The sequence below is a fragment of the Delphinus delphis genome, chromosome 6 (assembly GCF_949987515.2).
Source record: "Delphinus delphis chromosome 6, mDelDel1.2, whole genome shotgun sequence".
Classification (NCBI taxonomy): Eukaryota; Metazoa; Chordata; class Mammalia; order Artiodactyla; family Delphinidae; genus Delphinus; species Delphinus delphis.
Genome location: NC_082688.1, coordinates 6,581,395 through 6,649,578, shown reverse-complemented (window position 1 = coordinate 6,649,578; position 68,184 = coordinate 6,581,395). Strand labels below are relative to the sequence as shown.

Below are 68,184 nucleotides of genomic sequence, written 5' to 3'. Positions count from 1 at the left end.
GGATGCACAGGCTGGGGCGCTCGGGCTGGAGTGCCGGGGCCTGGGCACCCGCTGGGGTGCAGCGCCCAGGGAGCACCGGGGAGCCGGTCTCCGCGCCCCGCCGCGGCCGGGACGCGCCACGGCGGGCTGCTGCAGGAGGCGCCCCTCAGAGAAGCCGTTTGCAGCCGGTGTGTAACCTGATATTTTTCTGCACGGCCCCCAGAGGAATTTTTCCATTACCCAGGCAGCGCCGCAAGCCGCAGCCTTTTCTCTCTCCTCGCCTGGCTCGCCCACCGCCCCCCGCCGTCCCCCGCGGTCCCCCGCAGCCTCTCCGAGCCGCCGCGCCGAGGCACTCTGTGCAAATGTAACCTTTCAGCAGGCCCCGCCTCCGCCAGGAAGCCGCGCGCCGGGTTGCCAGGAACGCGGCGCAGCGCGCTCGGAGCTGGAAGGCGGCCCGTTAATCAGCGGCGGCTGACAGAAAATCAGACAGCCCGGGCGGCCGGCCGGCCTCGGCCCTCTCCCTCCCGGCGCCTCCGCGCCTCGCTCGCTGCGCGCCCGCTCTTTGTTCCTCCGGCTCGCCCAGCTCTTCCCTCCGCGGGGCTGCGCCTCTCCATCACGCCCCTGAGAATCATCTCCTCCCTGATTCTCGTCCTCTCCTCTCTTTTCCCTCTCCTCCTGGCCCTGTGCTTCCCGCTCTCTCCCCTTCCTGCCAGATGGCCTCGGACTCGCTTCCTTTCCTTCTCTTGGACAGCAGAAAGTCAAAGAAAAGGGGCTCATTCACCCCGTTCTTCGCCAGCCTACTGGGGGGAGGTTGGGCTCCCCAGTGCGCCTCTTGGTAACATCTTCCCCACCGTCTCCCCGGGATCTCAAGACCGGCCCCCGCCCCAGATAGAAAGATCTTAAGCTGAGCTTCATGAATGACCTTAAGGCGGAGCAGTCCATGAAATCCCTAAAATTTTATGTCCCACTTTGGGTGCATGGTGGGGTGGGAGGGGGGGTTGTCCAAAGGTTTCGTGGGTTTTTCAAAGCAGTCAGTGATTCAGAAAGGTTAAAAATCACAGCCCTAGAGATGCTTCCCATTCATCTTAATGAATCTATTCAACACATATTTATTGAGACCTACTACGTACGTGCCAGGTGCGTGCTAAGTCCTGGGCATATAGCCATGAACTCGAGACGAGGACCCTCATATTAGACAAACTATAAATGTGTCATTACAGGCACTCCGGGGCTGGGAGGGAACTGGGGAGAGGTTGAGCGGAATGACAGGTGAGCCGAACCTGGGCTGGGGCAGGTGGAGGGGTGGTCTGAGGACTTCACAGGTGCCCCGGTTCCTACAAAGCCTGCACCCCAGCCTCACCACTCCCAGCGCAGGCGCCAGGCCAGTGCAGCCCTTCCCCGCTCTGTTCCCACACCACCATAAACAACGCTCAAAGCATGCTTGGGGCTGGGGGCAGGGGGGCACTACGGCCCCACCCTGTGCCCTCTGCAAGGCAGTAGAGCTGGCAGAGTGACCCGAAGGTCACCGTGTTCTATGTAGACAGGCTCAAAATGTGAGTCTGTGCTTGTTTTGTAGTAAGAACGTTCACTAGCATCCCTTGAGCAGCTGCTCCGTAGCAGGCACTGGGCTAAGCATTTTACACGCGTCATCTTTCATTGGCTTATTCGCCGCTTGGACAAGTGTCTCCTGAGCCCCTCCTCTTGCCAGGCGTCCTGCCAGACACTGAGGATAAACCACTGGGGGTGCTTCTTGCCCTCATGGAGCTCACAGTCTGGTAGAGAAGAGACAACAGACAATTAACAGATGTCACGGCCGGTGACAAGGGCTGGGGATGAAATAAGCAAGGCAGTGAGAGAGACAGCAACCAGTGGGCAAGGCAGGAGGCAGGTGGTAGCTAGGCTGGCTAGGGATGGTCAGGGATGCCATCCCTGAGGAGGGGGCATTCAAGCTGGGATGTAAAGTGTGGGAAGGAGCTGGTCCCCTGAAGGGCCAGAGAGGAAATTCCCAGGCAGGGGTAACAATCCACAAAAAGGTTCTGCCACGCTTACAACTACCTTAGGAGGTGGACACCACCACTGTGCCCATTTTACAGATGAGGAAACCGAGGCTCAGAAAAGTGAAATTCCTTCTGGCCTGGGGCCATCCCGCTAGGAACAGGCAAAGCAGGCCCTGGAATCCAGGCCTTCCCCCCACCCTTTCACCTCCTGCCCCCCCAGCCCCCCACCTCCTTCCAGAGGACTGGTTAGCAGGCTCTCTGTGGAGGCAGCAGTGTGTGGCCGTGTACAGTGCAAAATGCTCTAGTCTGGACTAGGAGGCCTGAGCTCTAATCCTGCCTCTCCCAGCAGGGTGACCTTGGGCAATTCACCTACCTTCTCTGGGCCTCAGTTTCCCCCTCTGTGTACAAGGATAATAAAGACATGCCTCTCACAAGGCTGCAGTCCAGTGAGGTCAAGGGCATAGAGTGTTTAACACAGGTCTCTGCACCCAGAAAGCGATCGGTGTGATCGTAGCTGACGCCAGATTAAATGAAGTGTCGCTATAGAAGGGGTTTCTATAACCTGGCAAAAATTAGACAGGATTTTTTGTTGCTGCGAATGGCAGTGAGGGATTGCCTCCACCTTTTGCTAAAGGGTCCGTGGTGACGCTGCCCGATGCCCCCTCCTCGCTCGCCTCCCCAAGCACCCAGCCTTTGTCTAACCGTCCACATGCAGCTCTAACGGTGCCGTTCAGTTTTGCCCATCAAGAGGTCGTAAGGAGATTCTGCTCACTGCGCCCCTGGCCTCAGCAAGAATTTACTTTTTACAATCCCCACCGTGCTCCTGGGCTGCGTGGAGGAGAGATGAGGGGCAAGGAATCCCCGAGGCTGGGGAACTAAGTTCTGAGCCTGGAGAAAGAGGAATCTCACGGTTGGTGGTCAATTTCCGCTGTGAACTTGGAGCCAGGCAGAACTCAGGTCTGCTGTCTGGCTTCCACTCTCTCATCTGTAAAATGGGTGTGATAATAACAGCACTTCCTTTGTAGTTGATGAAGTTGGAGAGGCCTTAGCCAGTTCCTGGCCCCAGCAAGGGCTCTGCTGTCAGTGAGCCTTTATTATTGTGGTGTTTCTGCCCTGCGAGGTTGGGAAGACAGAATGGAGGTACCATGTGAACTGAACATTGTAGGACAAAGAACTGGAGGGCTCAAGAAAAGGGAATGGCAGCAGAAGGGCACCTGGGGAGCGGCAGATAGGCAAGGGGCAACTGAGGAGGAAGACGGGGTGGGCCCGGATCTGAGCAGCCTCAGGTCTGGACAGCTGGCTGCCTGTTCCACACGCTGCATCAGTGAGGACGCTCCCGGCTGCAGGTAACGGGCATGCTGACTCAGACTGGCATAAGCAATAAGTATACCCAAACAAAACATAACAGGCAGTCCAGAGGTGAGGACAGCTCCCGGGTCGGTGCCGTCCCTTCTTCAGCCAGAGCTTAATCCTCAGGGAATAGTGGAGGCCACCTGTTTCCTTCCTGGAGTCCAGCGGAAGGGAGAGAGGGCCTGGCATGGAGTGGATGCTGCATGAAGGTTTGTCAAATGAATGCTGAACGATGCCCTATTTCTGTAAGTTTAGAGAATCTTGAGAGCGCAGCCATCAGTTAAATAAACAAGCCTTCAGACCAGGGTTTCTCAGGAGAGTGTCTGGACCTTCTACATTGGAATCACTAAGGGGATGGGTGACAGGCTGAACAAAATCTAATCACCCCTAAAGATACCAGGTCATAATCCCTGAAACCTGTGGATGTTAACTTACAGGGCAAAAGAGACGCGACAGATGAGATTAAATAAAGGATCTCGAGATAGGGAAATTATCCTGGATTGTCTAGACAGGCCCTAATGTAATCACAGGTGTTCTTATAGGAGGAAAGCAGAGGAGATTTGAGAGAGAGGAGGAAAGGTGATCTGAAGACAGAGGCAGAGATTGGAGTGATGTGGCCACAAGCCAAGGAATGCCAGCAGTCACCAGAAGCTGGGAGCGTCAAGAAACAGATTCTCCCCTGGAGCCTCCAGAGCAACCCGCCCTGCCAACACCTAATTTTAGCCTAATTTTAGCCTCAGTTTGGACTTCGGTCTACAGACCTGCAAGAGGATACATTTCTGTTGTATTAAGCCACCCAGTTGCAGGTCACGTGTTACCGCAGCCCTAGGAAACAGGATGGTTATTAAAATGCAGATTACTGGGTTCCAACTAAAAACACTGGGTGCTGGGCCAGAGACTCTGCATTTTATTTATTTATTTATTTATTTATTTGCGGTACGCGGGCCTCTCACTGCTGGGGCCCCTACCGTTGCGGAGCACAAGCTCCGGACGCGCAGGCTCAGCGGCCATGGCTCACAGGCCCAGCCGCTTCGCGGCATGTGGGATCTTCCCGGACCGGGGCACGAACCCGTGTCCCCTGCATCGGCAGGCGGACTCTCAACCACTGCGCCACCAGGGAAGCCCAGAGACTCTGCATTTTAAGCAAGCTTTTCTCCCCCCTCCCCGATCCTGCATGACCATTGCACACTGAAGTGTGAGGAAGAAACTGCATTGGAACAGAAGGGTGACCTGGGCTTGATCCACACAGGAAAACACTGGCGAGAATTAGCTTCGACTCATGGCAGCCTCTTTGGGGTCCCGAGGACCCAGTCCTGTGGAACTCATCAGCTCTCCCAGGAGCCCTGCCTCAAGGCCATGCATATACTGGTCCCGGCCTGGGCCCCCTCCCCTCCTCTCATTTCTGGTTCCCCTCCTCTACCGGTCTTCAGTGTCCCTTATCACAGATTACGGCACCGGACTGTGGCTTCCCCCGGGCTGTGAGCACCCACCCCAGGGCAGGCCCAGTCCTATCCTAACCACCAGGGGTCCCTACATTACTCTTGGCGTACACTGAGAGCTCTGTAAACACCTGAATGTGCCCATGATGGCACTGACCCTTCTGTACCCCCCAGACCTTTTGGCAGTGAGACAGGGGCCGGGCAAGTACTGGCTGTCTGGTCCCCTCACCAGCCCCCCAGATGCTCACGGGAATGCAGGCAGAGCCCCTCCACACCCTCCCTGCCTCTCCCCCAGCACCACCCTGGGTGGCTTGCCAGCAGGTAAATAGAGGAGGAGTCTGGGAAGGAAGAACCCACAGCAGCCTGGCTCTTGGGGGCTGGAAAGGATAGGAGTGTGAGGGCACCAGCACTGCCTTGGCTTCAGGACACCACGTCTCACCTCTCCCTGCCTCTCACCAGCTGGGTGATGGGCCGTGGGCCCATCCCTTTCCCTCCCTGGTCCTCCGTCCTTCAGCCAAAGTGTCAACAGCGGGGGTCCCCAGAGCTCAGGAGCTGGGTCCCTGCGTCCCACCAGAATGCACACCACCCAGGTGTCTTTTTTTTTGGCCGCACCACACATGGCACGCAGGACTTTAGTTCCCCGACCAGGGATCGAACCCGAGACCCCTGCAGTGGAAGCGCGGAGTCCTAACCACTGGACCGCCAGGGAAGTCCCCAAGTGTCTTTTGTGGGGACGTGTTCTACTCCCAAGTTCCAAGCAGGTCTGCTCCTCCAGGCCATGTTATCTAAACCTGCTGCTTTCACTCACGGAACTCCTCCAGCTCTGAAGACTTGTAGGTCTTTCCCCATTCTGCTCCCGGCCCTAAAGCAACCTTGCAAATAAGTGTGGCCATTTGCCAGCCCATGGAAGGCTGATGGCGAAATGATCAAGTCCAGCCCTTCTCTCTACCAGCCCAGGATAGATGGCCGCTGCTGGCTACCTCCGTATCACTCCTCCGCTTAAACCCTCCATGGCTCCCTATTGGCTAGAGCAGTCGTTTCCAAACCTCCCTTTCTAGCAGGGAGACTTTCCTACACCTGTGTTTATAAAACAGATGAATGCTAAGCAGCTCAGGTTGAGGGAGGAGTGAGGGCAAGACTGGACTCTGCCCTAACCTCCCCTCTCCTTGTATGGTTTGCTAATGTTGGCAAACCATTAGCCAAAAGATAAGAAAGGTATGAGTGTAGCCCACGGACCTCCCACCCCTCCTTGGCTGGCCTCCTGGGACAGGGGTCAGGAAGCCTCCCCAGGAGAGAGCCCAGCAGGGTCCCCACCTCCCAGCGCCTACAGACACACTCACAAATGTTTGATGGACCACCACCCCACACCAGGTTCTGTGCTAGACACTGGGATACACGAGGCAGAAATGGCTGCCTCCAGAGAGCAGGAACCTTTGGGGAGGGGCCTGGCACCCAAGAAACAAGTCCAGGGGTAAGATGAACAAGTGCCACAAAGACAACAGATCTAGGAACGGGAATCTGGCATGAAGGACTGGGGGATATCGTTAGACCAGAGGGTCAGGGAGGGTCTCTCTGAGAAGGAGTGGGAGTAGAGCATCAGAGCAGAGGGAACAACACATGCAAAGGCCCTGTGGCTCTGTATGCTCCTAGTCGGGAATCACGGGATAAGCAAAACTGTCACAAGTCCCTCCCTCTCCACAAAAGGACAGGTACGTGACGTTCCCAGCAGCTTCACTCATCAGAGTCAGAGACCAGAAACCAGAATAGCCATTGACAGGAGACGGGATAAACAAACAGTGAGGGCTTCCCTGGTGGCACAGTGGTTAAGAATCGGCCTGCCAATGCAGGGGACATGGGTTCGAGCCCTGGTCCGGGAAGATCCCACATGCCGCGGAGCAACTAAGCCCGTGCGCCACAACTGCTGAGCCTGTGCTCTAGAGCCTGTGAGCCACAACTACTGAAGCCTGTGCGCCTAGAGCCCGTGCTCTGCAACAAGAGAAGCCATCGCGATGAGAAGCCTGCTCACTGCAACTAGAGAAAGCTCGCTCGCAGCAATGAAGACCCAACACAACCAGAAAATAATAAAATTAATTAATTAAAAAAAAACAGTGAAATTCAACTGAGCGATGAAAAAGGAAGGTACGGGTGGGCTCAATGACATGGACGAATCCACAGAATATGTGGAGTGAAAGAGACCGTCCTCTGATTACACTTGTGTGTAAAGGAACAACTGTCCGTGGGGATGGAGGTCAGACTAGTGGATCCGTGGAGTGGAGCACCATGGGAACTTCCCCCAAGCGATGGGGATGTTTGGATGGAATCTTCCTCAGGGTGGCGCTCACACAGTGACACAAATGTAAGAAACTGCAGAGCTGTACACTAACACGACAGCGTTTTGTTTTATTTTCTGTAAAGTCCACCTCAAGAAGGTACCGAAAGGTGGAGAAATACAGTTTGCCCTATTTGGAGAGAAAGACTCCCGCGTCACCCCAGCCCACCACTTCCAAATCGGGAGTCACCCTGCAGGCTTTGCCTGATGTCACAGCCAGGGCAGAAGGGTCCTGGCTCCCCTCCCACCCCCGCAAAAGCCACCCAAACCCCGCCTTGCCCAACGCGCACGTGAGGACGAAGGTCCTCCCTGACTCTGCCTCCGTCTCCCAGTTCTTCCGTCTCGAGGTTCGAGGGCCGGGAGGGGGTCCCGGGGTGGGGATGGGGTGGGCCTGGAGACCAACTTTCCGGAATGTTCGGTGTCAGGCTGGGAAGGGCCCGGCTCCTCCGGAGCAGCTAGGCTGTAACCCGAGCCTCCGGTTACGCGGATTTCTCCTGGGGCAGGACCCCCACCCCCCAGGTTCTGGAATGCAGCCTGGGGCGCGGAGGGTGGCCCGGGAAGGGGTAACAAAGGTGCAAACGCTTTGAAATTCTGCTTCCTGCCCCCCCAGCCCCAGAGCTGAACAAACACTCCCTCTCCTGCCCGCTGGGCCTTTATCGGGAGTGGAGTGGGGACAGTCCGATGCCCGCCCCCACCTGGGCTGGGATTGCGTTTCCACTCTCACCTGCCACCACCCAACCTCCAGGCCTAGCTGCGCCCGCCGGCTGCCCAAAGCCCACCAGCGCACGAGGTCCAGCGCTTCCTCCCCAACTCGATGGGCTCCAAACCTGGGCCCACCCGTCGTCGGGATGACATTCAGCCCCACAGGTTGGGGGTCCGGGAGAAGGAGGCATCAGGGGCCTCCTGCAGTGGTTGAGGCTGGCAGTGAGGCCGAGACTGAGGTCGTGGGGTTAAAGGCCAGCTTGGGGGGAACATGCACCCCGGTCACTTCTCCCCTCGCCCACCCCGGCGAGGCCTGCTTGCATGGGTCCAGCGCCAGGATTCTGGTTCTCAAACCCGGACAGGCTGAGGCAGGGGCTGTGAAGTGTCCCCAGCATTGTTTTGTTTAGTTTCAGTAAGAGGAGCCACCTTTATTGGGTGCCTTCCAGCAGCTCCCAGAAGCGCGGTCAGGATGGAATGAGCATGCCGCGGGCGGGGCCAGCTCTGGGAGCTTCCCAATCCCAGAAAATAAATAAGGAGGTGGGGGGGGGCAACAGTGAGGCTCCAGCCCCTCTCCGGCGTCTCCAGAGGTGCTGGGGAGCAGCCAGGCGGGAGAGCTTACCGGGGAACCAGCAATACGCACGCACGCGGTGACACACGCACGTAATGACACACGAGTGCGCACACAAGCACACGCATAGGCACCTGGCCTCCCTCCCCCGCTCCCCCAGCTCCCAGGCCAGTCCCAACAATCCAACCCCTGCAGTGTCCTCTAAAAAGCCCCAGCAGAGCCCACCACTCTCCCAGAAGACCCCTGCCCCACCCGCTGGCCCTGCAGTCTGTCCTCCTCCCTGTCTCTCTGCCCTTCCTGCCCTCCCACCGCTGAGCCCCACCTTCACCCCCCAGCTCAGCTCCCATCTGCACCCCGGCCCGAAAACACAAGGCTCCCCAAGGCCAGGCCCACACGGCCCCTGCAGCCTCTCCATCCCCGGAGCCTCCTCTCCGGCAGGACCTCCACCTCAGCGGTGCCCCCCGCCTCCCTCCTCAGCCCGCACTTGGACCACCCTGGGCCCCTGTCTCATCCATCTGTCCAGGGGTATTAGCTGGGGGCCAGGCGCCGGGGATGGGGGCAGGAGCTGGCCGGACCATTGGAGGAAATCCCCAGCTTAGTCTCTTGGTGAGGGGAAAGCAAGGATAGAAGTGGGCTTGATGGCATCATCCCTGCCGGCAGGGATGTTACAGAAGTTGAGCCAGGGTGGGGTGGGGCTGAGAGCCCGACAAGGCCCTCCACACCACACAAACCAGCAGATGTGGTCCAGCCACGTGAGACCTGCTGGTGTCCTTGGGGGCCTGCCCCTCTCCAAGCAGCTTCGCCGACTCCACCAAGCTGGCCTGGGGGTCTCTCCTGTCTGCTGCCCCTGCCACATCACTGACCACTCTGTCCTTGTCCCCAAGGCTCTGTTCCCCCACCAGCTGGGGCTCCAGGATTCTGCTCATTGACAGGCACGGAGAGAGAAGTGGATTAGTGAGCGAGTGAATGAATGAACGAACGAATGAATGAATGAGGGAAGAGCTTTTCCACCAGCTGCTCATTTACGGGCTTCCCCGCCCTTGCAGGTCATGCCCACACTCGGGGGGAAGAATTTACCCCTTCCCCAGCCTCGTGTTGGTCATTAACTCAGTGCCTGGACTTGCCTGGTTAATAAATAATTAAGCTGGATAGGGGCTGACCTCAGGCTGACCTTGAGCCTCTCCGCAGGTCCTCCCCCAATTGGATGTGTGACTGCTTCGTAGTGACCCTTTTCTCCTCTGTGCTGGTGGGTTCTGAATCCTGGGGAAGTGTCAGGCACAGAGAAGGCCTGGCCCCAGCCCCGGAGTGCCCCAGCCTGCCCGCGAGGCCACCCGCCCCCCACCCCAGGACACAGAGAGTAGGGACTCCTTTTTCTCCACTCTCCTTACCAAAGCCCAGGATCCCTGAACTGACAGCACGCGGGCCTCAAGCTGGGCTCTGCCAATGATGCGCTGAGTGACCTGGGGGTCCAGCTCGCCCCCACCACTGGGCCTCGGTTTCCCCATCGGTCAGACAAGGAGGATGGGTTCAGCGTGACTGCAACTCATTCCATGATGCTGTGGAAACGGGCGGGTGTTGTGACATCCAGAGGGGACCTCAGAGACCACGTCATCGTGTGCCGTGAGGGCCCGAGATCACACAGCACCTGGGGGAGGGCTGGGAGGAGGACACCATAGTCCGTCCTGGTCTCCCTCCCCTCCATGGCAGCCCTCCTTGCTGTCCATTATTCTCTTTTCTTCTTGTCATTCATTCATTCAGTGATAAGTTAGGCAGGGCTCAGCCTGAGGGGCCAGGGTCTTGCCGTCAGGGAGGCCCAAACTAGGGGACACAGACCTCCCAGGCAGCTACACTCCAGAGCGATTTGTGCAGGTTCGCAAAAGGGAGGGGTGAGAGCAGGTGGAGGAGAAGAGGAGAGGGGAAGCAGGGGCTCCTGGCAGGGGAAACAGCAGAGCAAAGGCCCCACAGAGCGAGAATGACCCGTTGGGAGAGTTACACGCAGTTCAGTCTGGTTGGCTGTATCAAGACCTGATGAGCGGGACCTCCCTGGTGGTCCAGTGGGTAAGACTCCACGTGCAGGGGGCCTGGGTTCGATCCCTGGTCAAGGAGCTAGATCCCACATGCCGCAACTAAGAAGTCTGCACGCCGCAACTGAGAGTCCACAAGCCGCAACTAACAGTCTGCATGCTGCAACCAAAAGGTCCTGCGTGCCACAACGAACATCCCGCGTGCCGCAGCTAAGGCCCGGCAGAGCCGAAATAAAATAAGTAAATCAATTAATTAAAAAAAAAAATCTTAAAAAAAAAGACCTGATGAGCCACAAGTAAGAGTTTGAAATTAACTCCAAGACAGTGAGGAGTGAAAGCGTTCGAACTAAGGAGAGGCGTGGTCAGATTGCTGGGAAGGTGGCTCTGGCCGCTGCTACTGCATGGAATGACTGAATGGAGTAGACACAGCCTGGGAGGCTATGAGTGTCACCCCAGGCAGGAGGCAGTGGAGTCTGGGTCGCCGGCAGGTGGTGGGAGAGAAGTAGATAGATCCCAGAGTTACTAAGAAGTAGAATCATTAAGACTTGGTAACTAACTTCTGCTTCTGGCCAAGATGGAGTAACAGAGGCCAGATTTCCTATCCCACTTGAAACAACCAAAAAAAAAAAAAAAAAAAAACATGAAACAGTGGTTTTCAAGAAAGAACCATCTGAAGGGATTAGAGGGAACTGTGTCTGATGCTCATACAGGGTTGGGAATACTGCCTGTTCCCACCAGTCAGGCTGGAAAACTCATAATTCACAGGGAAGTGGGTATAGCATTTAGGAAAGTCTTGTCTCAGAGGTGGGGAATAATTAGCCCTAAACGGAGCATTGCTAAAAACCCACCTAATAAATCATAACGCAAGCCCCAAAAGGATCAATTGGATCCCAAGTAATTTAACTGCTTCCCAGAATAAACCACAAGCAGATTTATAAAAATACAAAAATATCCAAAAATCACATCTGGCGTCCACCAAACATTACCAGGTGTGCAAAGAAGCAAGGAAACACGACCCATAAAGAAAAGAATAATCAATCAATTGAACCTGACCCAGAACGGACACAGATGTTAGAATTAGCAGAGAAGGATTCTAAAACAGTTTTTATAACTGTATTCCATATTTTCGAAATGTTAGAGACATGAAGTTATAAAAAAAGATCCAGGGGCTTCCCTGGTGGCGCAGCGGTTAAGAATCCGCCTGCCAATGCAGGGGACACGGGTTTGAGCCCTGGTCCAGGAAGATCTCACATGCCGCGGAGCAACTAAGCCCATGCGCCACAACTACTGAGCCTGCGCTCTAGAGCCCGTGAGCCACAACTATTGAGCCCACAACTATTGAGCCACAACTATCGAACCCACAACTATTGTGCCACAACTACTGAAGCCTGTGCGCCTAGAGCCCGTGCTCCGCAACAAGAGAAGCCACTGCAATGAGAAGCCCGCGCACGGCAACCAAGAGTAGCCCGCGCTTGCCGCAACTAGAGAAAGCCCGCGTGCAGCAACAAAGACCCAACACAGCCAAAAATAAATAAATTAATTTAAAAAAAAAAGATCCAAATTAACTTTTTCTTTTTTTTTTCGGTATGCGGGCCTCTCACTGTTGTGGCCTCTCCCGTTGCAGAGCACAGGCTCCGGACACGCAGGCTCAGTGGCCATGGCTCACGGGCCCAGCCGCTCCGCGGCATGTGGGATCTTCCCAGACCGGGGCACAAACCCGTGTACCCTGTATCAGCAGGCGGACTCTCAACCACTGCGCCACCAGGGAAGCCCCCAAATTAACTTTTAAGAGTCGAAAATTACAATGTCTGAGATGAAAAATACACTGAATGGGATTTGTGGCAGATTAAACAAGACAGAAGAAAAGTTAATGAACCTGAAGGTACAGCAATAAAACCTATCCAAAATGAAACAGAGAGAAAAGAATTTTTTTAAAAAATGGAAAGAACACCAGTCAGCTGTAGGATAATTCCAAGCAGCCGAATATATGGGGAGTCCCAGAGGAAAAGAGGAAGGGGAACAGAAGAAATAGTGGAAGAAATCATGGATGAAAAATTTCCAAATTTAATGAAACCTGTATCCAAGAAGCTCAATGAACCCCAAGCACAGATGCCTGGTGACCGACTGGAAGTGGAGGAGCAGACAAGGGTGACGCCCTTGCTTCTGGCCCAGGAGACATGGCTGGGGTACCATTCTCTGAGGGGGAGGCCTGCAGGGGGTGCAGGCACGGTGGGATCTGTGTCAGCTTTAGGGACACAGATGGAGGTGTCAAGGGCAGCAGGCATGATGGGTCTAGCGTTCAGAAGGCAATGGACTGGAGATAGAAGTCCAGGAGGCCATGGACTTGGTGGGTCCTGCCGGAGAGAGCTGAAGGCCAGGGGCAGACCCCAGGACACACCATCAGTTAATCAAGAGGCAGAGCCCGAGGGCCACATGGGGAGCTGAGAAGGGACATGCAGAGAGGGAGTAGGGAAACCAAGGAGCATGGTACCCAGGTGGACTGGCCCTGCTGAGAGACTGGTCTAAAGTGGCCATGTTGTCACTCAGAGGTGAAGTCTGCCGTGGCTGGCTTGGCCCCAGGGCAGGACTGTCTCAGGATATAGCACAGAAAGTAGCAGATGTCCTGGGGAGGGTTGGGACCACAGGGGTCTGGAAGAGGGTGGCAAGCATAAAATATTCTCGCAAGAGTGAGGACTAGATGGGTGGGAGATGGGGTGGAGGCAGGGATGTCTGAATTTCAGACCTCAGAAGTGCAGCCGTGGAAGTGATGACCAGGTCAGCGTGGACCACAGTGCAGGGGCCCAGCTAAGGGCCCCGGAAACAGCAGGATGGAGAAAGGGAGAGACCAGCATATTGGCCAGGGCGTCCTGGTGGTGCCAGAGGAACACTGAGCCTGGAGAGGAGGACTGTGCGAGGCCCCAAAGTCTTCTGAGCATGAAGCATTGTGCCAGGAGTGAGGAGGTGATTCCAGGGACCAGGGTGCAGGAACCACAAAGGGGTGAGGGAGTTGCGTGGGGGTGCAGGGAGAGGCAAGCTGTGGTGGGCGGAAGAGCATCACAGACTTGGGTTAGGAACCACAGAGATTCCTATGGGGAGAGAGAGAAAAAGAGTGCAAGCAAGTTCATTTTCTGCACACCGGGCTCCATCACTCCCACCCAGGCGGGCAGCTTAAGGAAGGATGCGCTTGTGCATGCCTTCACAGGAGCCTCCAGCTCCTGAGAGGAGAGCTCTGGCCCAGCCCCGACCTGGGCCTTGAAGCCAGGGAGGTGGGATGGTGCAAGAGTCGGGAGGAGCCGGGCCCCACAGCTGCCACTGGAGCCCGAGGATGCTCAGAGCAGACAGGCTGGGGCGCAGGTGTGAGAGGCCCAAGCAGGGACGTGGCATGCAGCGGCCTGCCTCTCCACGCTCAGAGGCTCAGGAGAGCCCCTCTTGGCAAGGGGCCCAGGGGAGGACTCAGCCTGCTCGGCGGGGCCACCTGCTGTCTCTTGCCCCTGCCAGCCCTAGAGGCCCCGGGGGGTGCAGGGAGCAGGCCGTTTCCCTGGACCCAAGCCGGGTGCAGGGGGCAGCTGGCCGTCCTGGCCAGCTTCTACCTCCCTCTTCAGAATCTTCTACCAGGTAAGTAGCAGGCAAGCCCTGCCCCGGTCTCTCTGTCCTTTTGCACTCTGCTGAAAGACCGACAAGTGCCCTCCTCCCCCTGGGAGCGTGCTGTGCTCCCTAATGAATGTGGGGTTACACACACCCAGGGTGCTGTGTGTATGTTCCAAACGTGCGTGGAGACGAACACAGACCCAGGCACAAACGTAAGCAACCTCGGAAACGTGCATGCGCTTGGGAGGAGCTACCTACACTAACAGGCATGTGTGTAGAGGAATTACACATGGGCGTATGCAAACACAAGGAAGGCATGAAACCACAAAGGTGAGTACCTGCACCACGTGCACCTGCGTACCCATGCATGCCAGCGTGCACACATTACGCACCCTGAATGCAAACAGAGAGCAGATGTCCAGGCACACACGACCATTTCATACACATCCCTGTAGCTCCGTGCATCCACGGAGGTGCCCATTCCATGTGCTTATTCACAGAGACATTCACCCCACGCACAAATGTGCACTGAAAACTAAGTGCAAGCAGATGTACACAGGCACATGCAGGACGCACATACAAACACGCACAGAGACGCACGTTTACATAAATGTACACATGCACACACACACAGCTATTTGTGCATATACGGAGCCACTCATGCCTGCACACGTGCACAGCCATGCCCGGGTACACAAGGCACAAATACACACATACAAAAGTGCACGTGCAGATATGTATATATCTGGATGCTTAGAAAAGCCTAACTAAAGGCGTTCAACACGTTCATGCTACACTGAAAGCGCCATGGGGGCAGGGACTGTGGCCCCTTCGTTCACGGCTGCACCCCTGAAGCCCAGCTCAGGGCCTGGTGCCCAGAGGTTTGCAGAGCCGAACACCGGGAAACAGCTTGGGCAACAGCTCAGAGGCAGGAGGGCGACAGACAGTCTGGGGAGTGGCCAGGGGTCCCTTGTGAGTGACTGGGGCTGGGATGGGCCCGGTGGCTGGGGAGGGGGGCTTTCAGGATGGTCACTCCTTCTCCTTCCTCCCACCCTCCTCTTCCTCCCCTCCTTCCCCATTGATTCTCCTCCGCTACACATACTGAGGGCAGGTGGAATGTCAGATGGGGCAGGAGGGAGGGGGGTGTCACAGAAAACCCATGGCCTTGCAGCCAGGAGGGCAGGTCTTGCTTGGCCCTGTCTTCGTGCTGGGGGACCCGGCCAGGGTACTGATTTTCTCTGGGCCTCAGTTACATGCTAGGTGTTCAGCTGTAAGAACTTTCACAAAGTGAACCCACTTGTATAACTAAACAGCAACCAAATAAAAATAATAGGACATATCCAGCTCCCCAGAGCAGATGAAGGTCAATTTTTACAGAACTTAAGGCCCCCGCAGGCCCCCGTAAGTTTCTATTTGCCCTCACAGCCAGCAAGGGGGCAGTTCGTCCCCTCAGCTCAGGACCCCTTTTCCGGGGTCCCTGCCACCCACAGGGAGAAAAGGCAGGAACAGCCCGTCAGCCTCCAGCGCTCCAGCCCTGCCTCTCCTCAGCCTCAGGCCAGGGCCCCTGTGGCCAGCGGAGGGCCCACCTCCCCTTCAGCACTGCCTCTGGAGTCCCATTTGGGGAGCCAGGAAATCTTGGGAGAGGGAGCACGGAGACCCCAAGTTTCTATGCCACCCTGCCCCTTTGATTGAGCCACTTGTTGGTAGCACCCAAGGGCCCATAGCTTTAAGGGAAGACTTGAACCCAGGGCTGACCCAGTCCAAAGCCCACAGCCCGTACAGCGGTGGAGATCATTATCTCCATTTCACTGGGGAGGAAACTGAGGCTCAGAGAGACCACGAGCGGAGCCAGGACTCCAGCTGTGGGGGCGAACTTGACCCTGTCATCCCCCCGCTCAAAGCCTTTCTGTGCTCCCCTTCGCTGGGACACTCCAAAGCCCTCCATGATCTGGCCCTGCCAACCTCTCCCTGGGGGCACATAAGGTCCAAACCCCTTTTTGTTGAAGGCCTGGGACAGGGACAGGGACTTGCCCAAGGTCACACGCTGGTGAGTGGAGGGACAGGATTAGAGCTCAGATCCCCTACTTTCCAGCCTGGAACCGCCTCCCCTGGACCAGCCTAGTACTGGGAAAGGAGAGGCCTCCCCCACTCCTCCCCTTTCCCTCCTCCCTGGAGGCTGCAGAGGCGAGCTGCCCTGAGCCAAGTGGGCCTGGAGGACCTGACCTGACCCCCCCTTCCTCCCTGACCACTCCCCCAGCCTTTTGATATGTCAGCACCCACTGAGAAGACCCCCCCATCTCCCCTCTGTTAGCTGGGTTCTAGTGTCATGGGGCCATTTGCTGGCTGTATGGGGTGGACAGGGCACCTCCCCTCTCTGAGCTTAGTTTACTCATCTATAAAATGGGGTTATGACACATCTCCTAGAGTCGCTGGTAAGAAATGGTGGTATAAACGTGAAATAAGCCCCCAACACGCTTCGTTCTGGGCGACAAGCCCAGGCACTCCTCATAAAGTCTCCCATTTTATCCTCTCAACAAGCTAGACGTAGGATCTGCCCGGGTTTATACGGGAGAGGAAACTGAGGCTGAGGTCACGCACTTTCCCAGGCAGCAGGGCTCCAAAAACTGGGAGCAGGGGTTGGTCCTCCCCGGCCAGCTCTCGGGCTCTCCAGGGGCAGGGCCCACACTAGGGGCGTTCTCCGCACCCAAGCGGGGCTCCGGGTGCCAGGCCCACGGGACGGGGCGGCCAGCGCGGGGGCCGGGGCCAAGCTGGGGAGAGCGGGTTGTAGTGGGGGGGGCGCCTGTCAGCGCGGGGTCGGCCTTGGGTCGATACAGCGGCGGGATGAATGGGCGAGGAGAGAGCAGAGAGGCAGGGCGGGCGTGGGGGGGGGGAGGGGAGGAGGAAGTGGAGGACGGCCGAGGGGAGGGGAGGGGAGGACGGCAGGGGAGGGGAGGGGAGGCAGGGCCCGCCCCCTCCCCCTCCTCCCCTCACCCCGCCCGGCGGCCCCTGCCCGGGTCTGCAGCTTTCAGCGCAGAGCGCGGCCCCGCGGCCCCGCCGTGGGATCGATAACTAATTTCACCGCAGCAGCCGCCCCAGTTTTTTCCCGATAATTGTGCTCCTGCAGCTGCGAGCAAGGCCCCCAGCCCGCGCGCGGCCCCCGCCCGCGCCCGATCAATTGACACCGCCACCGGGCGGCCGGAAAACTCATTTTTCTCTCCCTCCCCGGCTCCCGGTGGGCGCAGGAGAAGCTCCGCCTCGGGCCGGGGCAGGGGGTGGGGGGGAGCGCGGGCCGGTTCCCGGACTGACTCGAGTTTGGGAAGGTTTCCAGGGTATCCGATGCAACCGGAGGGCCTCAGTTTCTCTGTTCCACAAGTAAGGGCGTGGCCGAGGACCTGGGGGCTGGACTGACCCCGCCCCCTCGGCTTTCCCTGGGCGGGCCAGCGGTGCACCTGCCCCCCCATCACTTCTGGGAGGGAGGGCCAACAGCGCAGGCGCCGTGGTCTGGACACGTGGGTTCGAATCCGGCCTCTACCAGTTTCCACTGTGTGACCTTGGACTGGTTCTGCCCTTTGGGCTCTTCCTCTCCGAGCCTCAGTTTCCCCATCTTCCCAAAGGGGCTGGCATAGTCGTCGGTGCGCAGGGTTGTAGATGGGTGTGCGCAAGTGCGTGCCCCATAAATGGCGGTAGTCATTAGAGAGTGGAGGAAATCTTAACTCACTCACTGAGCACCTACTGTGCGCCAGGTACTGTTCTGGGCTGGAGGACAGAGCAGTGATGAAGCAGACAAAAGTCCCTGCCCTCGTGGAACTGACCTTCTAACGAGGGCATGAACGATAAACATGTAAGTGAAGTAACTAGTGAGAAGACGAGAAAAGCCATGGAGAAAAGTAAACTAGGGCGTGTGGCATAGGGTGTGAGGAGGGGTTGCAAGGGCAGTGCAGCCCCCCAGGACCAACTGAGCAGGGCTTCATTGCCAGAGGCCCCTTTGCAAAGCTCTGAGCTGCCCCCTTTGCAAAGCTCCCAGCCTGCTGTCTGCTCAAGGTCAGGGAAAGCCGCAGACTTGGCATTCTCTGAGAAGGGTGGGCAGGAGGAAGGAGAGCAGAGCGGGGAGAAGGCGAGATGGGGGGGTGTCTAGAGAGAAGGGGGGTGTGCAGACGGAGAAGGGAGGACAGAGCTCCAATGGCCAGGAGGCCTGGAAGTTAAAGGTCGGACGGGACTCAGGTAGCCAGCCGCCCCAGCTGGGCCACGGAGGCTCAGAGAGGGGCAGAGGCCTGCCCAAGGCCACAGTACATGTGGGGGTCAGAGGTGGGCTCCTGGGTCTTGGCTCCAGACCCTGCAGAAGGGTGAGAAGGGCCAGAGAAGAAGAGAGAAGAGAGGAGAGACTCACGAGGGTAGGGAGGGGTGTGGGCAGCCCAGAGGCTGGGTCAGAGGGGGGCTGGGAGCTTCCTTGGAGCAACATGGGTTGTGTTAGGACATCTTCGGGAGGACTGGGAATGACTCGGAATGACTCAGGGAACCCAATCTGCTGACCAGATTCCCTCCGCCCCACCTCGCCTCCAAACCAGTTACCCAAATCTGACAGAGGAGTCCTAAGGCTTCTGCATGATGGTGGGTGAGTCAGGCAGGGGGCGGGGCCCTTGGCTGCTGGGGAGGTGGGCTGTTCTGGGGCTGAACAAACCTCAGGACATGCCCCCTGCCTCAGTTTCCTCATCTTGAAAATGGAGTTAGTGGTGAAGTTCTAAGGTTCTGTCTGTCTCCTTCCCTCCGGATTCCTGGCACACCCAGCCCCATCACGGGGTTGAGAGCAGTGACTCGGCAGAAATGAAAGCTCGAGACTGCTAGCAACCGAATGAGGTTAGCAGGGGAGGGAAGGGCTGGACTGGGTGGCTGGGATTTGGAACAAACGGAGCTAGGCCGCACCCACCTGTTTGTTTGTCCATCCATCCACCCACCCAGACAGTCATTCAGTCATTCAGCACACACTTAGAAGCACCTACTATGTGCGGGGCAGTATGGAGGGGAGTGGGCATAAGGTCCTGCCTCTCCCATCCTCTCCCTCCCCCCATGACCCCCACGCTTTCTCTCGAGGAGTGGTCGAAGCAGCATTGGACTGGGAGTCAATGTAGGACTGATGTCCCCTGGGTGCCCCTCTGTGCCTCGGCTGGACTAACAACAGCCACGTCAAGGGTCTGGCTCCCAGCATCATGTTCAGTCCCTCAGTTCCCCTAAGGCCAGATGAGGGATCGAAGACCAGGACCCACCCGGGGTCCCACGGCCAGGAGGCTGTGCCTGACCCAGTGCCCTGTCCGCCTGTCCCGAGTCTGGGAGGAATGATTGCCTATCAGGAAGGATCTGAGGATCCCAGGCAGAAACCAGGCTACAGCGTTCAGAGTCCCCTTGTCCTGTCTCTCAACTGGTGGCTTTGTCCACCAGTCATCTCAGAAAGGGCCTGTGTGGGTCAGCCTAGCAGCTGCCCCTTTGCCCACACCCCATGGTGGCTGATGCCCTGGGAGGCCATCCAGGGCAACTCCAGCCTCCACAGTGAGACCAAGCCTCCCTTTTCAGAGAGATGTATATTCAGTCCGTCCCATCTCTCAGAGCACCATGGCAGATGACATCCAAGGCCTTACAGAATTCTCAATCTGGAGACATGGGATCCCGTCCCCCTGGGCCTTGGACCAAGGGCCCTACTTTATGGCAAGGAAAGAGCACCGTGGGTGTGCAAGCACGGTAGCCACTGGTCTGACCCTGGAGCGATGGGCCTGACGGAACGCTGGGGCAGCCAGCTCGTGCGACACCCTGTGTCCAGAACCCACAGCTAATCAATGGTGCTGTGACCCCAAAAACTAGGACACACGGTCCAGGGACAAGCTGTGGAAATAGGATTGTGCCCGCCTGCATCACTCCAGTGCCTCACTTGTAGATTTGTACTTCTCCTCCCTGCAGCCTGAGATTTTGTCAGAGAAGAGGTACCGGTTCCCTGGGACTGGGTGGGGGTGGGGGTGGGAAAGCTGGAGGGAGGGAACAGGAAGTGGAGGGAGGGAACAGGAAGTGGAGGGAGGGCTCCACCCGGCACAGAATGGGTCTTGCTGAACTCAAAGCTGTGACTGCCGTCTGACCACTTTGGAAGCCTCATGCCAGGGACCAGCAGGCCGAGACGGGAGTTACCGTTCAGGGGTGGGTCAGCTACCCCAGATCCAGCTGCGGGGGCAATAGTTTGCTTCAGTAACAGGCTTGTGTCAAGTCTGCAGGGACTGCGGATGGCCAGCTCCTTTAAGGGGACTCTCATGGGCCGGGCCCAGTGCAGGGCAGGGGCAGAGCTGAGTCCTGCACTGCGTGGACTGTACTGAATACCTTCCCTGCGCTACTTCCAACGTCTTGGCTTTGCCTCTTAATCCAGGCCCAGTGGCGGTGAATAAACAGCCCCTGCAGGGTCTGGCCAGACAACTGCAGGCCAACAGTGCCTCACCCTGAGTGGCATCTCTCTTCCTGCCCTGGGAGTTCACTGATGCCCCATATGGGATGTCCCTCTCCCCATCAGGAACCCGCTCAGAGATCAGCTGTAACACCATTCAGGCCAACCCTTGATCCAAGGGAGACGGAGCTATGGGGTGCCTCCCCCTTCCCCCTTGCTTCCCCCAGGCAGATGGTCCCAAGATGCGTTTCATAAGGAATCTCGGACAGCCCTGGGGGCACCCGGGTTGCCTTAATGGTGAACTCAGGAATGCACATTTGTATTGGTTCTCTGTCCTCTCCTGTTTCCCTCTCCCCTCTCCCCATCCCTCACTCTTGCCCCTGCAGCTGTACTCCCAAACAAACTACGTGTACCTCAGCCTTATTTTAGCCTGCTTTCGGGGAGCCCAGACCAAACAGGTGTTATGGGCAGAATTATGTCCCTAACCCCTCCCCGTGGAATTAGTAGGTTGAAGTCCTAACCCCCAGTACCTTAGATGTGACTATATTTGGACACAGGGTCTTTAAAGAGGTAATTAAGTTAAAATGAGGTCATCAGGATGGGCCCTAATCCAATATGACTGGTGTCCTTCTCAGAAGAGGAGATTGGGACACAGACACGCACAGAGGAAGGATCACATGAAGACACAGCAAGAAGATGGCCGTCTACAAGCCAAGGAGGGAGAAGAAACCAACTCTGCCTATACCTTGGTCATGGGTTTCCAGCCTCCAGGATGGAAGAAAATAAATTTCTGTTGTTTAAGCCATCCGGTCTGTGGCACTTTGTTATGTCAGCCCTGGGAAACCAATACACAGGTATATTCTATTATCGACCCATCTTACAACCAAAGAAACAGAGGCTTTGAGAGGCAAAGGACTCGCTCAGGGTCACACAGCTGGTGAGTAGCAGAGCCCAAATGCAAACAGGGGTCTTTGGGCGGCAGAGTGCAAGCCCTCCACACTAGGGATACTAGGAACCCAGCAAGTCTTCAAACCGCCGCTGGCCCAGTCTCCCCTCCCACGTCTGGGAAGCCCCTCCCTCTATCCAGGCCTGCGCCTCCTTCTCCGGCCTTGACTGTATTGGCCTTGGGAAGCTCCCTCCAGCTCCCCGCCTCTGGGCCTCTGGCTCTGCTGTTGCTGCAGCACTAAGTTTGCCAGCTCATTCCCTCCCGCCTTTCCTCTGAAGTCTGTTCTCCAGCAGCGTTACACACACACACACACACACACACACACACACACACACACACACACACACTCTCACGTGCGCTCTGAGCTCACCTAAGCACTCAGGCTCTTTCTACCACCTTCCCTCATGCCTGCTGCAGACCAGCCACAGAGTGGCTTCGGGGGTGCCCCCTGAAGACCGCACCTCCCTTACTCCCTGTGTCCCAGTTCTGCAGTGAGCACCCTCCTGTCCTAGCTGGGCACTGTGCACAGAGCACCTCACTAACTCCTACCCCCTGCAGCAGGGACTACTATTGTCTCCATTTTCTATATGAGGAACTGAGGCCCAGAGAGGGATATGGCTCTGCCTCAGGATGCACAGCAATGAGAGGTGGGGCTGGAATTCATCCCAAGTCTCAGGACCGAGCTCTCTCCAGCAGAGGCCAAACTCAAAGAATGGGATTAATTCCAAAATGTTGTGGCTACGACGCGGGACTTTCCCTGAGAGTAGGTTATGATGCAGGGCAGAGGGCAGGGACTGGGCATGTGCACCCGGAGGTCATGCCCCTCCCTGCCACTGCCCTGATCCTCCCCCTGTGGGTGTTCCACTCCCCCAAGGACAAGCATGAACCTCCACCCTGCCCACACTCATTATCATGTGGCCGCCTGACGCTGGGCCATGAGGGTGCTATGCAGAGACCCTCAGAGACTCCCACTCGGGGGGTGGCGGGGGATGCTGGCAGTGGTCCACCGTTGTCAAGCACCTCCTGTGTGCCAGGCTCTTAGCTGTGTTGTAGCAATGGAAGGGAGAGGCCGACCAGGGCTGACCTCCAAGAGCACGTGGTCTAGTGGGGGAAACACACACAATGAACTTTCTGATCAGAACAGATGCTGGGAGAGAAAGGCAGTCAGTAATGGGGTGGTTTGACCCAGTCTCAGGAGAGGTTAGGGAGGGCTTCCCAGAGGGCGGGGCCCTAGAGTGGAGATCTGAAGACTGAGTGGCAGTCCTAGCTAAAGAGGGAGGGAACGGCATGGCAGCTTGAGGGAGTAGCATGTGTCCTTCACAGGACCTGTGCAGGGAGGGCCGCAGGGAGGGCCACGGGGAGAAGGGGCAGAGAGAAGGCCTGTGGAGTGGAGCTGGTGGAGGCTTCAGATGAGGCTGGAAAAACTCCCAAGGGCTAGGACATGTGGGGCCCTGTGAGCACGTTAGACTCTTGTCTTTCTGTGGCAGACATTTGTGTTTTGAGACCCCTGCACCAGCTCTCCATGATGGAGAATGGGGTCAAGGGAGGTCGGCAGTGTGTCCGGGGGAGACGACCTGGGGTTGTGTTAGCTGGCATGAATATTAAAAAAAAAAAAAAAAAAAAAGACGCAAAACTCAGCACAGCAGCGACAATAATATCCAGTCCTCACCTGAAACTGACACCACATTTTAAATTAACTACACCCCGATAAAAATGAAAAAAAAAATCCAGTCCTGATTTCAAGCTGGGAGGGACCTCAGAGATTCTTAGTTTGTGGACACACAGTTTTACACACGAGGACACTGAGGCCTGGAGAGAGGAAGTGCTTGAAATCCACATGATTCTGCTGGTTCATTCATTTAATGTACATTTTTTGAGCAATTGCTCGGTGCCAGACACTGTGCAAGAGGCTGGGGACAAAAGTAAGAGCAAGACAGAGCTGTCTTACGGTCCCAGGGTGCACTGAGGCCAAACCTGCATGGTTCTCAGGGCAGGATGGCTACTGGGGAGGAGGGGGGGCGATAACGATATTGACAAAATTATACTCACGAGGGCTTCCCTGGTGGCGCAGTGGTTGAGAGTCCGCCTGCCTATGCAGGGGACACAGGTTCGTGCCCCGGTCTGGGAAGATCCCACATGCCGCGGAGCGGCTGGGCCCGTGAGCCATGGCCGCTGAGCCTGTGCGTCCGGAGCCTGTGCTCTGCAACGGGAGAGGCCACAACAGTGAGAGGCCCGCGTACCGCAAAAAAAAAAAAAAAATTATACTCACGAGCATTCTCCATCCCCAGACACTGCGTCAAACCTTCTATAAACATGATCTTATTAATTGCTACAACACTGCAAGGGAGTGCTGTGGTACCATTTTACAGATGACAGGATTAAAAGTCAGAGAGGTGGCATGACCTGCCTCACCCACGGTTGAGGGAGGGGCCAGGCCACCCCTCACCCGGCCACCGCACCCCAGCTTGCCCTCCTCCTGGCCTGATCAGGTCCTCCGCAGGACCCAGGACCCCGGCCAGAGCTGGGGGGGTGCGGGGGGGGGCTGCCTGGAGAAGTAGTGCCTGGCTTGGTGTCCCCTGGGGACACTGGGAGGTCTCTGCCCCTTCCCCCATTCAGTGGAGGAGCCCAGGCTGGAGGATGGAGGTCATGGGGAGGTCAGGGAGGAAGGAAGGAGCAGAATGTGTCAGCGCTGAAGGCTGCAGGCATCCTCCTTCCTTCTCCCACTCTCTCCTCCCCCTCCAACAGTAAAGCAGCCTCCCTGAGTCCACGGTCTGCGCAGGGGAGAGGGGACCAGTGTGGGGAGTGGAGCGCTCTGGCCTCCCCCTGCTCCAGCCGCCCTCCGGGTCACAGTCTTGACTCCACCACTGTCCCCCATCACTACCTGCAGGAACATACGGGCTATACACCCCTCCTGCATCGAGCAAGCATGCACGTGCACACGCGTGTGATCGCAACCTCGCTCATGTACCCACACCTGTGCATTCACTCGTTCATTCATTCATTCCACAAAGTTCTGAGCACCTGCTCTGGGCTAGACCCCATGCTGGGTGCTGGTGACAGGGGAGAACAAGGCAGTCTAGGTTTCTGCCCTCAGAACAGGACCTCAGAAGGAGGAAGGACGCTCACAAGCGATTATCCTACCCTGCGGTTAGTGCTGAGACCAGGGGAGCACATGGGAGGGAGTTGCTCTGAGGTCAAAGGGTAATCATCCCAGTGGGGGTAGCAGTCAGGGAAGGCTCCCTGGAGGAGGTAACCTTTCCAAGACCCAAAGACTGAGTAGGAGCTAGTCAGTGAGGAGGAAAAGGGAAAAGTGTTCCAGACAGAGGGAAGAGCATGGGCGAAGGCCTGGACTCCCACGGGAATGTGACCCACCTAAGGAATGGAGTGGAAACAGGCAGGGCTGGATCTTAGGGTGCAAGCTGGGCAGTTGGGGAGGTGGAGAGGCTGCAGGTGCTAGATGGTGCTGGGTCCTGGAGGCCATGGTGAAGAGGTGAACTTCTCCCTGGGCCAACAGGGAGCTGTGAGCCGGGCAGTGACAGGTCAAAGGTGAATTTCAGAATACTCATCCAGACTGCATACGTATCTGCACACAGGTCCTGGCACACGCAGACCTGCACATGCACACCTGTCCACAAGCACCTGTACACACATGCCTGCCCACCCGGACACACGCAGGGATACACCTGTGTGCCTGGCCCTGTGGTGAGCTCTTCACACACATGGCATCCAGTTGGGCCCTACAGCTAAGTCCTACCAATTGTCTGCATTTTACCGAAGAGAAAACTGAGGCTCGGAGAGGTGGGGGGACCTGTCCAGAGACTCATGCGACAGCTCAGCACAGCGGAGAAGCAGCGCCCGGGCTCCGGTCTCCAGGCTAAGCTTGTGACCCCTGGGCTCTGAGGCCTCCTGGTGAAGGGAGGCAGCGGCAGACAGCAGCCCAGAGGGGCGGCACAGCTCTGCTTCGGAAGCACATTCTCCTGTTTCTCCTGCTCACCTCTCAGGCCCCCCAGCAGCCCCAGGCCCGGCAGTCAAACGGGCTAGTTTTGTTTCCTGGAGAAAATACAGATGGAAAGTCCCAGACAAGGACTCCTCTGTGACCCCGTGACCTCAGAAAGCTCCCACCTCTGCCCCTTAATCATTTGCATCGCTGCATATTACTTCTTTTCTTTCTAGAACAGCAGGGCTGGCTAAGACCTGGGAGAAGAGCTGGTGCAACACCCCCGTACGGGTTTGCCGTAGCTGCTGCAACAAATAACCACAGATTTAGTGGCTTAACCCAAACGTATTCTCTCATGGTCCGGGGGTCAGAAGCCCAAAGTCCAGGTGTCAGTAGGGCTGTGTTCCTTCTGCGGGTCTAGGGAGAATTTTTCTTCTTCCAGCTTCTAGAGGCTGCCCACTTTCCTTGGCTGTGGCCCCATCCTCCTTCAAAGCCAGCAGCACAGCACCTTCCAATCTCTCTAACTCTGAGCTTCTTGCCTCTGGTGATTACAATGGGCCCAGCCGCCTAGCCTGACTGTAAGCCCCTGGAGGGCTCGGCAGTGCTCCTCCCACGTCCTCCTCCCCCAGCCTTTACACACTGCCCAGGACAGGCACGGGGCCCACCACTGCTGCCTAGAAGACAGGGAGCCCCTTCCAGGCTTCGTGGGAAGGAGTCAAGATGCTCCTGAGGTCTTCGGCTCTCTGGTTCCCAACTTGAGGCCTGCCTCTCCCTTGCCAGAGGTAAGAGCTGGCCAAGGAGGAGTTGAAGTTTGAGCTGGTGGGGACCCGTAAGTCCTGTATGAATTCCCCTAGGCCTGACTGGCATCTCCCACTTTGGGGAAACAATGCCAGCAGCCAGTTAGCTGGGCCCCACCAGGCTCTGGACCTCTCCTGGGGGCTCCAGGACCTGGAACCAAGGGCACTCCAGGGAGCTTGGAGCAGGGAGTCCCTACTCTGCCATGTCCCTGCTGGGCCACCCATGGGGAGTCTCACACCCTCTCTGAGCCCCAGGGGCCCATTGGGACGATGGAGATAATCGTGGAGCCCTCTTCCTGGGTTGTGTGGGGATTCAGGGCAACTGGTTGAGCACGTATTAAGAACAGTTAAGAACAGTTCAAACCTGCAAAGTAGGCAGGGGCCCTGGCTTACCACGAAAACAGCTATGTCTCCACCTGGATCCTGGAGAGAAGGTGACACACAGCGGAGCTGCTGCCCTCCTGCACTCAGCTGACCTCTGCCGCGAGCCAGAAGGAAGAGCTTTGCGGAATCGGGCAGGAGGCCCAGCAGATGGGCGACGGGTGTCCAGGTGGGGCTGGGTGGAGAGGCAACGGGGCTCTCTGGTCGTCTGGGCCTCGCTCCCTGAGGGATGGAGCCTCAAGGCTGGAGACTGGACCTTCCAGGCCTCCTCTCTCTGCACCACACCCAGATGGATTAAGCAGGAAGATGTCCCCAGGAAGAGCTCCTTGGCAAAACACCCCACAGGGAGGCAGCCACCACCCAGGGGAGGCGTTGGAGAAACGCTGGTGAGACAACATCCCCGGGCTCCTACCCACCCCCAGGCTCACCTGCGTGCTCCCCCAGGATCAGGACACCCCAGGAGCCAGAAGCTGGGGCAGGGCCACCCCAGCGTCCACACTGCCCTGGAAAGATCTTTTCACACTGATTCAGTCCCAGTTTGTGAAGGAGGCCAGAGGCTGCCTCCACGTCGCCCCTCCCCCTTGGTTCTCTGGAACCCTCCATCACAGCTGCCCTGCCCCTCCGTCCCCTCCAAGTGATAAACCCCCCTGCCCTGTCCAGGAGCTGGCCTCGCTGAGCCCCCTTGCATCAGGCCAGGCTCAGTCCTGGAGGCCACAGCCCAGACCCTGAGCCAGCCCAAGGGGGGAACCCACACTGAGGGGGTGCCCAGTGCATTTATGGGGCACATGGAGATGAGCAAATTCAGTCAGGTCAGTAGTTCATTGTGCAGCAATTCATCAGGCACTGCAGAGAAGTAGAGACATATCAGCTCTAGAGCTAGAAGGCCCTAGGTTCGCATCCCAGCTCCACCACTTACCAGCCAGGTGGCCTCGGGCAGGTGATTTGACTAATACTGTTCCTCAGTTTCCCTACCTTGAGGGTTACTGTGAGGATTAAATGAACGACTGCAAAGTAACGTAATAAATACACGTCAGCTGTTATTATTATCATTATTATTATTGTTATAAGCCAGGAGATGAGAACTGTTGACACAGGCTGCTAGGTCTCTTTTCTCTTCAACCATAAGAATAGCACCCCCGGGCTTCGCTGGTGGCGCAGTGGTTAAGAATCCGCCTGCCAATGCAGGGAACACAGGTTCGAGCCCTGGTCCGGGAAGATCCCACATGCCGCGGAGCAACTAAGCCCGTGCGCCACAACTACTGAGCCCGCGAGCCACAACTACTGAGCCCGCGTGCCGCAACTACTGAAGCCCACGCGCCTAGAGCCCATGCTCCACAACAAGAGAAGCCACTGCAATGAGAAGCCCGCGCACCGCGACAAAGGGTAGTCCCTGCTCGCGGCAACTAGAGAAAGCCCGTGCGCAGCAATGAAGACCCAACGCAGCCAAAAATAAAATAAATTTTAAAAACAAACAAACAAAAAACCGAATAGCACCCCCCATTCTTAGCTAGACATAGAACTGCCTGGCCTAGAGACTACATTTCCCACCTTCCCTTGCAGCTAGATGTGGCCATGTGACCAAGTTCTGACCAATGGGATGTTGGCAGAAGTGCTGGGGCTCACTCCCTGGGAGCCTCCTTAAAGGACAGGGGTGACACCTTCTCCCTTTTTTCTCCTTTCTGGGATTAGAATGTGAGCATGGAGCCTGGAGCTGGAGCAACCATTGTGCACTGCGAGGTTGCAGCTGTGTGTCGAGGACGGCAGGGCAACAAGACAGTAGGAGCCCGGGTCCCCAGTGGCCATGGACTCTCATACCAGCCCTGACTGCCTGTATCTATTTCAGCAAAGAATAGAAACTTTTCTTGCTTAAACCACTACTATTTGAAGTCTGCCCTGTGTGAAGCACAACAAAATCCTTTTTTTTTTTTTTTGCAGTACGCGAGCCTCTCACTGTTGTGGCCTCTCCCGTTGCGGAGCACAGGCTCCAGACGCGCAGGCCCAGCGGCCATGGCTCACGGGCCCAGCCGCTCCGCGGCACGTGGGATCTTCCCGGACTGGGGCACGAACTCGTGTCCCCTGCATTGGCAGGCGGACTCTCAACCACTGCGCCACCAGGGAAGCCCACAACCAAATCCTTTTTAACACAGAGATGCAGCAGTGAGGAAGACATACAGTCCCTGCCTCGTGGGGACTTCAGTTGACTTGAGACTTGTGGAGGATCCACAACCATGTAAACAAAGAAGGAAATAATTGCAGTTGTGACAAGAGCTATGAAGGAAGTGAAACGAGGGAACGGAGAACAGCATGGGGGGTGGAAGAGGCACTGACTGACTCTGGGAGGACAGTCCACGGAGGACCTCGGGAGGAGGACAGCTGAGCTGAGATCTGAGGTGGGAGGAGAGGAGAGGTAAAGGGATGAAGATGGACCCCACCCTTCCAGGAGCACAAGCCTGGGGTGGAGTCTGGTGGTCCTGGGCCCCTAGCCTGGTCCTGTCTCTTCCCAGCTGTGGCACCCGGGCGAGCTATTTCTCTCTCTGAGTCAAAGCGTTCAGCAAGCACCTGACACATAGTAGGGGTCCAATGAAAGATGACTATTTAAAACACATGGGTGAACCGTGCATGAAATCATAGAGGGGACAGAGGCAGAGGGTGGAGGTGTGTTCTGGAAGTCTTCACAGTAGAGGGAACATTTAGACTGGGTCCTGAGGGGGGACTTCCCTGGTGGTCGAGTGGTAAGGAATCCGCCTTCCAATGCAGGGGACTCGGATTCGATCCTTGGTTGGGGAACTAAGACCCCATATGCCGTGGGGCAACTAAGCCCGCACGCCACAACTACTGAGCTTGTGCGCCACAGCTACTGAACTTGCGCCCGTCAACCAGACAGCCCGCAGGCCTCAACCAGAGAGCCCGCAGGCCGCAAACTAAAGAGCCCACACGCCACAGTACGAAGAGCCCACGTGCCTAGGGGAAGAAAAGTTCTTCTAGGAGCGCGGATCACACGCCCTTTCTACTTGCCATGCATTTTGGAGCCAGCCCCACCCATCATATCTCCTCAGAGCCTAGCTTCTGGTTTCTCCGTTGGCCAGTCCATTCTATGTGGGGTCTGAAATACAGGCTGGGATTGTCTTCTAACCCCAATTTAATCCCTCCTGCTTCTTTTGGTCACACCCATTGCGTTCCCTCAACCGGGCAGTGGGGACCTTCTGGGCTGGATTCTGTGGGTTCCCAGGTCCGGCAAGTCCCTGCTGAACCAGGACTCTGCCCAGACCCCTTGCTGTCCCCCGGCCTCTGCCACACCACCCTGCTCTTCCCTCCTGCCGTGAGTCCCCTCTCTCACACTCACAAAATCCAGCCCACACTTTGTTATAAAGCAACTTTGTTATAAAGCAGAAACTAACACACCATTGTAAAGCAATTGTACCCCAATAAAGATGTTAAAAAAAAAAAAATCCAGCCCACCCACTGTGCCCTCTGCCATTGCCACCACTTACTCTCACCTGCCCTGGCCTTTGCTTTCAATTCATCCTTGCCACTTCCTGCAGGAAGCCTTCCTGATATCTGGAATAGAGCCTTTTCTCTGAACCGCCTGTAGTTCTACCATCATAGCCTGTATTTATGGATCTATTTGATTCGTGTCTGTTCCCCCCACTAAATGATGACTCGATCCTGTCCACAGAGGCATCCACAGCCCTTAGCACAGGGCTGGCCCAGAGTAAGTGCTCAGCAAACACTTACTAAAGGGAGGAAGTAGGAGAATTAGTCCAAACTTCCAGGAAAGATGAGAAAACAGGCTGAGAGGCTTGGCCCAGGCAGGAGTCAGGTCTCCTGCCCCCGGAGTGAGCCCTCCATTCTCTCTCCCTTCTCCCCCCTGCCAGCTCAACCCAGGAGACAGCAGACGGTGGGATGGGGGTGGGAGCAGCAGGAGGGGTGGGGGGGAGCTGCAGACAGAATTCCCAGTCCCCTGGGGAGGCAGAAAGCTGGAGCTGGAGGGGGGCTGAAGCTGGCATCTGGTTTGGCCCACCTGGCCTCACATCCACCCCCACACCCCGCCTAACCACGCCCCCCCCTCCTGGGGAAGCACCGGAGGCCCTTTCAGAGCTGCCCTTGGACTTGTGTGCACACAGCCAGTTATACGGTGCCGCGCACGCATCTCAACACCAGCTCCTGAGACAGAACACCGAAAGCTGTCTTGAGGCCTGTGGCCAGTTTGTTCCTGTATTTAGTATATGAAAGCCCCACCCCCCTCCACAAAAGGATGGTGCCTGGACCCAGGAGGCCTTGGTTGGATGGAGTCCTAGGTTTGAATCTAGCCTGAGGGGCTCCCTCTCTTTCCTGAGGCCTAGCACTGCCAGCTCTGTCCCCCAAGCTCTGGGACCTGACCCTTTTGTGGGCCTCAGTGTCCCCATCTGCAACTTGGAACCAGAACTCTGTCCCCAGCCTGCCACTCTGGGGCGCTGGGACAGGCGCGGGAAGTCAGCTGGGTGGGCAGAGGAGAGGGTTCAAGGAGGCATCATGGGACACTGGGGCAGGGAGTCAGGAGGCTGGGGCTTTCTGCAAGCTGTCCGTGGTTGAGCCCCTCTGCAGTGAGGGCAAGGCCCGGGCTGGAGGTGGGGAGAAAGGCCACCCAGCTTTGTAATTGGAGGATACGGTGTACCGGGAGCCTGGAATTCTCTCAGCGCCCTCCACCTCCCCGCACCAGACTGGCTGCCCCTAAGGCTTATTATTATGGCTGTTGTTATTGAAAGATTCCTTTTCCCTGTTTCCCAAGTGCGAACCCACAGCTGATCAGGATGTGGGGGGGGGGGTGCGGTTACCAGAGCGTGGGCTGCCACGGGGGGCGCTGCGGCAGCGGACCGGGAGGAGGGCACCTGGCAGGGCTGGGGAGCGGCTCCGAGGAAGGCTCACAAGAAGAGATAAAGCCCCAACCCAAGAGCTGACCCTGAGGCCTGGAAGGAAAAGGTGAGAAGGGCTTTTCAGGCAGGAGGAACAGCATATGCTAGGGCCCGAGATAGGGCAATATCTGGGAACCACAGTTATTGTCTGGCCCAGGGGCTTAGTGGGAGCATCCTGGCATGGTACCCGCCGGCGGGGCCTTGAACGCCGAGGACAACCCTCTTCTTAGCTCCATGGGCGGGGCTTGGACGTTCCACACCCCCTCCCCCGCCTCCTCCCCTCCTCCGGGAGGTCCGGGAAGGCTGGACCCGCCGCTGCCCTTTCAAGTCGGCCGGCCTCCCGGAGGCTCCGAGCTGGCCGGGCGCGGGGGCCGCTGCTACTCCGCCGACATCAAAGCCCGCCGCCCCGGCCTGATCCGGTGGCGCGAGTGGCGGGCGAGCCGGGAGGGAGGCAGGTTTGGGCGGATTCCCCTTTCATCCCGCGGCTCGGCCGGCGCGCCCTCCGGGAGGCCCTGCACGTCCCTGCAGGGCATGTCCCTACAGGGCCTGGCAGTCAGGGAAGGTAGGGGCTGCGGGGGCCGCGAGGCTGCGCTGCTGGGCCCAGCGGGGACAGAGCCTCCATCCTGGTCGGGCTGTGTGACCTCGGGCCTGTCGCTGCCTTCTCTGTGCTTCGACTTCCGCAGCTACCCTCCTCCCTGCCCAGGAAGCCCTAGCACCGGGAAGATTCTGGGCAGATTCCCTGACGTCTGGATTACTGAGATCCGAGCAGGGAGCTAGGGCTCACCTTAAGCCACCCTAAGAGGCAGCTATACTTATCACCCCCATTTTACAGATGGGAAAACGTTGGCATTAGGAGGTCACACAGCCGGCTAAGTAGCAGAGCTGGGTATTGACCTGGGTTTGTTTGTTTGTTTGTTGTGTGGTTTTGTTTTTTTCTGCAGAGACTTGAAGCTTAGCTGCTGCCTCTGGGATGAGAAGGGCAGGGCTCCCCAGAGCCTAGGCAGGGAACCATCTCAGTCAACACAAGAACCCCAGTTGGAGGTACTGTTATCATGCCCATTATATAGCTAAGGGACTGAGGCACAGAGGAGTGAAGGGTGGGCCTCAGTCTCACGGGAAATGACCAAGTCAAAATTTGAACCCACACTGAGCCGCGGTGCCTGATCTGATAGCGTTGGCCACAGAGAGCAGTGGTGTCACCACCACCATCCCCCACCTCACGGGTCAAACAGTACACAGTTGCGGAGCCTTGGAAGTGCTTCTCTGTGCAGGGCCTTATCTGCCAAGAGAGGGCGGTTTTAATGGGCCTCCCCAGGATGTCAGGTGCACTCAGTCTGGGGGGATGGGATGGCTGCCCGGGTATCAGGCAGATGCCACCCCAACCCAGAGATTTAGAATTCCTCCCTGGAAAATCAGATAATCAAGGAAGTCACGTACTGTGAAATGAGTGTGATCCTTGCCAGAAACCCACAGGGAGCACCAGAGAATCGTCACACGGCACCTTACAGGCAGGGAAACTGAGGCGCAGAGCACAGCAGGGAGCCCCCTCGCCCAACATTTATTGAGGACCTCCTGTGTGGTAGGGTCTGGGCTGGGGACCTGTTCAGTCCCTGTGCTCCCGGAACTCAGGGTCCGCTGAGAGTGGTCCTCTGTGCACCAGTCATGTAACCATTGTTCGGTTCTGATCCAGGAGGGCTTCCCTGAGGAGGAGACATCTAAGCTGAGGCCTGATGTTTAACAGAAGTCAGTGAAGCTAGTGGGAAGAGCATGTCAGGCCGAGGGGAAAGCAGGTGCAAAGGCCCTGAGGGCGTGAAGGGGTCTGGCCTGCTGCAGAAGAGGGGAGAAGCCACGGAGAAGGCGGAGGGGCAGGACCTCACGGCTTGGAAAAGCCTGCGTGGGCCAGGTCAGTGCTTGGTGGCAGGAGAAGAGGCAAGGTGGGGGGAGGGGAGAGTGAAGGCCGCAACCACGTGGGTGACACCCCAGGACTTCAGGTCTCCTTGGGAGATCCCCGGCTGGGAGCAGGATTGAGGTGGGAGCTGTCTCCAGCCCTGTTCTAAACCCAACTCTGTTGAGCTACTAAAAGAAGAAGGAAGGAGATCAGAAGGGAAAATTCGCAAGTTAGATTTACCCGCGATTCTATCAAACCACCAAAAGCTGTTGGAAAATAGTATTAGGGTCTTAACTCCACAAACGTTGAAAATCCCAGCCTCGAAGGCCCGTGGAGGCCCGGCCCTGTCCACCCTGCACTGGGGCAGGAGGGAGGGGCCAACTGGATTGGGCAGCCTGGCCTGGTCTGAGGGCTCAGCCCACATGCAAACTGGGTAGAGCTGGTGGCTCCCCAAGACGGGGTCTGGGCTTCTCAGAAGTGCGCTGTGTACAGGGTAGAGCTGTTTCCACCCTGGTCTTTGCCTTGTTTGTGGAGGGGGGAGGGGGGCTATGGGGGAGGGAGGGAGGATGGAATAGGGAGGGAGACAGTAGCAAGGGAAGGAGGGAAGAGGGGCGAGGGAGGGAGAGGAGGAGACTGCCTCGTGCTGGGTGGCAGTCTTCCAGGGGTGTCTGCACTGTGGGACACCCACTTTGGTTCCTTCCCTCAAAATAATATCAGATCCCGGGATGGTGGAGCCGGGACGCTGGCCCTGAGCCTGGGGAATCTCCAGGTGGGTCTCATCTGATCCTCACAAGGACTGGACCCCAGTCGTGAAGCTTGACCAGACCCCCAAGCCTGGGTGCCTGACCTGGGGCTCCCCACGCAGACTCTCCCTGGCGCTAACCCACAGGTGTGCTGAGGCAGTGTGTGTGTGTGTGTGTGTGCGTGTGTGCCCTCACGCACACGCGTATGTGCCTGCGCACACATGTGTGTATGTTAAGGTTAGGTTAAGAGTACAGACTGGCTGGACTGGCTGGGCTTACATCCTGGCTTAGCCCCTTACCAGCTGTGTGACGTTGGGTGAGTGACCCTCAATCATGGGGCACATGTGAGTTATCTGAGGAACCCTGCGGTACAGCCCTTGAGACAGAGTAACTGCTTAATTCTGGCTATTACGATTATTATTCCTTATTATTCCAAAAAGGCTGACGGTGGGATTCCTTTAGGAACGCGTTCTAAACTGGAGGGAGGGGGTCTGTGGATGGGCCCCAGGAAGTCCTAGAAGCTCCTGGAACTGACTGCAAAGCTTCGTGCGTGGGTACATTTTCCTGGACAGATAAGGTCCTTGGCTTTCGTCAGAAGGTTTCATGACCACCCAGAGTTGCGCCTTCCTTCGCCAGCGTCCATGGCACCCCCAGTGCTTGGAGGGCCCACCTTCTGGGGCTGCCCGTTGCCTGGGGTTGCTCGGCAGGGCAGGCGGGTGTCGGGCTGTCCTGCTGACCCACCGCTGGCACCCACGCTTGGGAGGCCGTGAGTGCCCAGGGATAATGAGCGCCCAGCTCAAGGGGGATTATTTTTTAAGGTTGAGACAACGCAGCGCCTCGTAGCTAAACCAGCTCCTTTCTCTGGGATGGGGGAGGCTGGAAAACAGATTTCAAAGGCGAGCTTTGAATAAACAAAACACAATAAAAATAACCCTTAGAACCCAAATGCTGAACGGCAGCCCCAGGCACATTGAACCAGCTGATGCCAGCCCTCTCGACAGGCACAGCCCACCAAGGGGCGCCTGCCAGGAGCCTCCATGCATCTGGGGCCTAGGGGAGATGCACCCACACCTGCACCCCCCGCAGAAGGCCACCTGGCTCAGCCCCACCCTCCAGGCTTTGCTGGGACTCCCGCCAGCTCCATCCTGGTGGCTCTGTCAGGCTGGAAGGGTCCTTTGCCCAATTTTCACCTGCTGAAATCAGGGGCCTCCCCCTCTGGCATCAGGGAAGCTGTGATTATATGGCAAGGGGCAGTGCCCCTCCCCCAGGGAAATGTGAACCTGCTCCTGGGAGGTAGTGCAGCTTTGCAGGTTCCAACCTTGGTTCAGCTGTGTGAGCCCAAGATGGTGGCCACACCTCTCTGAGCCTCATGTAGAAATGCAGATCATCACAGTACCTCCTTCACGGGATGGAGCTTTGGCTCCCTCCACGGTAGTCCTTGAAATTAGGACAGGAGAGAGGCTGTCAGGGAGGCCTGGGCATATATGAGCACGTGGAAGGACCCTGAGTCTCCGTATGCCAAGGCCAGGAGCCACGCCTGGGCCACCAGAACACCCACACTTGCTGTGACACTCTGGGTCTCAGTTTCTCCATCTCTACAATTAAATGACCTTGAAAGAGCCTTCTCCGATTTCCTAGTTAGACTGACGAGTGGGAACACTAAGGGCAGAAAGGGTGTGCAATACAGAATGTATGTAAAATCGACACCGCACCAAAAAACAAACAAAAGAAGTCAGTATCACGATACAAAAATACACGAGTGTAAGCACTTCCTTGTATGATGCAGAATAACTCAGGAAGGTGCCCAGGAAACGTTGTTACCTAGTGGGAGGGACCAGGGCCTCGTGGGGGACGGCTGAGCAGGGCTTTCTTCTCTCTGGTTTCTGGCCTCTGCCTACCGATGCTGGGCATGCGTTATTTCGTCGATACAGACATGCAGGGGTATTTTTAAAGTCCCTTTGGAGATGTGCTGGTCCTGACCTCCTGCCTGATACTGACCCAGCTCCCAGGGAGCTGCCCTGAGGGAGCTGGGGACCCATGAAAGGATTTGGGGTCAGGAGAAAGCCTACTCCTAAGCTGATGTGTTACTGCCGCGTCCAGCAAGCCTCGTGGGCCCGCCTGCCAGCCCCCCCTGTAGTCCCAGCCCAGCATTCACCACAGTGTAATGTCTGTGTCCAGGACCAGCTATACAGTTTGCAAGGGCCCAGGGAAAAAGTGAAAATGTAGGGCTCCTTGCTCAAAATTAATTAAGAATCTCAAGATGACGGCTTTAAACTCAGTGGAGGGTCCTTTTAGGCAAGCCCCTGTGTGGCTGACTGCAGGGGTCACACCCTGTGAGCCCAGCCCCATCTGTATCTGCCTGGCCACCACGATGTGGGCTCCCTGAGGCAGGAGTGTGTCTGTCTTGTTCACAGAGCCTGGTACACAGTAGATACCCAATAAATGTGTTCTGTGAATGAATACGGGAGAAGGAACAGAACTGAGGTGTGGGCAGAGTTTACCATTGATAGTCAGCCTGTGTGTGCTGGCTACAGTCCTGCCCTCCTGGGCCTTTCCCTCTGGGCCAGAGGAAACCTGGGGCTAGTTTTTCTGGAGGAGGAAACCCTCACCTCAGAGAAGGCAGCTGCCCTGTGCTCCCCTGCACACCTGCCTGTACATCCCTCATCACAGCACTTCTCACTGACTTCTCATCTGGAGCTCAGCTGTGTGACCCTGGGAAAGTGACTTAACCTCTCTGTGACCCGGTTTTCTCATCAGTAATATGGAGCTAAGGGTGTGCCTACTTCACAGAGCTGCGCCCTCCTTCATGGATCAGTAAGCTTCATGGATCTGAAGCATGGCAGTCTTTGGACCGATGTCTGTACAAGAACCTGCTCGATAGCCTTTGTCACTGTGCCTCTGTGATCCCCGGCGAACTCTGAGCTCCGTGAGGGCAGGGCCCAGGTCTGTCTTGCTCACGTGGACCCTTGGTTAACATGATGGAATGGCTGTGGGCTGTCAGCAGTTACTCGGGAGCCGCCCTGGGGAGGCATCGTCCCCTGGAGAATGCACACGAGGGATCCGGGCTGCCTGGGCCAGCAGGTCCCGGGAAGAAGATTCTTTGGGGTTTGCTGTGCCCTGCAGCTGGGGGAGCTGGAAGCCAGCCCAGAGCCCAGATGGGGGCTCCCTGCGAGCTTGCGGGTGTCACCACCATCCCCAGGGCTGCCAGGTGCAGACAATAAATCCGGAAACCCTGGCGGGTGAGTCATTAAGGGTCCCCAAGGCCTCATGATGGGAGATGGCAGACGAGCTGCCCCTGGCTCTTTGGGTCCAAGTGCCACCAGAGGGTTCCAGAACCCAGTGCTGGGTCCAATCTCTGCTGCTGGCTCGGACTCCACCCAGCATCCGAAGCTGGCTCTGATGGGCCCAAACGGCACAATGAACATCACCAGTGTCACCCCCTTTCCCGAGGCTGTTTGCAGGGGAATGTTGAGGCTTGTGGAGGTGGAGCATGCATTGTCTCCATGGAGGGGTTGACGGCCCCCCGCAGGAGCCCCTGGAAGCTGCAGACCATCTGTCACTTAGGGCATATTTGGGAGGGAAGGACAACAGGACCCCAAAAGGCAGAAATGTCAGGGAAAGGGAGGACATGGCAGGGCAGGGCGTCGGGGGGAGTTAGGATAAATGGCACAGACAAAGGCAGTAGGAATGAGCAGTGCGCAGCCCCACATGGCCGGGGCAGAGGGGGTGTGTGTATGTGTGCCTGTCTTGGCTAGGGGAACTCCGGCCCTTCCTCCTGTGTCATCAACAGCCCTCCTGGGCCCCTTGCCCTACCCTGACCCGTGCTAAGAATCGTGGCACCAGCCTCGCCCTAGGGCCTGTAGCAATCACCTCCCTTCCCGCGCTCTTGGTCTGCGGTCTGGTTCTGACCATGCCTCCATCTCACTGTCGTCAAAAGGCCCAGGTGTCCACCCCGTGCCCCAAACTGTGGGTTTGGTCCCCCCCTCTGGGCCCCCAAAGCCCGGGCCTCCCCTCACAGCACTTGTCACTGTGTCCTGCAATCGCCCATTGGAGTCCATGTCCCCCACCAGACTATAGTGTCCTGAGGGCAGGGCTATGCCTTACTGTGCTCCCAGGGCCCAGCGTGTGTGTGTGTGTGTGTGTGTGTGTGTGTGTGTGTGTGGCAAACAGTAGGTGCAGTGTGTGTGTGTGTGTGTGTGTGTGTGTGTGTGTGTGTGGCAAACAGTAGGTGCTCACCGAACTGCCCGCAGAATGAAAGTGAATGAGCCCCTGGGGCAGCTCATGTCCCCAGAGCCCACCGTGGGACCCGACTCTCGGGTTCCATGTCTCCACTGGCACCGCATTGCTATCCGAGCTGGGGGACAGGGACCCTCTCTGACCACGCCCCTGTCTGGAGGCAGCGCTGCCCTCCCGCCTCCCCGTGGGTCCAGCCCCTCCCTCTGGGCAATTCTTGAGGCTTGCGGCTCACAGGACCCTTTGCTCCTGTCCTTTCACTTGCCAGTCTCCACATCCTCCGCAAACACCACCTCCAAATACATCTCTCTCCCTCCCTGACCTTGCCCCCGTTCTCCCTGCCTCCAAGGTGCCCTTCATGCAGGAGCAAGGACCCGGGGCAGGAAGGGTCCTCCAGACCCCCCTGCTTGCCCTGGGGCGAGGGAGCCCCAGGACTGTACATCGTCGGCATCTCTTCCTGCTGAATTTGAATCCTGACTCCAACCCTTCAGAACGAAGTGACCTTGAGAAAGTGATGAACCTCTCTGGGTCTCGGTTTCCCAGCGACAAATGGTTGTGAGAGGACACGGGTGTGGGTGGCTGAAGGCTGGGCACTGGCATAGGACACGCATGGACCTAGTCCCAGCTCTGGCCCCTGCGCTTGGCATGGCCTGGGCAAGACCCCCTAACTTCTCTGGGCCTTGGTTTCCTTACCTGCAAACGAGCTAAGGAGATGCCCTTGCAGTGGGTGGAGAGGCCCAGTGAGGTGGGGACCGCGGGGAGAAAGGAGCATTTTCCTGCTTCTCCCATCACTTCCTTCTGCCCCGGGTTGGGAGTCATTCCTCCCTCCCCGCCACCCCCAAAACTAGACCAGCTCCCACTGCCCCCCAGCCTGGGTTGGCCCCGGTCTTCCCATGGTCCAGGGCCGGGGTGTGGGTGGCAGATGGAATGGGGTGCGGCTGCTATTGTGATAAGGGAAGACAGGAATTGGAAGAGACCGGTGGGGGGTACGCCTGCCCTGCCCACCCCCAGAGATTCAGGGGGGCCCTGAACTTGTAAGCAGCAAGAGCTGGGGCACCAGCTCCAGCCACGGCCACTTCCCCAGCCTTCCTGCCGCACTGCTCCCAGGAGCCCAGGCGGGATTGGCCACCTGCCAGCCCCGAGTGGAAATGTACCAGCGAAAACGACCCTGCTGGGGACCCTGGGGAGGGGTCCATCCCCTCCCTGCAGCACTCCCTCCCCTCCACTCCCCCTTCTTGGTCACCCCACATTCAAGTTCAAGCTCTGCCTGCAGAAGGGCAGGGGCATGTTGGAAAGGTCTACAGAGGGCTGGGGTGGAGGTTGCATCTGCGGCCTCCAAGGCAACAAGTGGACTCTGGAATGTCGGGGTGCGGTCCCCGGGGGACCCTAGCTGGGGAGGACGTGCGCGTGTCGTCTGTGAGTATGTGGGGTTTCTAAGTGTCGTGGTGTGAGTCTTTGCATGGGTGTGGGTGTGGGTGTGGAGGTGTTTGTGGCGCCTATCTGTGTGCGTGTGTGACGTGTGTGCGCGACGAGTGTGTGGTGTGCGCGTGGGGCGCGTCTCCGGGGGCCTGTCTGCGGCTGTCCCTGTGTGTCCCTGCGTTTCTGCTGGCAGTGGCGGGAGGGGAGGCTCGGGGCTGCCGCTGAAGGTCCTCTTGACACAGAATCCATGTTTGTCGAGGAGGGGAAGAGAGAGCGGAGGGAGGAGAGGGGAGGAGAACGGAGAGAGGGAAGGAAGAAATGGAGGGCTGGGGCGGGGGCGAGGGGGGCGATGCGAGCGGAAGGTAGGCCGGCGAGGCGGGCGGCGGCGGGGGGGGGGCGGGGAGCAGAGGGGTCCCTGAGAAACCGGGCTGCGGGACCCCGCGTGGCCGCCCGCCGGGCCCCCATCCCCAGCCCACCGGGTAGGTCCCCGCCGGGAGGCCGCTGTCCGGCCGCCCCGCTTTGGGAGCCCCGACGCCGCAGGGCCGCCCCCCGCCGCTGTGCGCTGCACGCGGGACTCAATCTTCAGTGCTCGTGGCTGACGGCGCTGTTGCAAGCTTAGCAGTATTTTGGTTGAACAACGAAAAGCGAGAAAGAGAAGTTGGGGGTTGGGGAGCCTCCCCTCCCCGCCCCGCGGTCCGGCAGCGAACTCGGGCAGGTGGAAGGAGGCGGCGCGGCGCAGGGCCGGAGACGCGAGCGCCGCGCGAGGGGAAAAGTTTCCGACCCTTTAGCAAGAGGCTGAGAAGTTTCGGCCGCGCCGGGCGACGCCAAAGCCAGGCCAACACTGCCCCCGCGTGGGCGCCGCGCGACGCTGCAGCCGGTGGCCGGTTTGGGGTCCGCCGCGGCTGTGCCGGGGAAACTGAGGCTCGGAGAGGGCCAGGTGGGCTGTGCAAGGCCACGAAGAAAAGGTGCAGTAGAATCAGGCCTCCTCCGGGATCTGTAGGCTCTCCAGGAAATATAAGTACTGGGGGGGGGGAGTGGGGGAGGAGTGAAAGTCCAGAAAGTGGGGATGGAGGGGATAGGTCATCCCAGGGATCGGAATCCCACTACACTCCCCAGTGAAGGGGAATGGTAGCACTGCTCCAACCCATCCCCACGGGGTTGGTAGATCCGTGGCCTTTTCTGGAGCCAGGGCCCTCCTTCGAAACAGTTCTCCCCCATCCACAACCCGTCCTGGCCCTAAAATCCCCACGGCCGGTCCAACCCAAATCCCAGCCTTTGCTATTCAGCACTGCGCCTGGGTGTGGATTCCGTGGCTGTTTCTTCACTGGCCAGGAGGTGGCGATAAAGACCTCGATCCCGGCCTTGGCGAGGGGTTGGAGCCAAAGCGCTGCTTCTAGGAGAGAGGGGAGGGGCCCAAACTTTGCCCAGCAGTTGGAACGCAGGTGTGTGGCAGGGCCAAACCCCGGCAGACAGGCAAATGGGGGTGAACTGCTGGGTCAGTGCAGCGGTCGGAAAAGCTCCAGGCAGTTCCTGCCACCTTGTCTTGCGCCACCACCTGTGTGACCCTGAACACTGCCCCCCTAAGTGGGAGAGAAACATCTGACCCCTGCCCACCCAGATGCTTGCCCTCCAGGGATAAGACTCTGGCCTGGGAACACAGAAGACAAATGTTTGTCCCTTTGGCCACAGTCTGGATGCCCTCACCCCACAGAGGAGGTCCGCAAGCAGCCTTTGGTTCCCGTCAAAGATGGAGGCTGGGCTGGGGGAGGTTGGGGCAGGTGCCTGTTTCAGGTGTGGGCTGATCTAGGTTGACAGAGGCTTGGTCCCAGGTTTGAGATGTGTGGCAGGGTCTCCCACCTCCCAGAAGAGGGGCTCATTTGGAACAAGCCTGACCCCTGAAGATGCCTTGCCCCCCCATCTTCATCCCAGCTGTGACTCCGCCCCAGCCCTCCCCCTGGCCCAGGACCCCCAAAGACCAGCAACTAGGAGAGGTTTGTAAGGTGAGCCCTGATGGCAGATACCAGCCACCGGGGATGTGCGTTTATTTGTGGGTCAGGGAAGGCCGCTCCTCACCCCTCCCCCGTGTCCACACCTGGGCTTGGGCACCAGCAGCCACTCACCTCTGAGCGCGACGTGATGTTGATGGCAGGGGAAGCTGGTGCCCCTTAGGGCGGCCTTGTTTCAGGACCGTGTGCGCAACACCAAGCTGGGCAGGAAGGACTCCTAAGGTGAGAAGGGGGACCAGCTGGGCGTTTTGGGGGCCTCTGGGCAGGAGATGGGGTTCCCTGGGCCCAGGGGGATTCTACGCCACAGCCCGAGGGGGCAGGCACTGTGGTCAGCCCCATTTTACAGATGCAGAAACTGACACGAAAAAGACCCCACCGTTCGAAAGTTAGGAGCTTGCGATCTGAACCCAGGCAGCCTGGCCTGAAAGCCCACCCCTTAGCCGAGCACATACGGGGGTTTCACCCAGAGCCCTGGCCACCCCACTGGGCACCAACCCCCACCAGGCAGGGGGGCTCCAGGCGGCTGGCTGCCAGCAGTTGCTCAGTAGCTTCTGGCTCCAGGAACAGGGCGATTTGCCCACGTGCTCCAGAAAGGTTTTGAGGTGCCCCCGCTCCGCTGCCTCTAGGTGGTGGGCCTGGGGATGAAGGGCAGGCTGCTGTTCAGAGAGGTGTCCTCAGAGAGGTGGTCCTTCGGCTCCAGGGTGGACCTAAGGGGGACAGGAGCCCATGAACTGTGTGGACCCTGAGTCCCAGGTCCACCCATGGCTGGCAGAGCCCTCAAGGGCCCAGACCACAGCTGGACAGGGAGGAATCCCATCCCCTTCCACAAAGCCTCACAGGCCACGGGAGTCCCAGCCGAATGAGTTGGCCATGGTGTCCTCCTTGGCCCTGGGATACAGGGCTTTGGGCAAACTCTCCAGCCATCTCCCGACACTCCCGAACACCTGCTCTGATGCTGCTGACCCGCTGGCTGTCCTGTTCTCGAGGATGCCCTGCCGGACTGGAGGAGAGAGAGCACGGGTGAGATCTCTACCCAGGCGGGGCACCTATACCCCCCCCCTCCTCCCTCTGGCAGGCAAGAGCTGGCAGAGTCCCGTCTCCATGGCAACCCAAGGCTCCCAGGGCCTTCTGGCTGCCTCCAGGGAAGGCTCTGGTTTTAAAACTATCCTGCATGACTGTTTCTGCCTCTATCACCGAGGCTGTGCCCCTCCCCTCTCCCCACACCCCCACTCCTGCTTCAGCCCAACATGGGCCCCATTTCCCACAGTCGGAAGGCCAGTCGTCCCACCATGTAAATCCAAGAGACGATGCTGAGAATCCTATGGGGATGGACAGTGTTTCCTGTCCAACAGCTGCCCCTCCGGCTGGTCAGGAACCCCGAATTCCTCAGGATGGAAAGGGCTGAGAAGCAGCCGCTGAGCTCCACTCTGGTGTTCTGGGGTATGACCGCAGCCCAGTGGCTGTCAAGGAAGTGTCTCCCGGGCCGGCCAACGGCCATTCCCAAGAAACTTTCTCCAGGTGCTCCCTCTCCTTGGATTCCCAGGGGTGGCCAGGGGGCACCCCGGCGTCTCTTTTCAGCTGCTGTGTCATCTGCCCTCAGGGCCTTGGCTGCCCCATCGAACAACCAGAAGTTGGGCAGAATTGCAGCTTCCACCTCCAACTTCCTGTGACCCCGAGGGGGATGGGTCGGGTTCCTTCTGAATCCGCCAAGGCCCTGGATTTTGAGGGCTTTGCCCCCAGCGAGGCTTTGGGGCAGCCGATCCCTGAAAGCACACACAGTCGGTGCTTAATAAATAGATGAGGTTGGACTGCTGGATCCTGAGAAGAGAAGGGGCTGGGCAGATGGGGAAAGCAGGCCTTAGGAAAGATCATACCAGAGGAAAGATGTGTATTCTTCCTACCGCTGGACACCCACTTCAGAAAACACTGGAAACTGTGTCAACACGAACAACGCTCTGCCTGGGAACCTGGGCCTGGTGGTTGGTTCCTAGCTTCTTTGCTGGACCAGGCAGTGCCAGCCTTCCGTGGAGGCGTGACCTTCTAGAACTTTCTGGGCACCTCCCAAGCCAGGTCTCTGAGGTCTGTCTTCAGGGATATGGGAATAGGATGCTTCGGGTGCCTTTGTTCCTACCTTCTCCAGCCCCTGGAGGCCATGTGCGGGGTCTGCAGGCTGAGGTTGTGGGTTCCAAGGTGGGCAGATACAGCGTGTGGGAACCCTTGGCAGTGAGAAATCCTTCCGTGGTGGCCAGGCCTGGACAGCCACTGTTTCCTGGGCCACAGCTGCAGCCTTGGGACATCTCTGCTGGACCTCAGACCCTCTACTTGGTCCTTGAGGGTCACCCTAACAGCCTCCGGAGAGGCCAGTTCAAGGGCCTCCTCCACAGGATCAATGGTCTCTTGGGCTTTTTGGCCGGCCCCTAACTCCCAGGACCCAGGGCCACAGCCTCTGCTCTTCAGGTTTCAGGCTGGAACTTTCTGGAGTCCTGGAGCTTCCCTTGCTGTCTGCTCACCTGCACAGCTGCGTTCCCAGTAGCGGAGCGCTGTGTACCGTAGCGTCTCATCTGCAAACTGCATGCGGAAAGGGCAACACCGCCTGCGGTGCCCTGAGCCTTCCCCCGAGGAGCTGTGGGTGAGCACGGCCTTGAGCTTGGGGGCCTGTGTAGTGTGGGGCCTGGTGAGAGAGATGAGAAGGGCAGGGGAGGACCAGGGCCTGAGGCCCCAGCCCCTCATGCCACCCTGACAACACACATCCACCAGGCCAGAGCTCCCTGTGGGATCCTGACAACCACAGCTGGCCTCTCCTGAGCACTTCCTGCCCTTCAGTCAATGGCTTGTAACAGGCATCAGCCCACCAAACCCACACGACTCTGTGAAACACGATTATTATTCCCATTTTACAGATGAGGAAACTGAGGCACAGAGCGTTTTTTGTTTTGCGTTTTTTGCAACTTGCCCAAGATCGCACAGCTGGTTAGGGGTGGAGCCGAGATGTGAATTCTGGTTCCAGAGCCAGTTCTCTTATATATCAAGCAATTCAGCAGAGAAAATAAGGAGATGAACCCCGGAGTCAGGCAGTCCTGGGTTTCAATTCTGACTCTGTTGAGCCTGAGTTTCTTTGTCTGTAAAATGGGGATCATTGTTGTGCCCACCATACAGGGTTGTGAAGCGATGACAGGGACTGAAAAGCACCGTCCCCCGCACCACCACCCAGGCCAGGGTCTGCAGGGCCAAGGGTAAGCATCTCTAACTGAGAACTGTTCTTATAATCGTCAATTTCAATTATGCCCCTTCCCAGTCCTGCGACATGGGGCAGACTGCCCTCAAGTCTCCATTTTACAGTTTTCCCTTTTAAATTATGTACTATGTATTGTAGACGCGATAATAGCATCCTTATAAGAGTCTGGTGAGTATCAAATAACTTACGTGAGGCATCTGGTACAGGGCCTGGCAAGGGGCCTGTGCGCAATGAAGGGGATCTGTTATGGTGACATTTATTAATTTCAGCCTCCAGAGCAAGGCTGCAGGAGGGCTTGCTTCATTCATCCACAGCTCTGTTATTCAGAAATGCCACATTTGACCTTACGTACAATGCTTATTGATGTATCTGACTCCATGTATCTGTCCACATCTTTATGTCCGTTTGGACACAGAGGGGACGCTTTTCATAAGCCCATTGAAGAGCCAGGCATCCAGGAGATGGCCAAGACAGTGTCGGCTACAGGCATTGGGACCTACTTATGCAACAGCTGTTTGCTTATCCATGCCTGCTTGGTGCTGGCCTGAGGACCAGCCAAAGGCTTGCCCCAGCTGTGCCCACTGGTCTGAAATCTCAGCTTCTCCTCTCAAATGCTGCTGGAGCGTGTTCTGATGCACCCAGCTGTCCCCAGCAGGGCCTACTAGGGAACCCCACACACCTTAAAGTGCTCAAGAATTAGCTCCTGAATGTGAAACACTGTGAAGGTATCCATCCCTGTTGTTGCTTACATTCAAGATAATGAGTTCCACACTCTTATTTATTATATCTTATGAGAAGTAGTGTGTTTATTTGGTCTGATTGATTTAAAGTTCCTGGGTTGGCAAATGTGTTTCATTTCTGGCACCTGCTCTGATCCACTGGTGGTGTCTGCCTGGAGCACTGTGTCGGGAAGGGTTCTGAGGCTCAGTGGGGGAAAAGTGCTGTGATCAGTTAGTACTGTCTGCCATGGGTCCAGGATGAGAAGGAATGGCAGGTCTAGTGTATTTCCTCTCCCTGGTCTTTAAACTCATGGGCAATGCTCTTCACCTTTCATCCATGTTTAAGCCTGTTTAAGCAGGAGGAATTATTTCTGTATTCTTTTCCCCCTCCATTAGAGCTACAGCATCTAGGCTCAGTTAAGCTCTAATGCCCAGGCTCTTCCTACCCCCATCCCTTATTTTACTTCCCCCGATATTTGACATATAGTAAAAGCTAGTAAAGGTTAGAGGAAGAAATGGATGAATGAATGGTGGGTTGTGTGAAAGGATGGAAGACTGGGTAGCTGGGTAGGTGGGTGGATAGATAGATGAATTAATGAAAAGGTCTTTTTTTTTTTGACCGCACCGCGTGGCTTGCAGGATCTTATTTCCTGGATCGGGGATTGAACCTGGGCCACAGCAGTGAAAGCACCGAGTCCTAACCACTGGACCTCCAGGGAATTCCCGAAGAGGTCTTAATACAAGGATTGGATCTTAGGAGGATGGGCACATGTATGGATGCATAGGTGGGTGAATGATTATGTAGATGAGTGTGTAGACTTGTACATGGCTTCAAGACTAAAAATGGATAGCATCCTGGACTTACAGGTGGATGGAAGGATTGGTAGATGATCAGTCACTGGATTCATGGGTAGATGGATAGAATTGTGGGAATTTGGGGATAGCTGGATGACTGACTGGCTGGATGGATGGAGGGATACGTGGATTAATGGATCAACAGGAGACCTGATTCATGGGTGGATGGATGGATGGAGAGATTCATGAATAGGTTTTAAAAGACCTGGTTCACAGATAAGATGTATGCAAGGATGAATGGGTGAATGGGAGAATGAATATATGAATGGATTCATCGATGAATTATGAAGGTGTTGGTAGAAGACCTGATTAATGGGTGGATGGATTCATAGATGTTGATGGACGATCCTTGAACAGGTTGGGAGAAGACCTGATTCATGGATGGACACACAGATGGATGAACAGGTGGACAGATGGATACATTCATGGGTGAAAGGCAGAGGAAAGAAAGGAAGGAAAGAAATGCCCTTTCTCCCCACTCCCCTACCCCATCCTCCCATAACGCACTGATCGGTCTTCTCGACCGTGGTGAATTGTGAGTGATCTCTCCTAAAGGAGAGGGCAGGTATCTGATGGAGCAAAATCTTCTTAAGACTATTCTTTAAGTACAATGACTGGCCCCTTGAAGACAAATAGGCCACACCTGGCATGAGTGATCAGGGTCCCCCATAGTCAGAGAGCATTGATGACAACCCTGTTCCCACCAGCAGGTCACTGACACTTACCCCAGGTCTGGGAGGAAGGAGTAGCGGGGACACTGCGGAGGACTTCCAGAGTGTTCTGACACACTCCTTTGATGTTGTGATGGTGAGGATGCTGGGAGCCAGGAGGAGGTGGAAATAGTTCTGAGTCTTCTCTTGGGCACAATCCTTACCAGGCTCTTCCTGGTTGCATGGCCTTGGGCCTCAGTTTACTCATCTGTACAATAGGGGCAGTGGTAGACCCGCCCTCAAGGGGTGGTTGCCATCGCCAGGACTCTGCCAGGCATACTCTGCTAACACTGCCATTATTCTACGCCAGGTGGTGGGACCCCCACCGGAAATGACTCAGCCCCCCCGTGGGGGCCGTAGGGGCCTCACTCGGTGGTCGCGGCTGCTTCGCAGACTCAGGCCCTGAGCTGGCACAGGAACTGCCGGGACCGGCCGGGGAGGAGCTCTCCTAGGAAGTCGCCCAAAGAGTCGAGGTTCTCCCTGGCCGAGCCCCTGCGGGGATCCTCGCACTGTCCAGGCCCGCGGCGCCGGTTCCCGGGGCTCGTCGGCCAAGAGCGTGGGCGGCAGCAGCAGCGACCTCAGCCCTTGGTCGGTTCCGGGCCGCCCGCTGGGCCACGGTGGGCAGGACAGGCAGGCGCGACCGGGGGCGCCTGACCCCGGGATCCGAGGCTGAGGACTCACACGTGGGGGCCTCCCACCACTCGGCGCCGCCCTCCGAAGCCCTGGAGCCCCCGGAGGCCCCCGTGCCAGAGGCTGCTCGGAGCTCGGGCAGCAGCAGCCTCGGCAGCAGCGGGTCTCTCCGTCTGCGATCGCCACCGCCGGGGAGCCCCTCGGGCGCCATCTGCTGGGCACAGGAGCTGGGCCGACGCCGGGGCATGTCTGGCCCTGCGCTCAGCCCAGGGCATCCTCAAGCCAGTGGGGGCGGTGCCGTGTGAAGTGAAGAGGAGGGCGTAGACCCGCCTCCAGGCCGTAGCGCCCGGAGCGGGGCAGCGTGGCTCGGGGCTACTACCACTGGCTCGCCAGACAGTAAGTGGCTTCAGGCTAGAGCGTCCCGATCCTCTGTTTCCTCACCTCACCGAAAAACGGTGACGGTGAGAGTACGCACTTTTTGAGTTACTGTGACGTTTAAATGGCTTAGAATAATGACAGGCACGTTGTACGTGCTCAAGGAAGCCTAGCTGCTGTTGTTATTATATTTTAAAATTATTATTTAGGATTTAGTCTCAGCTCCACTACTTATTAGCTGTACCTTGGGCAAGCCAATTAATTAACTGCTCTCAGTGCCCTCATCTGCAGAATGGGGATAACCCAGCGCCTGCTCCTTTGTGAGAATGAAACAGCACCACGTGGTAGAGAGCACTTAGCATCTGGAGTGTTCAACGTGCTGTTACTGTTATTAGCGCTGGGGTGGGAACTGGGAAACCTGGAACCAGCTTGAAAGGGTGACCTGCCCTGCAGTTGCCCATTCCTTCTGGAGCCCCAGAGTCCCTTGGGTGGGAGCTTAGTGAAAATACAGATGCCCCAGATTCCGATTCAGAGGTCTGGGGTGGGGCAAGACATATTTTTAACAAACTCCCCCTTTGGGAGACAGAGCCCCAGCTCCGCCCCCCATTTCTTTTCTTTTCTTTTTTTCTTTTTTTTTTTTTTTGCAGTACGCGGGCCTCTCACCGTTGTGGCCTCTCCCGTTGCGGAGCACAGGCTCCAGACATGCAGGCTCGGCGGCCATGGCTCACGGGCCCAGCTGCTCCGCGGCATGTGGGATCTTCCCGGACCGGGCCATGAACCCGTGTCCCCCGCATCGGCAGGCGGACTCTCAACCACTGCGCCACCAGGGAAGCCCCCCACCCCCCATTTCTGACACTGGCATCTCAGAGCCTGCTTCCTCCCTACCACACCCCACTCCCAGATTGTTGTCAGCTCTGAGCTGGTTTCTAGTGTCACATTCACCCTAGTGGGGCTTTGGGGCGGGGCCGAAGACGGTCCCCTGAAGTTAGAGCCCCCTACCAGGTGGGCTGCTCCTTGGAAGAGCCCGTCTTCCCGGCTTGGTCCCTCTGCTGGCCCCTCCCTGCTGCCTCCATGGCCTCTTCAGGGTCATTATGATCCACCCCTCGCCCAAGGTGAAGTGGGCACTGAGGCTGGGGGGCAGAGGGCGGGGCTGCTGTGCTCAGGATGCCAAGGCTGCAGTCACAAGGGAGCGTGGGACTCCTGGCCAGGGCAGCCAGGCCCAAGCCAGGGATGGAGGGCCCTGGGTTCAGCTACCCTCTCTGGATCCGGGAGGCTCAGGTGGGTCATGTTTGGGCTGGGTGGGTTTGGAGGTGGAACTTCCACTAGAAGACTGGGTAGTAAGAATGCGGTGGGCCTGGAGACTATGAGGAACCAGTTGTGAGTCCATGCTCTGTTCCTGCTTGCTGTGTGGTGCTGGATAAATCTCTCCTTTCTCAGGGCTCCACGGTAAAATGGACTGTTGGCCTCCACCTGTGACTCTTGGCTGGGAGGGGGCAGGGAAAAAGCTTGTATTGTAAAACTTGAGTGGGGGACGAGTGTAGTTTGGACCAGTAATTTCACTGGCCTGGTAGGATTTTACAATTTGAAAATGAATAAAATGACTTTGGAATTCAAATGACAAGACGTCTGCCTGGAGGAGGCATCCCAGACAATGTAATACATTTCCGAAAATACTCCTCAACCAGGGATGGAAGGGCATACCTCCTTGGGAAGACGGAACATTGTGTGGGGAAGGTGAGAAATTTTTATATTTATTCTAAGTGTTTGTGAGTTTTTAAAAAATGGATGAGGAACACCAGACTACCTAGATGATTTCTAAGGAGGCCTCCAGCCCTTACATGCTGCAAACATTTATTGAGCATCTACTATGTGCGAGGCTTGGGAATTCAGAGATGCGAGAGGCTTTGAGGTTAGTGGACTGGCCAGACCTGGAAAGGCCTTGGAGTCCAGGTGTAGGGAAGGGAGTTTGTCTTCCATTGACAGGAAAAAAAGGTAGGGGTGGATTTTTAGGCACCCCTAAAAAAGCTAGGCTCAGAGCTGCCCCCCAAAGATTATAGAAACCTCCAGATTGAGATTGCCCAAGATTTACCCCCTTGCCATAGTGACATGGAAAATGAAGCTTGGGAGAGGAGCCCAGGCCAGGGGAACCAAGTCTGACCTGCAGTGCCCTAGCGAGGATGCCACATAATATGGACAGATTTGGGGGACTCAAAAGCAGGTGGGGCTTTTCAGGGCACCCCCCCCCCATAGCTTTCTCTTCATTAGAGCAAACACATTTTAAGCCCCTCCTTGGTGCGACGCCCAGAGGAAGGCACTGTAAATCTAAGCCAGGATGTCAGTTTAGGAAAAAAGAACTTATGACGAATATTGTGAATATGATGACATTGATGAATATTATGACGAATATTATGAGTCAGCTTCTATTTACTGAGAGCCGGCTCCAAGCACAGGGCTGAAGTCTTGACGTATAATATCCCACAAATTTAACCCTCAGAGCATTCCATCTACCTGGCAGAAGTGGAGACTGAGGCTTGGAAAAGTTCACAAGGTCTACCTACCTGCAAACTCTCATTTCCATCAAGGCTGCTTCAGGGACCGCTCCAGAATTTCTGTGTATGGCAGGAGCCTAGGGGAGGGCAATCTTTTGGGAACAGAAATTTCATGGATTTGCTCTGCTTATTTGGAGTGGCAACCCCTTGGCACTGTCAAGGGTATTTTTCTTCCTTTTTTTTTCTTTTTGATCTGTATATTTTAAGATATTAATTGTTATGGGTGGGATTAAGGCTTGCATAAGGCTCCCCCTCCCCTTTTTACCCAGTGGAAACTCCACAGAACGCTCGTTTTTAAAAGTCCAGCCGTGCCGCCTCCTAACGAGTTGCAAGCTGGAGGCGGGACAGGGTCGGCGCTGCGGCTTTTTAGAGTTGGAAGCTCTTCCCGGGACGGTACTCGAGTTAGGTCCGGAGCCCACGGGGCGGAGCCCTATGCGGCCCCGCCCCCGGGAGCCCGGAAGTGACGTAAGCGGACAAAGGCGGCGCGCGCCGCGAGGTGTAGCGTCTGGTAGAGGTTAGGTGGAGCTGCTTGGGGGCTGCTGGGGTCTTCGCCGCCGCCGCCGCCGTCGCCGCCGCCTCCTCCCTCCCTTCCTTTTCCCCGTCCTCTTCTCCCGGGTCCTAGGAGCCCCCGCGTGGGGTGAGTAGCGCGAGGCGGAGCGGGGGACGGCGGCCGCCGGGAGAGGGGAGGCCCCGGCCCCCAACGGCCTGGGCGCCCTGAGGCCCCGGCTCCTCACGTGACCCGGGCGCGAGCCGGCAGGGCCCCACGTGCGCACTCCGGGGAGGTCCGCCGGCAGGCCGGCCGGCCCTGGGCCCCAGGTGGGGTGGGAGGAGGAAGGCCGAGGCCCCCCAAGCCTGATCAGGGCACTCCCCCACGCCGGCCCCCGCCGCAGCAAGTTCTTTTCCCTCTCTGAGCCTCAGTTTCCCCTGTGAGAAACGGGTAAGGAGAGCACCCACTAGGAGGGTGGGTGTGAGGATTGAGTAAAATGCTCAGATCAGAGTCGGGCACAGGGTAGTGCCCGGTTACATAGGCGTTGCTATCATATTTCACCTTGGACCCGACCCCAGTTAGGGGTCAACATAGGTGCCGCTCAAAAGACAGCCCGCCGCGAGGAGCCCTTGGAGCCAAGGTCAGCCTGTTGGCAGAGAGGCTGCCGTATCAGAAGGCCCAGGCTTTGCTGCCCGTCAACTGTGGGATCTCTCTCCGGACCGTGGTTTCTCTGTACAATAAGGGATAGAACCAGCTGGTGGCAGAGGGCTTGCGGGTGGGGCTGGGCAGTACTGCACATGGTCTGGAGGTATGGAATCTGCCCAGTGAGATGGGATGCACCCCTGGGAGGACTAGGGCCTTGACCCAGTAAGAAGTCTGGATTCCGTCCTTGTTTTGTTCCTGGTTTTCTGTGTGTGTGCATTACTCCATGAGTGGAATGGTTTTTCTCTCTGTGAACTAGGGACTGTGGGAGGGTTGGAGTACACGCAGAATGCTTTGGTGGAGACTAGAAGCCCTAGAATCACAGACAGAGTCACCAAAACCAGCAGGGTTTCCGTGCTTCCGTGGATGGGAAGCTCACTCCCCTCTGCGGATTGGCAGAGCTGAGTCACTGGAACGACCACCCAGCAGTACCAGTCATGATCCCTTAGGTGTGGCCAGCACTCTGGTTTAGGGGGCCTTTCAGCACATTTTCTCATTAGGGCTTCACACTTGGCGGAGAGAATCGATGAGAATCTCATCTGACAGAGATTTTGGGGATTAATGCACGCCCAGCAGTGCATGGACCACTTTACGCTTGTATATCCACGTTTAATCCTCACAGCCTTCCTAGAAAGTCAATGCTGCTGTTCCCATTTTATAGATAAAGACACGTAACTGAGGTTGTGTCTTATCTGCGCTTACACAGCCAGTGAGAAGTAGAGCCAGGATTCACACCTGGTTCATTCAACTCCTTCAGAGCCTTTGTTTTTAAATCCCGCTCCCCCCCCCTCTTTTTTTTTTGGTCTTCTTTACTCCCTCCCTCCTTTCTTTTTCATAGAACACCCTGCCATTCTCAGAAGTCCAATGGCTGTCCACACAGAGCCAGGGAGAACAGGCCCTGTCCACGAGGGTGTGGGAAGGAAGAGGTAACATCAAGCAGGCTCGTGCCTCCCGATGCTTCCAGGCTTTTCCTTAGAGACTCGTAAATGAGGACGAGCTGAGCCTGCAGAGCCTGGTGGTGACAGTTCCAACCCCATTCTCTTCCATGGATCCTGGGAACAGAGTAATAGCTGGGGCGGCTGGCCGGGGTGGCCCTGAACACCTTGGAGGGGGGCATGGGTAGGTGGCCAGATGATCATGAAGTATTCACAGACACATTCCACTTGCTGAGGAGCAAAAGTTCCCTAGGAGCAAAGGGTCTCACTTCCCCTCCAAGCTAGCCCAGAGTGCAGGAAGCCAGACCGCCCAGGCCCCTCCCCTGTCCCTGCGGCCATGTGGCTCCTTCCTTGCTGTGATCCCAGCAGGGCAGAGTGCAGGAGGACCTCCTGTGGGTTGACTGACAGCCCCGCCGTTCCCTCTGACTCCTAGGGACCTCCTGCCAACCTCAGTCTGGACTCTGGGAGGCAAAGTGTAGACAGGGCCCCAGAAGTCATGTTTACTAATGAATCCAAGCTGTTAGGACAAATGTCAGAGTTACACTTGCCATTTCCCAGCCTAGATGTGCCTCCCCTGGCTTGTTCCTAGAATGTACCCGTAAGTGGAATTCTTGTAAATTGGATTATTCGGGGGACCTTGACATTTAAAGGAATCATGTTGTAAGGCTTTTGGTAAAGCAAAAAATTGTATCGTCAGTAAAGGGCTTCAGTGATATCAGGTTTGAATGATTCGATTTTTGTCTGCAGGATTTTCTTAAAAGTGGAGAATGACTGGCCGCACAAAGGTCCTTCTGCGATTCATTCAGCAAAACCAGTTAGTAAACACCCACCTCGCAGCAGGTGTTAGGCTAATGGTGTAGACTTAGCGTCCCTGGGCCTCCTGGGAGGGAAGGCAGACAGACAGGCAGAGAGAGTACAGCCAGGGAAGCGTCTGGCCCCGGATTTATTCTGTTCATCTGATCGGAAGGGAACTTTGTTGAATACCTATGAGCTACATGAGACGCAGGAGAAATACAGTGATACATCTCAGGGTGTCGCCACTGCTTTCTAAGGAGTTCCCAGTCCAGTGGGGTGATAGACACAAATACAAAGCCAGCAGTTCGTGTGAGGGGGACGGGGCCGGACTCGCTGGGCTCGCCCGAGTGGGAGCACTGCTGCGTGGCCGGCTCTGGTGCTGTCCTTCCTGAGGGGGACAGGGCCGGACTCGCTGAGCTCGCCCGAGTGGGAGCACTGCTGCGTGGCCGGCTTTGGTGCTGTCCTTCCTGGGTGACAGCGGAGGGGCTGGGAAAGAGTTGCCGTGGTGCCTGTCGGCGGGGGCTGGGGGGCCCACTTGGCCTTTCAGACCGCGTCCACATAAGCAGCCCCCAAACCCAGGAAGGTGGATGGTAACATTCAAGCTGCTGGCTCCCTCTCCTGTCAGTTCTCAGGGAGCTACAGTGACACTTGCTGTGCCACCTCTGCGTTCTCGGGGACTGGCAGGTCTCCACGTGCTTTTGCTTGTCACGTTCCTCGAGGCTGGAACGAGAGGTCATTCTCACAAGCAGCGCGCCGCTTCCTCCTGTGGGCTGGGGCGCGGGTGTGGGACGCTGCCGTGAGCCAGGGCTGGGGGCAGTATTTAGAACTGAGGCCCCCCAGCCTGTCACCCCAAAGGGCTCTTGGGTTGGTGCCGTAACTGGAACCGTCCTCATTGGAGTCCCAAGCCCTGTACCTGAACAGGGAAGGGAGGGGATCCGTCTGAGAGCTGATTCGAGAACCTGAAGTGGGGGGGAGCCAGGGGTCTCTGGGGGCACAGTGGAAGGGGTCTACGGAGGGTGGAAACAGTGGCAAAGCCCAGGTCTAAGGGCAACCCTGGTGGGGCCTGTGGATGCTGTCGGCTCCCTCCTGTTCCGCAGAAGGCCCGCGTGTGACCCCTGTCCCCGGGGAACGCCCGGGTCCACAGGAGGAGCCGGGTCCGGGGACGAGGCGGCGGCCCCCTTCCCATCTGTTCCCAGCAGCCAGGCCAGGCCCTCCCCCGGTGCCCCCACTGGCTGGCTGGCGTCTCCGGAAAGGGCTGGCCGTGGCAGTAGTGGAATTGCGTCAGGGAGCAGCATTTCTGAGTTGTTTGGCTGGGGTGGTCCTGCTGCTTCTGGAAGGTTCCTTGTCTTCCAGGACAAGTTCAGAGTGCAGGTATATGTCGGAGGCTAGCTACAGACATGGCAGTGAAGATCCTCAGCGCTTCTTGTTTTGTTCCCCTGGGCTGCCTCTGGGCCCTAAGTTGTGTGTCGAAGGCCTGTGCTTGTCCTCAGGGCGCTTTTCTGTTACTTCTCTTGAAGCTCTTAAAGCACTTCTCGGTCTTACGGGGGTTTCAGCTGGTTTTGAGGACCATACCGGGAGGTCAGTGACTTAACTACAGCCCCGTGGAGTACTGTAAAGGGGGCGGAGTGAGCCCCCGGGAGCACAGACTTGCACAGCTTTCCTAGGGGACTGGGGGCTTTCACCCCTGCACTGAGGGACTCCTGTGGCTCGGTGCCGGGACGCAGTGGTGAAAAGGCAAGGTCCTACCTCGGGGCTTCCATTCTAGTGGAGGCCAGACAGTCAGTAAACTGTCATTTCAGCTAGAAATACGCACTCCGAAGGCAGGAACCACGGGCATCGGGTAAGCGTGTTGGAGGAAGGCACCTTAGACTGGTCAGGGAAGGCCTCTTTGAGGTGACACGTAAGTGAAACCCTGTGTTGAAAATCAGCTGCTCACGGGGGAAGGCCCAGGGCTCGGCAAACGCACGGGCCCCTTGACCTTGGGTAGGATGCCACCGTGTGCATCGCCTCCCTCCCCTACACGGGGCTCGTGGGGTGCCTGGGTCGCGGTGAGTCGTGAGGGTCCAGTGGCCAGCGAAGAGTGCGCAATGCGTGTGGGCAGAGGATGGGTGGCTGCTACCCCCGTTCTGTCTCCTGGCACGGCACCACCGTTCCTGCACCGTCGCCACTCAGCCCCCGCAGGCTGGGTCCCCGCACCCCCCTGCCCTTCAGAAACTCAGCTGATCAGTTTCGCGTTGTTGACAGACTGGACCCGTGGCCCCAGGCTCACTCAGGGCGCTGTACTCCAGGCCCCGTCTGCCAGGACGGGCTCACCTCCCACACTCTTTTCTCTGTCCACACTGCAGCCAGCCCAGCCGTCCCCAGCCCTCTGTGTGGCACGCGTGCCATGCCACCTCTGCTCTGTCCCTGTCCCCTTCCAGAGCATTCCTCGTCCTCCGGGCCCGGCCTTCTCCTGGCTGCTGCCCCGCCCGCCATTCGGAAGGGACTCCTCTACCCCTCGAGTTCCCATAGCACTTTGTGGCTCAACGAGAGTCCTCGTTTCTGCCTCGTGTTCTCATTGGCTCCATTTCTTCCCTGTCTCACCTGCTGTAAGCCTCTGGGTGTTGAACCTTATCTGGACAAGCCTCACGGCGGCTGGAATGGCCCTGCGCACGGCGAGCATCTGTAGATGAGCGCGGTGCCTCGGGAGAGGTGTGACCCTCCACCCCCTACGCGGCGTGGCCCAGCTGGCTGAATGTGGCGCTGGCGGTGGGCCTCCGCTCTGCCATCAGGGCCCGGCCGTCTGCTTTCACTCTCCCCTGTAGCCCACGCGGCTGCCAACGCAGCCTTCCAGAAGCACACATCTCAGGCCACTCCCTGCTTAACCTAGAGTAGTTCCGGCTCGCTGTTCTTTGGTGTGAAGTCGGAACTAGTAAACATGACCCTTAGGACCCCGAGTTTCCCGTTGGAAGGGCAACGCACGCGCCTGTCTTCCTGGTTGCTGAGCGAACGCTTCCTCATCCTCGATGTTAGCTGGTGTGTCGCTTCTCCTGACACCTGTGCTCTGCCAGCACCTTGTACCTCTCCGCAGCCCTCACACATGCCTGATCGTGTATCCACCTGGCCGTCTCCCTGTTCACAGACAGCACCTGGCACAGAGTCAGGCTCATGGGTAACCGTGGACTGGACCCCGCAGTGAGCTTATTTCTGCGCTCGCGACGGAGGAAGGGAGGCGTGGGGCCCCTCGGGCCCTGCTGGGATCACCCGGAATGTCTGCTATAGGAGGCTTGGGTTCCTTGCTTTGTTTTCATTTCTCTTAAGTGTAGATCGGGGTTCTCCGTACCTTGGGTTCAGAAGCCACTGAGTCAGGTGTCATGTAGGGTAAGGAAAGAACTAGAAGCCAGGACTCTGGGTGTCCTGCTCTGACATGAAGATAGCTTTGCAAAATGACTTGAATGCAAGAGACGGGGGGCAATGCCCTCTAATGGGTAGAAGCAGGTTGGGGGACACTGGCCACTCCTCTGCGTCAGGCAGGATCGTGTGACCAGCAGAAGCATGCGGGGAGCCCAGGGCCCTCAACCTGGCTGCTTCCCTCCTTTTTTTATTCAGGGACACCGCTGCTGAGTCTGGTGCCTGAGCAAAGACGTGGCTGGTGACAGCATGACGAGCGAGGTGATAGAGGACGAGAAACAATTCTATTCCAAGGCCAAGACGTACTGGAAGGAGGTCCCGGCCACCGTGGACGGCATGCTCGGGGGGTATGGCCACATCTCCAGCATCGACATCACCAGCTCCCGGAAGTTCCTGCAGAGGTTTCTGAGGGTAGGCAGGGCTGCTGTGCTCTCCAGGAGGAGAGGCGGTGGCGCCGGTGGCACTGCCTGCTCTGCGTGGGGCGCCACCTTCCCACTCGCCGCCACAGGGTCACCTCATTGTGTCCACGACCCAGGCCTTGAAGAGCGGGTGGGGCGGGGTGACTCACAGGCTTTGCCCCAAGGTCACCCGACAGGAGGCAGCTGTTACGCTGGGGCCTCTCGGTGCCGGAACGGAGCAGGCTCCTCACAAACTGTTCTATTTTTCCAGAGGCAAAACCTTTGCTCTCCTGCCGTGTTTGCAAGCATCTGGGCTGTGGGTGTTGGCCGTTCGGCCAGCACAGGCTTCTCGTTCCTCGCCCCGCCACCCTCCTCTGTGCCAGGCTGGCATCGCCGTGGCCAGAGCCTCCCTGCCTGTCCCTCGGCAAACACCGAGGCTGCTGCCTGCCCCCTGCTCCACCCACGTTCCATCTTCCCAGATTTGTTCACTGAGTGCCCTCTTCCATCCTTTCACTGCTTGAGTTCTTTATTCTCTCTCTGCTGCTGTCCTTTTAATGGGGTCTCAGGAGTGACAGGAGATGAACGCACCTACTTAACACCTTTAAGTGGAGGTTGGCTTTCACGTTAGAAACATGTGGCCCAGGAAAAGGCTGTGCTGTGCTTACGCCCACTGCTGGCCCCACCGGTGCCAGCTGCCGGTCTGTGCCCAGGCCTGATCTGAGTAGTTCCAGGGGCTCGTGAGGAAAGGCCCCTTCGCAGTGACAGGGTCCCTGTGGCTTTCTAACCCTTCCTTACAGTCTGTGCCTTCTCTGCTCTTTCAGGAAGGCCCAAACAAGACGGGAACCTCGTACGCCCTGGACTGCGGAGCCGGCATCGGAAGGATCACCAAGAGGCTGCTCTTGCCTCTCTTCGGAGTGGTGGACATGGTGGACGTGACCGAGGACTTTCTGGTCAAGGCCAAGACCTACCTGGGTGAGGAAGGCAAGAGAGTGAGGAACTTCTTCTGCTGCGGCCTCCAGGACTTCAGCCCGGAGCCGCACTCTTACGACGTCATCTGGATCCAGTGGGTGATAGGTGAGCATCCCGCGCCCCTTCTCCGCCTGCCTGCACGTCTCTCACCGCAGAGGCGGGGCTTCCCGAGGCCGTGGGAGCTGAGGCTCTGGCGCTGCTGCAGAGGGCGGCCAGCGGGCATTCCTTGAATCCTCCCTGCACTCGCCAGGACTCCACCTACAAGGTTCACTTGCTTCCATGTTTTGTTTCAACTCAATACCTGCTGTGACCCATTTGGGGACAGATTTTGTTGTTGAAAAGTTTTAATTATCAGTAACTTACTGCATTCAAAGAATGTGGAAATGAGTTTTCATAAGAAGGGCTTTCAGTAAGAGGAAGAGTTGGAGCCCTGGCCGCCCCTCTGCCGTTCGCGGTGAGTGAGCCGTTTTACCACCCGGTCCTGCACCCACTTGGCCTGAAGGCGTACCCAGGGTGCTCTCCGCAGGCTGCCCACCTAGCAGCAGGCCGCCTCCTCCAGGTGGGCGGCCCAGGCTGCTGGGAACACGCTGCATTTGCCCTGTATTTTGTGGTCCTCAAAAGCCTGTTAGGAGTTGTGACGTAGGGAAGGAACTCTGTTTGGTACACTCCGCTGATCCAGGCCTAGGAGGGGCGGGTGGAGTGTAGGTGTTGGGCACGGCCTGGAAGTCACCCAGTCAGGGTGAAATCCCAGCAGCATACGTTGTGATTGCCCTTGGGTAGGTGATTTTGAGCCCGTTTCCTCTTAAAATGGGCTTTGGTAAACCCCTCCGGGCTGTTGAAAGCCAGTGGCCCTGTGTGTTCAGCACTGAGTAAGTGCTCAGCAAGTGGACACGCAGTGGCATGGAGGGGCTGGCATCCTTCCCTCGTGACGGCCTCTGCCTCCCCCAGGCCACCTGACCGATCAGCACCTGGCCGAGTTCCTGCGGCGCTGCAAGCGGGGCCTCCGCCCCAACGGCATCATCGTCATCAAAGACAACATGGCCCAGGAGGGCGTGATCCTGGATGATGTGGACAGCAGCGTGTGCCGGGACCTCGACGTGGTCCACAGGATCGTCCGCAGCGCGGGCCTCAGCCTCCTGGCCCAGGAGCGGCAGGAGAACCTTCCAGACGAGATCTACCACGTGTACAGCTTAGCCCTGAGATGAGCGGGGCTGGCAGGAGAGAGGGACCAGTGTGGGTGGGGGAGGACTGGCAGCTGCACGCGGTCCACACGCTCAACCTCGATGGTTCGGGGGTGCTGAGCGGGGCCGCGAAATATACCTGTCTGCCGTCCACTCACTATACAGACTCTTATTAAAAAGGCATAAGGGGACCCAGTCGGGAGGGGTGCCACTGAATGGGGCAGCGAGGCCGGAGTGAGCGGCGGGGACTGGGCCCTGTGGGCCCATGCGACCCCTGGGCCTCCGATGCTCGCCTCGTGGGAATCCGGCGGTCCCATCAGAAGTGAGACTCCCTGCTCTCCAGTAACAGCACCTGGCCTTCCTGCCACAGGCCTGGCTGGCGTAAGAGGAAGAGAGTAACCACTAAAGCGGTTGCCGAGGACCTTATACCTCCAGAGGGGAGGGGAGCGGAGCTGGGCCCGTGGAGCCTGCGGCCCTCAGCACCCTCCTGCCTGCGCTGAGCCTACGTGGTGCCTGCCGAGCGGTGCAGTTGATGGGATGTCCACGTTCCGGGTGCTATTTGGAGATGGGGCCCTGGGGCCCTTAACGTGATTGTCACCACAGCCTGCAGGGAGGGGAGAGGCCTGGAGCTTCCCTCTCGGCTGTGCCTTGTGGCTCCTCCTTAGGGGGCATTTTCAGTCAAAAATAAAAGGGTGAACCCCTGTACTGGAAAGGCCTTCGCCAGTGTGGAGTGGTGCTTTTCTTTACTGGGACAACAGTGCTGTGCTGCTTGAAAGCTGCTCTCCTGAGCGGGGCATCTCCTCGTGCCTCTGCCGCCTCTTCTTCGGCTGCCGTGGACCCTTTACCCTGAACTCGGGAAAGGGCGGGGGGCGGGGGGGGCGGGGCAGAAATGTTATACAAGGACCTTTAAGGCCAAGGGAAATCAGTTTAATTTTATAATATATCATTGGGTTGTCTCAGCTCATCTCCCAGGCATTTACACAATTCACAGTGACCCCCTGTGTGACTTGCAGACAGCCTGCTGAGGGCTCAGCCCAGGGCGGAGGCTAGCTTTCAGCCTCGGTGGCTTCCTCCATCAGATGATCCCGCACAAAGCGAGGCACTTTGGAAGGACAGCCCCTGGCCATGCATGATTGCTTTGTAGAAGGCATGGTCCCCAGAACCCCAGGTTTGGCACAAACAGCTGCCACCCTGGGGGGCGACCTGGGCCCAGAGCTGCAGACGCCGCAGGAGGCAGCTCAGCTTCCTCCCTGCCTGCCCAGAAGCACGCACTTTCTGACGGACTCTGGAGCGGAGGCGCATGTAAAGGGTCTCGGCTGGGCTGCACCCCGCAGGCCCCTCCCGCCTGCTCCGGCCTCAGCCGCGTCTCAACGCAGAACAGGCCAGCTTCCTGCAGCCCGCAGGAGGGCCCGGTCTCGGAGCTACCCTGCTTCTCTAAATGCCTGGCGCTTCCCTCAGACTGAGAGGGTACAAACGTGTCCCAAGTCTAAACCCTGTCCCTTGTTCCACTGTGGGGTGAGACTTGGGGGTGCTGCCAGAGGGAAGCGGAGGCGGTCTGCCTGGAAGACGGAAGCCTTTCCCCACTGGGGTGCTTGCAGCTGCCGGGTTCCACCTGGCTTTCTCTGTCCTCAGTAAGGATCCAGTCTCACCTCCAACATGCACCTTCTGACAGACGGGGCTGAAGGTTCTCCCCTAAGGCCGCCACAGGTACTTAAATCCACCAACAGGTTGAGCTGCCCAGACCCTGTTCCCTGCAGTCGCAGCTGTCAGATGTCGTCTTCGACGGTGCCACTGTGCTCACTGAGGAGGTACCACTTGAGCCTGTCGGGCAGAGGTAGGGCCTTGACCTTCGCGTCCACAGGCCACGGCTGAAGGTAGAGCCGGATGTAAACGCGACACAGGTGCTTGAGGGGTGGGGGGTAGCTCTCCAGCTGCCTCAAGGAGAAGTGAAGGGCCTGGATCTTGTCTGCCAGGCTGCCCACGGGATGGATATCGAAGTTTTCAGGCAGCTGGAGTTTGTGGGAATTAGTCACCATGAGATCCAGGACGGTCTCAGCTTTGCGCAGCAGGTCCACGTGACTCTCGTCCTCCGCACAGCCTGGGTGGGAGCAGAGCCTCTCGAAGATGATGTGGAAGCCGGACCAGCAGGACGCGCCGTGGAGGGAACAGTTATAGGCGGCCCCGGACTCCAGCAGGAAGCGCAGGAGAGGGAAGTGCAGCTTAAAGCTCTTGAGGCAGATGTGCGTGAGGGACTCGTGGGCCGGGCACTCGCTGGGGTCGGCGCCGTGAGCCAGCAGCAGCTGCGTTACTTGGAAGCAGAAGCGGTTGATCAACTGGGCCTCCTCTTTGTCACCTCCCACCGTCTCGCCCAGCAGAAAGATGATGCAGGTGAACACCGTGTCCCCGTCTTTGGTGGTAGCCTTGACATCCGCCCCTAGAAGAACCAGGAGGGAGAAGAGACAGTGGGAGGAGGCCTTAAACCCTGGCAAAGCAATGCTTCGTGTTCCAGGGGGCAGCATGGAAGGACAAGGCTCACCTCCTTCCAGCAAGAGGCGGATGTTCTCAGTGTTGTGGATTTGCACCCCGTCACTGCTGGCCAGAGCATGGAGCAGAGCAGTCTTTCCTAGGGAGGGAGAGTGAGTGGGGGGCAGTGGGAGGCCGGGAAGCCGAGGTCAGGCCAACCCCAGAGGTGGAAGGGAAACACAGACCCTCAGGACCAGAAAACGAACTTCAATAATGACTGACCTCTCTCACCTGGGGCTGAGGGTGACAGGTTTCTTTCTTTTGAATTTTTTGAATTTATTTATTTTTTACATAGCAGGTTCCCACTAGCTATCTGTTTTACACATGGTAGTGTATACATGTCAATCCCAATCTCCCAATTCATCCCACCACCAGCCCCCCTGCCACTTTCCCCCCTTGGTGTCCATACGTTTGTTCTCTACATCTGTGTCTCTGTTTCTGCGCGGAGGATGACAGGTTTCTGGCCATTCTCACTCCACTCACACAAAAATGGGAACAGAAGGGCCAGGGAAAGCAGGACTTTTCTAGACCCTGAGATGCTACCTGAGACCCAGGCTGGGTCTCTCCCGACAGGGAGCCCCGTCCCTCAGAAGCTGAGCACACAGGTACCCCATTTCCTCCTACAGATGCCCTTACGGGACCGATGACGCACTGCCTCTCAAGCCTCGGCGAGTCAGCAAAATGCACCAGTGTGCGCCCGGCCGTGCTGTGCCATCAGAGGGGCCGCCTCCAGCCTGCCTGCCAAGCCATCGCCCCGGGTTACCCTGGGTAACCCCACAAGGCAATTCGGCCCAGGCCCACCCTGCTCCTCTACAGGAGGCACCCACCATGCTTGTCGGCCGCGTTGACATCTGCTCCAAGGTCCAGGAGGCGCTGCAGGCAGGGCAGGCGCTCCGGCTCCTCGCTGGCCAGGTCCAAGGGGCTGCTCTCGTGGATCTGAGTCAAGAAAGCACAGCCGCGTCGGCCCGGGGGCCTGTGAGCTGCTCAGGGCCCCGACCACATCCCCCCTTCAGAGCAGGCCGGACCTGGCTCTTACCCGGTCCCTGCGGTTAATGTCGGCCCCGTGGCGCACCAGCAGCTCCACCATGTCAGGCTGGTTTCGCAGGACGGCGATGTGCAGGGCCGTGTAGTAGGTGACCGGGTCTGAGGGCACAGACACAGCTTACGTCAGTCCTGCCTGTCGGCACATTCTCGCAGGGTCCCAGGACCAGCCTGGCAGCCCAGCCGCAGTGCTCCGACCTAAGGGCTCCCAGCACCACGAGGGGTCGGGACACAGCTGTCTTCGTCGGACAGTGCATGGAGTCAGGCCTAGGTTTGGATCCTGGGGCTGTTCTGATTAATGGACATCGTACTTAATCCGGGTCTTAGTTCCTTCTGTAAAATGGGACCTAAACAGGGCTGTTGGGAGGAATACGCAGAGTGACAGCTCCGTAAGTCTTGCAATAAAAGCCAAGTTCTCACAGCTGGGTCTCCCAGTGGCTGACTTCACAATGCCTCCCCCACCTCTCTCAGCTCTGTGACCCTCCAGGAGCCTAGAAGCCTCTGAGCCTGTCCTCAGATGGGGAGGGGAGACACGCCTGGCCACATCCTGTGTCAGCACAAAACCCCCAAGTCGGCCCCAAGTCAGCCCTGCATGTCTCCTGGCCGACTCTGCCTGCCCTCCCAGGGTGAAAGCGAAGAGGGAAGGAATAATGGCTCCATCACCACCCCCAGCACACAAGCTAGAAGCCAACAGCGTCCTGCTGTCATTTATGCCCAGTGAGTCTTATCTGTTTTCCCCTCTCCCTGTGGCAAGAACAAGAATGCAAGGTGGCTCAGAACGAGTGTCAGAAAATTACATTCCCTGAGCTCTGGGCACAGCGCCAGCAGCCACATTTTCACATTAATGGAGGCAGGGATTTAGCTGGGAGCTGGGGGAAAGTTTGCTAAAGCAATCACATGGTAGAAGCAGTGACAAACTCGCTCTTGATCAGAGGTGGTTAAGGGCCATTTGAAAGCCCGCAGGGGGATGGGAGGCCCCCCAATGTGGGTGTCCTTAGTCATCACCCGTGACATAAATGAGGGAAGTATCTCCCAAGAGAACAGTAAAAGCAGACCCCGAAGGCTTGGCCGCCCACCCAAAGCAGGGCCACACTTAAGCCACCTACCCACCCCGGCCCCTCTGGGCTCCAGCTGACCTTCGAAGTTGAGGTTGGCCCCATTCCGCAGGAGAACGTCAGCTGCGCGCGTCAGTCCCAGCTCAGCCATCTTCAGCAGGGCGTTGCTCACGCCTTCCTGGTAAAATGGAGAGTGGGCTTTTCTCTCCAGCAGCTCAGTGAGAACGAGGATCCGGCTCTCCTCGCTGGCGACATAACTGGGCCTGGGGCAGGAGAGAGGCAGACCAGTTGAGGGTGGGAACAGCAGTGGGACCAGCTGGCTGGGTACCCTGTGGGCAGGTGGCCTTTAGTCTCCTGCTGTCACACACAGGCAGGGCCCTGGCTCCGTGGGGCTGAAAGTCTCTTTAGAAAAGGTCGGTGGTAGAGAGGGCCAAGCTGGATCTGCTCACTGGAGCAGACTCCTCGGGTTTGCTGAGAAAGGACTGGGGCTGTCTTCAGCCTCCCTCCAAGCGGCCCAGAGAATCTAGCCCCTGGCTTGGGTACAAAGCCTCATACACCTGGGCTGTTGGCACTGAAGGGAACTCTTGTGGCCAAGATCAAGTACCAGACACTGACACCCTCCCACCGCAGACAGTGACTGTCCCTGAGCGGCAGAGGATGCCAGACCAGCCCAGGCAACCCCACAGCCAGGGCAGTCAGCAGACCTCCTCCCTCGCTCACACCCAGGGACGTCTGGTGTTCCGAAGGCTGAGCGCACACAAAGTCCCAACCCACCTACCTCCCTCGCCAATTCCAACGGGTCCCCAAAACGCACACCTGATCCCCCTTTCCTCTGCTCTTTTCTCTGTTCCACCTAATACACTATTTACTTAAGTTCACTTATGACTGTCGGTCTCTCTCCTCTGGAGCACAAGCATCATGAAGGCTGGGGGTTTAGCTCACTGACGTAGCCCTGAACGATGCGCTTTCTAACACCGTTCCCACCGGTTCACGGATAGACCCGCGCCTGTGCAAACTCGGCCATGGAAAGCGCATTTCGCACTGCTCACAGATTCCACCCTGCTCCTCTGCAACTCCAGGTGGAGGGCACAGGACAGGCAGGGCGCAGGGTGGGGCCCTGAGGCGGAGGCCCTACCGACACCCCACCCTCCGGCCCTGCCTGCGCTAGCTGGGAGTCCTCACCACCGCCGTCTGTCTTATCTGTCAGGTGGGGACACCGCCCGCCTCGCCCCGCCATGTTTGTAGTGACAATGAAAGGGATGCAGCTCCGGGTCGGAGGCGGGAAGGGAGCGAGTTACCCGTCCAGGGGCTCCTGCCGCTCGGGGTCCTGGATGCCCAAGGAGCCCAGAATCGCATCCACTAGCGGCTGATACTCGAAGATAATCCTCCGGAAGCCGTGCAGGAACGGCATTGCGGCGGCCGCACCTTCCGCCGAGGCCGAGACGCCGATTGGGCACGTTCCGGGGGCCGCGGTCTCGGCCAAGCTTGGCCACTGCTGGTCCAGTCCCCTCGCCGGCCAACTGCACCGCCCAACCAACTGCTCCGCGCCGGAAGTAACACTGGAACTTCCGGCCCGCTCCGGCCCGGGAAAGAGAGCGGGGAACGACAGCGCCCTCTGCGGGCTGGGAGGACCGCGGCGCGACTGGGCGCGCCAACTGGGGGTGTCTGGGGGGCGGCCCTGGGAGACTGCAGGGCGCGGACCTGCAGCCCAGCCGGATCCCAGCCCTTGGAGGGCCCGTCCCTTGCCTGCCCGGCCCGGCTCCGCCCTGCGATCCCGCCCGCGGCCGCTGGGCGTCGTCCGAGCTCCGCCCATTGAGCGAGCACACCGGCTTGACCCCTGTCCAACTCCTTCCCGCGGTGGAGGTGACTCGAACCCCCGGCGCCCGCGAGCCGCCATGGACTCGGGTCGGACCACGGCTGGGCCTGGCTCTCGCCTCGCCCCACGCTGACTGGACCACACCCAACCCGACGGGCGATGGGGATGATTCCTGAGTCTCTGTCCCCTGGAGCTCCTGGCCCCGCAGGCTGCCGTCTCCTTCCACTTTCCGCCTTGATGGACTCAATGAACTTCAATTTCTTCATCTGTATAATGGGGATAATCAAACGCACGCGAGAACCTGGATCAAGAGCTCTGTCACTGTGGGTGGAAGTGAAGTCTAGCAGGAAGGAGCCCAAGCCTGGGGCCACTTTTCTGGGGTGTAGGCATCCGGCCTTGGGCCTCGCATTTGAACCTCCACAACCTTGAGGCCCACAGTGGAGCCCTGATGTCTTCGTGATTCTGGAAAGTCCGTTATGAAGAGGTGCGCCAGTCCCAGCTGTGCCCATGGCAGCCCTGGTCTCCCATCTACCCCCACTTCCACCACATGGGCGTGGGAGCTCTCCCGCCTGGCACCTGTCAGAGGCAAGCGTTGTTGGGCGAAGTAGAAAACGTTTAGAGATGAATTTAAAGACAACCCCGTGTGTCTATGATTAAATGTAAAAAGATAGATAGAATAAGGCTCCCCTGCCAAGAGCAAAAACAGTCTTAGCAAGAAAACCCAGTCCAAGGTATTCCAGGTCCAGCTATGGGGACCCAGCAGCGTGGAGTACACAGCAGGGGCTGGAGAATTGCTCACTGTTATTATTGTTCAATTTACAAGGTGGTTGTGCGTATCAAGTGATGAGCGATTAAAATCCCCATCAGGCCTCAGAAGGCCTCGTTTTGCCTGCCCCTCCGTTGCCTAAAGGAGCAAGAAAGAGGGGTGGGGTTTAAGCCCTGTTAGGACAGGCCAGCTTAGGGGGGGCTCCAGACCAAAGGGTCCCTGGTTCCCAGCACACATCTGCCTTGGTTCTCACTCCAGGAAGAAGTATCTTCTCCTTAAGTGAAATTGGGACATTTTTTGCTCACGTCGCCGATTTCCAGCTTGTCTGGTAAAATCAGAACATCGGGCACCTGGGCCCAAATCCCTATCTGGCGACAAGGTGCATCCAGATGGGGGTTTGCTCTGAAGTGCCTCAGCCTCCCCAGACGTTACCCTGGGGGTTTGGGAATGTCTGCCCCTGTCTGAAGGATCCACACCCCACCCCTCAGTTGATCCCCAGGCCCTGAATGGTGCAGCAGCCCCCAGGTTTCACAGCCCTATTTGATCCCGGGTCACTTGCTCCACGGCGCAGGTGAGAGCCCCGAGGGGCCTGGAGAAGGCTAGAGCACATGGAGGTAACTGGAGGAGGCCCACCTAGAATGGGGTCCAGGGCAGAACTGGGAGTGGTGGGCACAGCCCGGTCTGAGGCCAGCTTCTGCCCTGGCTTCATAAGGCCCTGGTAACAAAGCACCACAAACTGGATGGCTTCGAACAACAGAAGTGTATTCTCTCCCAGTTCTGGGGGCCGGAAATCTGACGTCAAAGTGTAGGCAGGGCCGTGCTCCCTCTGAAGACACTAGGGAAGGTTCTGGCAGCCCCGGGCATGGCTTGTGGCAGCGTCACCCCAATCCCTGCCTACCTTTGTGTTCACATGGCCTTCTTCCCTGTGTCTGTCTCTCTGTCCAAATCTCCCTGTCCTTCCTAAATGGCGCCAGTCACTGGATTTATGGCCCACCCTAATCCAGTGTGAATTCATTTTAACTTGATTAGCTTTGCCAAAACCTTATTTCCTAATAGGATCACTGTCATAGTTTCCACAGGGTTAGGACTTGAAAATATCTCTTTGGAGGACACAACTAAAGGTGCTCCAATGGATAACCCCAGGCACGGCCCTTCTGGTCTCTGGGCCTCAGTTTCCCCACCTGTAACCTGAAGGCCCTTCAGCTCTGACAGTGTTGGAGCCAATGAAGAGGTCCTTGATGTCACCGATGGGCTCTACCACCAAGAAAACTATAACTGTCCTGTGATTAGGATGGTGACAATCATGAATTCACTTTTTTTTTTTTTTTTTGGCTGCCTTGGGTCTTCGTTGCTGCGCGGGGGCTTTCTCTAGTTGCAGTGAGTGGAGTCTACTCTTCGTTGCGGTGCACGGGCTTCTCAT

At 57.7% G+C, this 68,184-nt stretch overlaps 3 protein-coding genes and 1 long non-coding RNA gene across 8 annotated transcripts; 2 read left to right on the top strand and 2 right to left on the bottom strand.

The window, feature by feature from the left end:
• The first annotated feature begins 18,463 nt into the window (after positions 1-18,463).
• On the top strand, positions 18,464-21,184 carry LOC132426490 (uncharacterized). The gene is made up of 4 exons (XR_009519708.1): positions 18,464-18,584; positions 18,762-18,830; positions 19,827-19,945; positions 21,027-21,184. It is a non-coding gene; the product is annotated as an uncharacterized lncRNA (long non-coding RNA).
• A 10,135-nt stretch (positions 21,185-31,319) lies between these two features.
• Positions 31,320-60,297, top strand: NTMT1 (N-terminal Xaa-Pro-Lys N-methyltransferase 1). Of its 4 annotated transcripts, XM_060013282.1 has the most exons (5): positions 31,320-31,411; positions 32,286-32,385; positions 57,214-57,426; positions 58,235-58,487; positions 59,331-60,297. In XM_060013282.1, the coding sequence occupies exons 3-5, from the start codon at positions 57,265-57,267 to the stop codon at positions 59,585-59,587; spliced, it is 672 nt and encodes a 223-aa protein (XP_059869265.1). In that variant the 5' UTR covers positions 31,320-31,411; positions 32,286-32,385; positions 57,214-57,264; the 3' UTR covers positions 59,588-60,297. The 4 variants fall into 4 exon arrangements, with proteins under 4 accessions (XP_059869265.1, XP_059869267.1, XP_059869263.1 ...); XM_060013284.1 differs by lacking the exons at positions 31,320-31,411; positions 32,286-32,385 and adding an exon at positions 44,824-44,866; XM_060013280.1 differs by lacking the exons at positions 31,320-31,411; positions 32,286-32,385 and adding an exon at positions 51,198-51,343.
• Positions 42,113-48,029, bottom strand: C6H9orf50 (chromosome 6 C9orf50 homolog). Its single transcript, XM_060013649.1, is given in 8 exon segments — positions 42,113-42,340; positions 42,471-42,633; positions 44,144-44,304; positions 46,950-47,063; positions 47,168-47,258; positions 47,522-47,552; positions 47,554-47,729; positions 47,834-48,029. Coding segments are annotated over 8 exon segments (1,017 nt in total). The 3' UTR covers positions 42,113-42,255.
• Positions 60,298-60,479: 182 nt separating the features above from the next.
• On the bottom strand, positions 60,480-65,707 carry ASB6 (ankyrin repeat and SOCS box containing 6). Of its 2 annotated transcripts, XM_060013992.1 has the most exons (6): positions 65,481-65,707; positions 64,264-64,445; positions 63,123-63,229; positions 62,914-63,022; positions 62,100-62,186; positions 60,480-61,997 (listed from the first exon to the last, which is right to left on the bottom strand). In XM_060013992.1, exons 1-6 carry the CDS (start codon positions 65,591-65,593, stop codon positions 61,330-61,332), a joined length of 1,266 nt encoding a protein of 421 aa, XP_059869975.1. In that variant the 5' UTR covers positions 65,594-65,707; the 3' UTR covers positions 60,480-61,329. The 2 variants fall into 2 exon arrangements, with proteins under 2 accessions (XP_059869975.1, XP_069396847.1); XM_069540746.1 differs by lacking the exon at positions 62,914-63,022 and having other exon boundaries at positions 61,768-61,997.
• Between the last annotated feature and the right edge of the window lie 2,477 nt (positions 65,708-68,184).

Excerpts from the sequence above, each read along its gene's own strand:
- ASB6 (XM_060013992.1), bottom strand. The coding sequence starts at position 65,593 with ATGCCGTTCCTGCACGGCTTCCGGAGGATTATCTTCGAGTATCAGCCG. Across the intron at positions 64,446-65,480 it reads CGGCAGGAGCCCCTGGACGG|GCCCAGTTATGTCGCCAGCG; the intron begins GTAACTCGCTCC and ends CTCCTGCCCCAG. Across the intron at positions 62,187-62,913 it reads CAACGCGGCCGACAAGCATG|GAAAGACTGCTCTGCTCCAT; the intron begins GTGGGTGCCTCC and ends CTCCCTCCCTAG.
- NTMT1 (XM_060013282.1), top strand. The coding sequence starts at position 57,265 with ATGACGAGCGAGGTGATAGAGGACGAGAAACAATTCTATTCCAAGGCC. Across the intron at positions 57,427-58,234 it reads TCCTGCAGAGGTTTCTGAGG|GAAGGCCCAAACAAGACGGG; the intron begins GTAGGCAGGGCT and ends CTGCTCTTTCAG. Across the intron at positions 58,488-59,330 it reads CTGGATCCAGTGGGTGATAG|GCCACCTGACCGATCAGCAC; the intron begins GTGAGCATCCCG and ends TGCCTCCCCCAG.